The sequence below is a fragment of the Urtica dioica genome, chromosome 9 (assembly GCF_054948205.1).
Source record: "Urtica dioica subsp. dioica isolate 48M chromosome 9, U.dioica_male_clone48M_v1_H2, whole genome shotgun sequence".
Classification (NCBI taxonomy): Eukaryota; Viridiplantae; Streptophyta; class Magnoliopsida; order Rosales; family Urticaceae; genus Urtica; species Urtica dioica.
The window spans coordinates 7,652,815-7,724,903 of record NC_142764.1 but is presented as its reverse complement, the minus strand read 5'-3'; the positions used below and the strand labels follow the sequence as shown (position 1 = coordinate 7,724,903).

General features: G+C 39.5%; 2 protein-coding genes and 1 pseudogene across 2 annotated transcripts; all 3 read right to left on the bottom strand.

The window, feature by feature from the left end:
* Positions 1-182: 182 nt before the first annotated feature.
* Positions 183-2,007, bottom strand: LOC149384772 (tetrahydroberberine oxidase pseudogene; annotated as a pseudogene).
* Positions 2,008-49,618: 47,611 nt separating this feature from the next.
* Positions 49,619-50,143, bottom strand: LOC149384771 (uncharacterized). Its single transcript, XM_089626160.1, has one exon. It carries the CDS (start codon positions 50,141-50,143, stop codon positions 49,619-49,621), a length of 525 nt encoding a protein of 174 aa, XP_089482286.1.
* Positions 50,144-58,789: 8,646 nt separating this feature from the next.
* LOC149384770 (GATA transcription factor 9-like) lies at positions 58,790-60,114 on the bottom strand. The gene is made up of 2 exons (XM_089626041.1): positions 59,746-60,114; positions 58,790-59,651 (listed from the first exon to the last, which is right to left on the bottom strand). Exons 1-2 carry the CDS (start codon positions 60,022-60,024, stop codon positions 59,049-59,051), a joined length of 882 nt encoding a protein of 293 aa, XP_089482167.1. The 5' UTR covers positions 60,025-60,114; the 3' UTR covers positions 58,790-59,048.
* Between the last annotated feature and the right edge of the window lie 11,975 nt (positions 60,115-72,089).

Sequence of the window (72,089 nt, the reverse complement as noted above, 5' to 3'; positions counted from 1 at the left end):
ACAATTTGTGTTAGTGATGATCATGACCTCTATGTAAGATTTACCAAGGGAGGATGTCAGATGTATGAAAAATCTAAAATATGAATTATGATGTGCTGGGAATTATTACCTTCTGGTGTTTACTTGAATCTGTTCTGAAACTAGTTAAAATAATCGTCATGCGAGTTGTAAGTGTGGGAAGAAATATATGCTATTCAAGGGTGAATTTCGTTCAAAATATATATATGATGCTATAAGTTTGTAAATATATCTGTAAGAGATATATGATCCAGCTACATGACGATGACTTATCAGCATTTATTAATAGACAACTAAAAAGCGGGTATGAAGAAATTAGGTATGCTATTGCATAATCTCTCAAGCATTAGTTTCGTTCTTTCTTCCACACGGATGAAGAGACGGAATGCTTTGCTCGTTCTTGAAGAAATCAGTAGGATCAACCTTGGTCTTGACACGAACCAACCTATTAAAGTTGTTCTTGAAATATTTGGTTCCCCAAACGCTTGCCTTCTTATAACTTGTGGTGCCCTTGTCGTTATTCGTGCCAATATCAAGGTCCCTATAGTTCAAATAAGCCAATCTAGGGTTTTTAGAGACATAGGGAGTCATGGAACTGTAAAGTCTTCTTATCCAACCAATACCCATACGTGCTGCTGTAACATTTCCATTTTCCCAATAGATGGCGTAATGAATCTTAAAGATGTTCCCAGCTCTATGCGGAAACGGAATCTCGGATTCCAAAATCTCGTTCATTTTTCCACCATAAGGGCTCATAATCACGTTTCCACTTCCGACCTCTATCTCAAATAGCTTCTCCCATATTGCCTTCAACCCGTTTTCTGAAATGGGTTTCGTCACGTAATCCGACTTTGCTTTGTAGGACGGACCCGGTTTGGTCCTTCTGTTGAGGAGATTCTCAAAAGGATATCCTCCATATCCGTCCAAATATAAAACGGATTCAATCCAGCTCATTTCTATGCAGTCTTCTCTTCTCAGACCAAGCTCCGGGAAGCCTTCTCGCATTAATGGAATCAGACGGGCGATTGCACCAAGGAAGAAAGAGTTGAACAAAACCCGTATCGTCTTTCCGCCAGGAGGGTCGGTCGATTTCACAGCCTCGATGAAGGGCCTGATGAAAATGTCTTCGTGTATTTTGTGTGCCACTTGTTGCCAGCGGTGGAGGAGGTGCGCAACATTGTGGGACATGTTCCTTTCGATGATGAACACAGTCACAGTCGGTGGGACCGAGACTAGCCGAACTTTCCATGAAAGAATGACTCCAAAGCTTGCTCCTCCTCCTCCGCGAATAGCCCAGAACATGTCCTCTCCCATGGATTTTCGGTCTAGAACCCGTCCTTTTGCATCGACGATAATAGCATCTACGACATGGTCCGCAGCAAGACCATATTTTCGTGCCAATGGTCCATACCCTCCGCCACTGAAGTGTCCTCCGACTCCAACGGTATGGCAAACCCCAGCCGGGAAGCCTAGGGTTAAGGATTTCTCTGCGATTCTATAGTAAAGCCCTCCAAGGGTAGCACCAGATTCAATCCATGCAAATTTGTTTTCCACGTCAACGTCGACAGACCGGATGTTAAGGAGGTCCAGAATGACAAACGGGACATTGGACGAATGAGAGAGACCCTCGTAGTCATGGCCCCCACTCCGGATTCTGATCTGCACGTTGTGTCTCTTGGCACAGATGACCGTGGTTTGAACGTGCGAGACTTGTGAGGGTGTTACGATCACGAGGGGCTTTGGGATCCACGGAGAAGCAAATCTAGGGTTTTGTATGGAATAGTTTAGGACGGCGAAATATGAAGTGGTGTTTCTTGGAGTGTAGATGAGTTTGGGGTTAATGGATGTTGTGTTTGAATAATAATATTGATGACGAGATACACATTTAAGAAATTCTTGGTGTGTTTGAGCTAAATTCACCCAGGATGACGAGAGAATATTGAAGAGAAGAACAAAGGGAAATATTGAAGAGATCAATGAAGACTGCATGATTTTTAAATTGATAACTTTGGGATGGTAGTTTGCGATGTTAGCCTAAGGATTAAGCGTGCTATAGTTATAGTAGAATCTTCATCTTTCCCGACATTTAAGATAGTTATGGGCAAAATCTGGCGTTAGAATAATGATCATAAATTATGAACGATTTGCATGCAAGGCTACAACGTAAAAAAAATGTAAACGCCTCATATTTGACTTTCAATATACACTAGGTATAATAGTTTACCAATTTTATAATATATATATATATATATATATATATATATATATATATAGTTTAGCAATTTTATTGTTAAAGTGATGGGGTTATCATTTAGTTATCTTCTTATAGGTTGCCTGCCCTATTAGTTTAGGCGTTTGGTTTGCAAATGTCTTTTTGTACAATGAAATATAAAATTATATAATTGACAGCAGGGACGGAGATAGATTCTAAATGTAAAAGGGGCTAAACTGATTTTTTTTTTTTTTTTTTTTTCTGGAGACGCTGTTTTATAAAATTTTAGACTAAAAATATGAGAACAAAATTAAATTTGAGTAAAAAGTGCATATATATAATGAGGTGAGCGTAAGACTCTGCTAAGCCTATATTAGATCCGTCCGTTATGGACACTATTGTTCTTATATTATATAATGACAGTCGTATAATATCATCTTTGATACTTTTCAATCTGTATTTTTGCCGTTGTTACGTGACACCTATAAATAAAGTGCCAGTATGCAATCTTATAAAATAAATAAATCAATCAAATAAAAAAATGTATTAATATAAACATAATTATTTAAAACTAAAAAATAAAAAATAAAAGCTTTCCCTATAACTAGGTAGATAAACACACACGTACATGTGTATATATACACAAAAACAAACACAAACACAAACAAATATGTATACACATGTTCAAAAAAAATTCTTAACTCCATAATATTTATTAAGTTTTTTTTTTAAGAAAAAGAATCAGAAGAAATAGTTTAACATATTTTTAAATGAGTTCTATAAAAATCTTATGTTTTTTAAATTGATGACATATTTATCCCAATCTTATTTTTTAGAATTTATGAAATATTTACTCCCTAAATTATAAAACTCATGAGAGTGTATTTGTCGTATTATATAATCGACCAATTTGTCATCTAATATCAATTTTTTTGACGTCTTTGGTCCTTCCGTGTATTATTAGGCAAATTTATCTGTTAATTATGAACATTTTTGTTCTGCTATAGACAAAGTTAGAAAATTTTCATAAATGCCCTTTGACTTCGAGTATAAAAAAATTAAATGAAAATAAAATTAATAAATGAAAAAAAAACATAAAATAAAATTAAAACCTCTCTCTTTGTTCGACTGCTATTTCAACGTGAACCACCATCATCCTCCACCTGCCCCTCCTCAACCACGATCCACCCTTGCCAATCCCCGTTGAACAACCGCCGTCGATCAGACAATCACTGTTAGACCCCAAAAATCTAAACTATTAATGATTTAAAATTTTTATATTTAATTTTGAAAATTTAATTTGAGATATGTAAAATGCATTAAATTGTTTTAAAATTTTAACTTGAAATTAATCCAAAAAAATCATACGGAATTTTTATATATATATATATATATATATTATATATATCCATAACATAGTTAATAAGGAGCACCTCTCCTTCAACTTGCATCCTGGAGCCGCCACGTGGCGGCTTTTTTTTTTTTCGCCCCTTGGCCTTTGATATTTTTTTTCCAACCCTTGTCCTTTATTTATTTTATTTTATTTTTTCCAACCCTTGGCTTTTGATTTTTTTTTTTTCAACACTTATCCTTAAAAAAAAAAAATTTCCTCCGTAATCAACATATTTTGTATAATTTTTTTTTCTCCATCTCTCATCAATATATTTTGTATAATTTTTTTATGTATATTATAATCATAATTACTAATACTATATTATACTATATTAATAACATACATTATGTATATGTTTATATATATATATATATATTATTTGAAAAACTACGTCGTATTAATATTATACCTAGATTTTATATTAATATAGATATAAGAAACTTTTTTAATTTCTATTTCTCTATATCTTTTTTTATTTATTTTATCAAAATTTAACTTCACCTGTTATTTAACTAAATTTTTTTTTTCTCATAATACTTTTAAGAAATCTGACAGGTAAAAAAACATGTAGTATTTTGAAAAACTTTGAATCATGAAAGAGTTTTTTTCCCTACCTTTTGTTATTTAAAAAAAAAACATTGACAACAATTTTGCTAAATTTAATTTAATACGATTAAAAATCTTCACCTTACTTTATTTTCCTTATTTTTATTTTCCACATTTTGTTTAAAAACAATCATAATTTTTCTAACTCGCGCAACGCGAGTTGTTAGAACTAGTGCTAATATAAAGATACGTATCATATGAGTAGAATAAAAAAAAAGCCCTTAGAATATAAATTTTATATATGTTATATGTGTATTATAAGTACATAATATTGTTATATTAGGAATATATACGATATATAGGTTATATGTGTTAATATAAATGCCATGCGTTGTAGGTTGTATAGGTTATATAAGTTATGTAATATTTTATATAGTAGTTCTACATATATTTTTTTATGTGAAATTTGTTGTAACTAGTCAAGTTTGTCATTCTTATTGGGGGAATAACTCAAGTTTCATTTTATAAAGTAAATAGGCCATATTTTCGGCTCAGACCATAACGCCCTTGGTAAATTCGCGAATAGGTTAATTTAATTAACCTACTGGAGTGAGTTAGGTTAATTAATTAACTTATTGGTTGAATATTAGTTTAGGTTCTGATTTTTTTGTGAGTAAAGTTAATTTACTAAATGATTGAATTCGGAATTAGGTTAATTAATTGAATGCTTTGAATATCAATTGACTTAAGTTATGATTTTTGTAAATTTTTTGTGAATTTCAAATCATTCACGAATCAGTTAATTAATTAACCTAACTCTCTCCAGTAGGTTAATTAAATTAACCGATTCGCGAATTTACAAAGTGCCTCCCCTCAATCCCATCCATCGCCGCCGATTACCTCTCCGCCGCCGATTCCTCTCCCCTCGCCGATTTTCGAGTCAACCTAAGCCTAAATTTACTCCCAAAAAAATTCAGAACCTAATCTAATTTTTTCAACCAATAAGTTAATTTAATTAACATAACTCACTCCAGTAGGTTAATTCAATTTACTTATCGCGAATTTGGGGGTTCTAGGGTTCGTTCCTGGCAATCTCAACGCAGACCAAGTCAACCATGGCCAGAAAATCCCTAACGACGACGAAAAGCTGAAACGACTCAGCTCAGAAGACGTCGTCGCCTCCGTCGCTGACTCCGACGTCGGCTCCGACGCCGACGCAGGAGTTCGTGAACCTCACGGAGCTCCTCAACGTGGCCGGACCGTTCAAGACGTTCCTCGGCCACCTGATCTCGACGAAGGTCATCGAAACGGTACATAATCAGGCCAACGACACGGAGGAGGGAGTGACGATCTCCATCCCGAAGGACTCGGCGTTCTCGTCGAAGAAGAATATGCTGAAGAGAGAGAGAGATAGAGATAGAGAGAGAGAGAGAGAGAGAGTTGTGTGAGAGGGTAATTTAGGTAGTTTAGATTAGTTGGGCTATTCCCTTAATTAAATGAAACTTTGGTTATTCTCTTAATATTAGTAGGTTGATTTGGCTAGTTAGCAAAATAGCCTTTTTTTTATTGTACGAATGAGTGTGTATGCAATAATATATAAATACATATAATATATTAGTATCCAAAAGTTTTTGAGTGTGGGCTTTTGGTTAGTATTTAATTATTTGAAATAAAATATAAAGCCCACATTACATTACATTGAAATTTCAGTGTGGGCTTAAGCCCACTCTCGGCATAGGGCAGCTCCGCCCCTGGGTGTAATAGTTTATCAAAATAAAAAATAAAAAATAAAATATATATATATATATAATATATATATATATAGTTTAGCAATTTTAATGTTAAAGTGATGGGGTTATCATTTAGTTATCTTCTTATAGGTTGCCTGCCCTATTAGTTTAGGCGTTTGGTTTGCAAATGTCTTTTTGTACAATGAAATATAAAATTATATAATTGACAGCAGGGACGGAGATAGAGTCTAAATGTAAAAGGGGCTAAACTGAATTTTTTTTTTTTTTTTTTTTTCTGGAGACGCTGTTTTATAAAATTTTAGACTAAAAATATGAGAACAAAATTAAATTCGAGTAAAAAGTGCATATATATATATATATATATATATATATATATATAAAATGAGGTGAGCGTAAGACTCTGTTAAGCCTATATTAGATCCGTCCGTTATGGACACTATTGTTCTTGTATTATATAATGACAGTCGTATAATATCATCTTTGATACTTTTCAATCTGTATTTTTGCCGTTGTTACGTGACACCTATAAATAAAGTGCCAGTATGCAATCTTATAAAATAAATAAATAAAGCAAATAAAAAGATGTATTAATATAAACATAATTATTTAAAACTAAAAAATAAAAAATAAAAGCTTTCCCTATAACTAGGTAGATAAACACACACGTACATGTGTATATATACACAAAAACAAACACAAACACAAACACAAACAAATATGTATACACATGTTAAAAAAAAATTCTTTACTCCATAATATTTAATAAGTTTTTTTTTTTTAAGAAAAAGAATCAGAAGAAATAGTTTAACATATTTTTAAATGAGTTCTATAAAAATCTTATGTTTTTTAAATTGATGACATATTTATCCCAATCTTATTTTTTAGAATTTATGAAATATTTACTCCCTAAATTATAAAACTCATGAGAGTGTATTTGTCGTATTATATAATCGACCAATTTGCCATCTAATATCAATTTTGTTGACGTCTTTGGTCCTTCCGTGTATTATTAGGCAAATTTATCTGTTAATTATGAACATTTTTGTTCTGCTATAGACAAAGTTAGAAAATTTTCATAAATGCCCTTTGAGTCAAAGTATAAAAAAATTAAATGAAAATAAAATTAATAAATGAAAAAAAAAACATAAAATAAAATTAAAATCTCTCTCTTTGTTCGCCTGCTATTTCAACGTGAACCACCATCATCCTCCACCTGCCCCTCCTCAACCACGATCCACCCTTGCCAATCCCCGTTGAACAACCGCCGTCGATCAGACAATCACTGTTAGACCCCAAAAATCTAAACTATTAATGATTTAAAATTTTCATATTTAGTATTGAAAATTTAATTTGAGATATGTAAAATGCATTAAATTTTTTTAAAATTTTAACTTGAAATTAATCCAAAAAAATTATACGGAGTTTATATATATATATATATATATATATATATATATATATATATATATATATATGCTAATATAAAGATACGTATCATATGAGTAGAATAAAAAAAAGCCCTTAGAATATAAATTTTATATATGTTATATGTGTATTATACGTACATAATATTGTTATATTAGGAATATATACGATATATAGGTTATATGTGTTTTTTTATATAAATGGCATGCGTTGTAGGTCGTATAGGTTATATAAGTTATGTAATATTTTATATAGTAGTTCTACATATGTTTTTTTATGTGAAATTTGTTGTAACTATCCAAGTTTGTCATTCTTATTGGGGGAATAGCCCAAGTTTTATTTTATTAAGCAAATAACCCATATTTTCGGCTCAGACCATAACGCCATTGGTAAATTCGCGAATATGTTAATTTAGTTAACCTACTAGAGTGAGTTAGGTTAATTAATTAACTTATTGGTTGAATATTAGTTTAGGTTATGATTTTTTTGTGAGTAAAGTTAATTTACTAAATGATTGAATTCAGAATTAGGTTAATTAATTGAATGCTTTGAATATCAATTTACTTAAGTTATGATTTTTGTAAATTTTTTGTGAATTTTAAATCATTCACGAATCAGTTAATTAATTAACCTAACTCACTCCAGTAGGTTAATTAAATTAACCGATTCGCGAATTTACAAAGTGCCTCTCCTCAATCCCATCCATCGCCGCCGATTTCCTCTCCGCCGCCGATTCCTCTCCCCCCGTCGATTTTCGAGTCAATCTGAGCCTAAATTTACTCACAAAAAAATTCAAAACCTAATCTAATTTTTTCAACCAATAAGTTAATTTAATTAACATAACTCACTCCAGTAAGTTAATTCAATTAACTTATCACGAATTTGGGGGTTCTAGGGTTCGTTCCTGGCAATCTGAACGCAGACCAAGTCAAACATGGCCAGATAATCCCTAACGACGACGAAAAGCTGAAACGGCTCAGCTCAGAAGACGTCGTCGCCTCCGTCGCTGACTCCGACGTCGCCTCCGACGCCGACGCAGGAGTTCGTGAACCTCATGGAGCTCCTCAGCGTGGCAGGACCGTTCAAGACGTTTCTCGGCCACCTGATCTCGACGAAGGTCATCGAAACGGTACATAATCAGGCCAACGACACGGAGGAGGTAGTGACGATCTCCATCCCGAAGGACTCGGCGTTCTCGTCGCAGAAGAATATGCTGAAGAGAGAGAGAGAGAGAGAGAGAGAGAGAGAGAGAGAGAGAGAGAGAGAGAGTTGTGTGAAAGGGTAATTTAGGTAGTTTAGATTAGTTGGGCTATTCCCTTAATTAAATGAAACTTTGGCTATTCTCTTAATATTAGTAAGTTGATTTGGCTAGTTAGCAAAATAGCCCCTTTTTTATTGTACGTACGAGTGTGTACGCGATAATATATAAATACATATAATATATATATATATATATATATATATTATATTATATATTATATATGATTATATGTGTACATTAGTTGTAATCTGTTCCATAAATGTACGAAATTTTCCATTTTTTTTTGGCAAAAGAAAAGAAAAAAAATAAGCGTATGTTTTAGGAGAAAGTTGTTTCAATTAGGGTTATAATTTTGGATATAAATATCTTCAACTTTGGTAGACGCTTTTTTTTTTCTCTGAGCCTTATCTCTCTCTTTCTTCATCTCTTTCCTTCTTGCTCTTTCCTCTTCACAAAAAGAAAACCTTAAACACCATAAATCTTCATTCTTTTCTTTTCTTTATCTCTATCAATGTAATTCGTGTTTCCTCACTAGACTACCATAGAACACTATTATATTTTTTGTATGAATAAAAAGTGTGTTTTAAAAAGGGTTCTGGTTCAGATTCAATAGAAATCGTTTCCTGAAACGCTTACTGTGGATTCAAAAATTATTATTTTGCATTTTTTAAAAATTTAGTTTTACATGTCTTCTATTTAAAAGTATAATCGAAAAATATTATTATAATATACATTATATTTTCTGATTATATTACGATCGGTGTGCAGTTTCGGCACAAGTTCTTAAAGTCGGATTTTGTACTTGTTTTATTTTAATAAATAGTTAAAGAATGTTTTTGGTGTTTTGCCCTTATAAAAAGTGCTCAAAACAATATTTTATAATTGCTGGAATCTTTACAGAAGTTTTTACAGAGTTTTCGTTTTCCCCCGAAATCTTAATAGCCAATGGTATTTTGTAATTTCACATTGAATGTCGTTTTTGCAAGTTTCCAGAACCTAAAGCATGTCTTGAATCCTTTTCTTAACTGATACCCGATCGTCTTTTACCCCGATTAGGCTTCAAGTCAAGTAGAGCTTCCAATTCCGTCTTCGATACGACACAGATTAGTTCAAAATTAAATATGATGATTGTGTAATTGATAACATGGTTTGTTTATAGCTTTATATGTTTGAGTATGTGTTTCATTATTAGATTGTGGGATTGATTCTAGTAGTTTGTGATTTATGATTTGTAAGCTATGTGATGTTAAGTTAATGTAGACTTGAGAATACATCTTTTATTCTTTAGTCATATGCTCATATAGTCTAATAATAACGTATCATCTTCAATTTTTATTTAATTTCAATTCAATTCAATTCATGTCGAACAATCACAATAACAATAACAATAGTCTCATAGTAACGCATCATATTCAATTTTATTTTATTTCAATTCATATCGAAGATCACCATTCACAATTCACAATCATAATATCAATTGTCTAATCATAACGTATCATATTCACTTTTATTTTATTTCAATTCATATCAAACAATCACAATTGTCAATCGCAATAACAATAGTCTCATAATAACATATCATATTCAATTTTATTTGATTTCGATTCAATTCATATCGAACAATCACAATTCACATACACAATAACAATAGTTTCATAATAACGTTTCGTATTCAATTTTATTTGATTTCAAATCAATTTCATTCAATAATATCGAACAGTCACAATTTAGAATTCAAATTATCCTAAAAAATTTATTAATTCACTTTACCTTACCAATGTTATTTATTTTATGTAATTAACAAACTAATATTATTTTATATAATTATAAACTTCTATTATTATTTCATGTAACTATGAATTTTTAGATTAATATTAAGATACTCTATATAGTATATCCCTCCATAACATTCTCTCATTTCTTTCAATGAAATTTCAATCTAATATTTTTATTTTGTTTTACCTCTCTTACTTTCCCTCTCTTTTTCAATTGATATTTGGCTAATTTTTTGTTTGAAAAAAATAAACAAATAAGTCTGACCATCTAAAAAGTACAACACGTCAATTCATTATCATTTAAAGTCATTGAGCAACTTGCAACAGTCAGCAGAGTTTAAAAAGGGAAAGAAAGAAAATAGGGATATCAATATCACCGACCGATTTAGGAGAGAAAGATACAGAGACTTCAAAAAAATAGAGATAAGTTGTAACAGAGAGAAATCGAGAGAGAGAGAAGGTTGAGACGGGAGGTTCGCCGGAGTTGCGCGCGATTGGAGGTTCGCCTGAGCTGCGCGCGAGTGGAGGTTCGCCGGAGCTGCTACACATTATCGCCGGAGTTGTTAGTCGCTGAAGACAGGTTTCTTCTTCGTTCTTCTACGTCCTTCTTCGTCAGAGACAGGTTCTTCTTCGTCCTTCTGCATTTCTTTGTGGTTGTTTGAGTCCGAGTTTAGAATTTTGATTTTAAGCCTTGTTTTTGTTGATTTTGAATCCGATTTTAGAACGCTCGTTGTGGTTGTTTGAAACCAATTTTAGAAATCTCTTTGTGATTTTTTTAATATGATTTTAGAACAGTCCTTGTGTTTGAATCCGATATTAGAATTCCGAATTTAAATCTTGTTATTGTTGATTTTGAATTCGATTTTAGAACTCGGTTTGTGGTTGTATGAATCGATTGTGTGTGGTTGTTGATGTGATTGTAATTTAATCGGTGAATATGTATCATTTTGTTTTTTGTCGTCACTTATGGAAATGGTTGAATCTGTCATTTTGTTCTTTGTTGAACTTCTATTTTTGGTGTTTTTTTTACGGGCTATAAAAGTATAAATGGATTGTGATTCTTATCGACCTTATATTTTCCATATGTATGGCACTCGTGATTGGCTTTATGTAATTGTGTTTTTTATTTTATTTTAATTTATCATTTTAGTTTTATTAGTCTTGAATTTATTTTTGTGTTGATATATTTAACTAATTATAAAGTTTATGTAGGATCAAATGGAGAAGCCGATGGTTTCATAAAAGACGTTTTGAAATTTAAGTTACATGATGAGGATGTAGAATCCGAAGGTTTAAGTATTCGAAATGACTAAAACTAATCGTATATCTTTTTTATTTGTTTTTGTGAAAGATGATTGTATTTTGGAGTTTTATTTTCCTATGACTATTATGTTTGTGATAATTTAATTTTGTTTAGAGTATTTCTTTTTTCGTATGACTATTATGTTTTTTATAATTTAATCGTAATTAATTGAGTCCGAATGTCTAAACACAATTAAAACACGATTAAATAATCCATTTAACAAGACTATTAAATGGTTTAATTTAAACGCTTATGGATCTGTAAAAAAAAATAAACGGTCGGATTTGGATCTAAACTGTTGGAATCGATCTAGGGTTTGAGAAAATAATTAACGCTTCGGTAAGCGGCGGAATTTTAAAAATTTTCTTTTACAAGTAAAACAGTTTTTACTAACCTAGACAAGTGCAAGTACATGTAATTAAAAACCAATATGACCTAGAAGTTTACTAACCTTTCTTGAAGCTTGAACTTTGAAGAAGCTTGTGGAAAGTTTGCAACGCTCGTCTCCCCTCGCAGCACGTCTCTCTTTCTTTCCTCGGCACCTCGAGCAACCACGAAAGTTTCTATCACTAAATCACTCGAAAAGAAGGAATCAGTGAGTGGGCACTTTTAAACGCTACGACTTAAGAACGAGTCTCGAAGTCGCAGAGCTAAACACTAGGTCGAGTGAGGACCTAGGTGCCAAGACAAGAAAAAATCGAAAATAAACTAGAGAGAGAGAGAGGATTTTCGGCCAAGTTCTAGAGAGAGAGTCTCTCAATCTCTTAAACTTAGGATGAATGAAATGTGAGGAAATGAGGCTCCTATTTATAGGAGAGGTCTCACCTTCAATAAGGTAGTTTCCTCTTCTATAGAATATCACATATTCATGAGCAATTTCCTCTTTTTTCCCTTTGAGACACTCGGCCAACTCAAGGCTTCTAGAAGCCTTGATTTGTTTCCTATTTTGTTCAAGGCCTTGCCTTGTCTCTCACTTGGCCGATTCCCACTTTCCTCTTGGAGGAAATTTGTTTCCTCTTTTTCTTTTGGCAAGTATCTAAATACATTTATGCACAAAATAAACTCTCCTATTTCTCTATTAGGGTAGGCGCCCAAGTCTCTCTAGAAGGAGCTTCTAGAAGCTTCTTCATTTGTTCATGACAACATGAGAAAGGCCCATTAAGAATTTTCAATAAAATTCTTATGAAATGAAATTAATTCACAAGGCCCAATTAATCATATTATGGCCGAGTGACATTAAGTCATCAAATGAACTTGTCAAAATTTATTGACATCCATTTCATCCTTATATCTCAAAAGACAAAAATACTCTTTCGACAATTTTCGTTCTTGTTTTGACTTAGCTTCCAGTTTAACAATTCCTATCGATGTGATTCATGACAGTGACCTCATGGACCCAAATGAACAAAGCTTGAGCTAAACACTTGGACTCAAAAGTTCACAAACCTTTTACAAGTTTAGCTTAATGCAAACTGACTCCACTAAAGAGCTGACACTGAAAATCTCTCGGTTCAAATGAATTTATTTTCTACTCAAGAATTCGACCTAATTATGATGAGCGGATCCACTGAATATTATCAATGTTTACCCTTCATGAATGTCACCAGCTAGTCGGGATTTACTAAATTACCATTTTACCCTTCTAGCTGTTATTTCCTCAACTCCTTTGTCGCTTGTGAATAAGTTAGAAACAATGTATTGACGAGGAGCTAACAAGTCACATTGTTTCATCCAAAAGAGTCAGGACTCAATTTGGACACTGGCCAGTTCATTTATTCACACTCCAAGGAACAAAGCATGAGGTGACATACATTGCATTTCAGCAATCTTGTACATGAATTCCATATCTATGAGAACTTCACAAAGTTACTCATGACAGACTCACAACTTAGTACTTCACCAATAGGCCTTGTTCGGAATCACATAGTGAGTCCGAACTTTGACTTTCTCAAATGAGAATACTAAGGTGTGAAATGGCATGTCTCATTTCAGGATTAAGGTAAGCATGATGCAATTCATACATAGTGACTTTGAGACATAAGAGGTTAAATGGTTTGTTCTTATATTGTCTCTAGAAGTGCACTGGTCAATTCAGTATCTTCGGAAGATACCTAGAAGAACTATAGAGTCCCAAACTCTCAAAGCCTCATAACCAGACATCATAGATTCTTCTAACAATCATACTGAGGTCAATAGTCCTTTGACCCTAAGATTGCGAATATATCGTTTTAAGAAAACTACGAAGAGTTTGTTCATGCAAATCTACATTTGTCTCTTCGCAAGTTGTTAAGTTTGTTTATGGACTAAAAGACTAAGGTTTTATCATAAAGCTTCAAACAAAGAAAGAATGAATGAACGTTTCAACTTTATTAATGAATAGATAGGCAATTACAAGCAAGAGTCTTCATGAGACTTTATTACATCAAATGTACAAAATAAAGACTACAACTCTTCTTGTGGGCACCATTGACAACATAAACTTCAAACACAATTAATAAATGGTCGGATTTGGTTCTAGCAATTTTTTATGCAAACACGATTAACACGATACGATTAAGGCACGAACACGAAATTTCCATCCCTAATGAAAATCATCGGGTCAAACAAAACAAAGCTAAGCCACCTTAGAATTTCATCCAATCAGAAGACTTTACGTGCAAGTAAAGATCCATTGCTATTACTCCCAAGTCTCAAGACTCCATGGTCATGAATGTTCACAAACCACAAGGGACCAAACACTCAAAATTAAGATAAAAATAAATAAACTATGGAATTAAACTAAAAATTAACAAAATTAAAATAAGAAAATATTAAACAGTTATCCAACAAATCTAAAATTAAACTAAGGCAATACTCAATAAAACTACAAAGAAGCTACAAATTTTAACGAAAGCTACAATTATTAAAATTAAGCAATAAATTCTAAAAATTAGCACAAATTAAAGCTAAAAGAGAGATCAAAAGAGATGAGAGATACTGACTTGCCCCTGCAGGTCGTGTATCGCCCTTATTGTAGTGCCGCATTGGATTTATCACATTGCCCGAAAAAAAAAAAAAAAAACTTAAAATCTACATTGCCCTCAACGTAGACTCGGGAAAAACGGAAAACTTAGTCTCGCCCCTTGAAAAATGGAAAAGTTGGTTGACGAACTTACACCTCTCAGCTTAAGTCCTATTAAAATAAATAACTGCATTACACCAAGATTCAAACGACTACACCGATCCCCTAGTCTTTCTATAGATCTAGGTGGATTTGTGGTGGGAATGGCAGAGCTCGCATGTTTATTACCTCTCGATTTCAAACATTGCCTAGAGACTCACTAATTAGATAGTTACTCTAATTAGAGATAACACACACTCACATTTCCATAGATTTCTTCTTCTATCCCTCATGAAAAACAACTCTATTCCAAAGGCTATTAGCCAACCATCATCAAATCTTCAACTACATAATGTCCCTTTACAACTATAGCTACTCATAATTGAAATAAAACAAAGCAATATAACAATAAGCAAAAGTAAGTGTTGTTACTTTGGTGTTGGCTGTATTTGTTATGAAAAAACGGTTTTCTCTCTGATGTTGGAAACATCCTCCTAGAACATAAGTTGTCAGCTTTACTCGTCAATGTTGTGATGTGGATTCCTACTATCATAAATTTTGTCTGTTTTTCTTCCGCATTATTTCCGATCGTTCAATGAGCGTTTTCCAAGTGCATTGGAAAATCCTAGCCAAGGACACTATGCTGGTTTGTGTCTTTTATAAGGGCCGTTTTCTCTCTTGGGTAGGGTTCCACATCTAGGTATTTTTGTTGCAGTCGTCATCGCCAAAATACCTTGTTCTAAGTTGTCCTTTATACTCTCTTTTGTTGAGAGTCATTGTAAGAGCTTGGTCATAGAACGGGTTATTGTAAAATATGTATTGTTATAAAAGTTATTGAAATACTAGAAGAGTGTGAGTCGAAAGTGAAGGGAGCTCAAACAAAGGGGGAGCCTGTGTGATGTGAACTTCGCTGCCTTTGCGATGAACGAAGCTCAAATCGTTGCGGAATTGCGTGGGTTGCCTCAATAAGCCTTTGCTTCAATTCGGATGAAGGTTTGCTATTTTGTTGTTGTAGGGAATTTTTGGTGGTTTTTGGATAGGTTGAAAGGAAGGGTCGGTTTGGTGTTTTGGGTGGAGTGATAATCGCCACAATAGTTTGTAATTTGAACTATTGATAAGATTGAGGGGGGAATGAAAGACACCACAATAGTATATGGAATGAAACTATTGATAAGTCTAGAACTCGAAGAACGCCACAAAGTTATTTGCCTTGATAAGTTCAACGATTTAGAACCTAAGGAATTAGAGAGTATTTTTCTGACAAAAGTGTTTTCAGAAATGTTCATTCATCATCTTCATTCAGATTGAGTTGCCTATAAATACAACTTCAAATGATGGTTACAAGTATACCAAAAGACAAGAAAACCAAAGGACAAACAAACCCAAAAGTCACACAATTAAATTGCTAAAACATTAAATGGACCGAGATATTTCGAAGCAGAATAAACTGGGTCTGAGATTCGATTTTTAACAAACTATTCACGTCATATTAAAGATCTCGTCTTTCTCTTCGATTTGATATGCTGTACGCGTAAATCAGATAACTGAGTTAAAAGATACGGCCCTCTGAAGTTGGACCGACAGATTTGGACGCAGAATTCGGCCCGCATCATTCTCTCCGGGTTGGAAAGAATTCGTCCTCGAATTCGATGCATCTTCAGATGTTGTGGAAGGAGAATTATTTTCATGATGAACTCCAAAGATCGAAGCTCCACCTCAAATAAACTGGACATATTAACAAAGTCTTCGTGAACTCCATAAGCTTGATTGATCGATGAGATGAATGCTATCTTCACTTCTTCTTCTTTCTCTATTTCATTAATAATTTGGCTGCTCAAATGCTAACCAATGATTTCTTCTTCATCATCGCTTTCATCGTAGATCGGATCACCGATTACCTCGAAGAAATATTCTTCATCTTTTTCGTCGTCAATCTTGAACACGCGTGACATAAAGTCATCTTCAATAAATCCAGCAAAAAGTTGCATGATTCACGATTGTCTTCGGCTCTGATACCAAATGATGTGAACTTCGCTGCCTTTGCGATGAACGAAGCTCAAATCGTTGCGGAATTACGTGGGTTGCCTCAATAAGTCTTTGCTTCAATTCGGATGAAGGTTTGCTGTTTTGTTGTTGTAGGGAATTTTTGGTGGTTTTTGGATAGGTTGAAAGGAAGGGTCGGTTTGGTGTTTTGGGTGGAGTGATAATCGCCACAATAGTTTGTAATTTGAACTATTGATAAGATTGAGGGGGGAATGAAAGACACCACAATAGTCTATGGAATGAAACTATTGATAAGTCTAGAACTCGAAGAACGCCACAAAGTTATTTGCCTTGATAAGTTCAACGATTTAGAACCTAAGGAATTAGAGAGTATTTTTCTGACAAAAGTGTTTTCAGAAATGTTCATTCATCATCTTCATTCAGATTGAGTTGCCTATAAATACAACTTCAAATGATGGTTACAAGTATACCAAAAGACAAGAAAACCAAAGGACAAACAAACCCAAAAGTCACACAATTAAATTGCTAAAACATTAAATGGACCGAGATATTTCGAAGCAGAATAAACTGGGTCTGAGATTCGATTTTTAACAAACTATTCACGTCATATTAAAGATCTCGTCTTTCTCTTCGATTTGATATGATGTACGCATAAATCAGATAACTGAGTCAAAAGATACGGCCCTCTGAAGTTGGACCGACAAATTTGGACGCAGAATTCGGCCCGCATCACTGTGTTAAAAATTGTTAGGGTAGTTTGAAGTTATAAAAAATGTAGAAGTTAATCATCTATGGTTGTCATTGTACTTAGTATACCATCTAGTGAAGTTCTCTTTTCACCGAGAGTATCATTTTGCACGATTGGATAATCTAGGTTACCATCTCTAGTGTATCTTTACTTTCATTTTACGTGACTATGTTATTTTGCTAAACTGATAAATAGTTTCTTAACCTGTTACAACATCCTTAGAAATATCACATTTAACATTAGATCTACTTTTCAATTAGTATCAGAGCGGGTCACCTTGTGCATCTATGGTGGAATTACTGGTATTTCTTATTGTGTTTGTGAGAATGGATGCTTTCAGGGAACGAGGTTCTGTCAGCCGACCTCCTCTACTAGATGGTCTAAACTATGTCTACTCGAAAGCTTGAATGAACTCCTTCATCAAGTTTATTGATCATAAGACATTAAAGGCTGTGGTGAATGGATGGAGCTAGAGCCCTCTTACCAAGCTTCTTGAAGATCGTATCACTTTAGTTGCTAAGATTGAAAAGGAGTGGGTACTGCAGAGGACGAATCCGCCCTCGCAAACTCCAAGGCTCTAAATTCCATCTATAATGGTGTTGATAATAATGTTTTCAGAGTGATCAGCACTTGTACGAGTGCCAAAGAAGCTTAGGAGATTCTAAAAAGCTCCTACGAAGGTACAAACAAGGTGAAGAACTTACGTCTCCAACATGATACCACAAAGTTTGAAAAGCTGAAGATATTGGAGGAAGAAACCATTAGTGAATTCTATATCCGCGTAATAAACCTCTCGAATGAATCACACTCTCTGGGTGATGAACCTGTGCCTGATACTAAGCTCGTGAAGAAGATCATTCGCTCTCTTCCAGAGAGGTTCAAGATTAAGGTCACTACCATTGATGAGGTTCATGATACCTCAAAGATGAAGGTAGATGAACTGATTGGGTCACTTTTCACCTATGAGATGTCTCTTGATGATCAACCAGAGAAGAAATCCAAGGGGATAGCCTTTAAAGTTGCCAACTTATAAACTAATTCAGATGCTCCTAGTGACTACTATGAAGAATCATTTTCCATGATGGCTAATAATTTTGGCAGACAACTGAGGAGCTTTTAGAAGCGCACCAACGATAGTAATGTTCTCTTTGTTGCCCCTTTCAATAAGGATAAACCTACTCAGGGTTACAGACCTGGAAACAACTACAAGAAGGGAAGAAAAGATCGTGGACATGCTCAGCAAAACAAAGAAAAAGGCATATAATGCAGATAATGCGAGGGGTTTGGTCACATTCAAGTTGAATGCCCTAATTATCAAAAGAGGCAGCATATGAATTTCAACTTCATGCTTAGTGATGAGGATGATGACTTTGACAGTGGTGTAAACAACTTTGTTGGCTTAAGATCTTTGAATCTTTTGATTCCCATCTCCGAGAAGAAGAATGCCAGTCAACTATCTCTCATTCCAGCTACTCTTGTGTCTAACACTTTGCTCCTCCTAATGATGATGAACCGGGTGATGAAGTTCTTCTTGAAGCTTACAACACTCTCTTCGTAAAATTGGCAGATTAATTTTTTTTTTCTGAAGTAGAGAAAGAGAATTGAAGATTTTGAGGCTAGTAAGGCCAGTCTTCTAGAGACCATTGGTGAATTGAAGAAAGAATCTCATAATTCTATGAAAGAAAGGATTGAGTCTCTTCTCACTGAAAAGACAAACCTCTTAGAAGTGAACACTAATTTGAAAAAGTAAATAGTGAAAATCTCATATGATCTTTCTGCTATGACTAAGTCTGTCTAGATGTTGAATTCATCAGCATCCAATTTGAATGATGTCCTGAAATTGGCCCTCCTCTAGTCACAGAGGTCACAGATATCAATCTTCTTCCAGCTCTTCCCATAAAACTGTGTTTCCTTCAAAAATTAGTGATCAAATGTCTCAATCAATGTCTCCACCATGCCAAAGAAAATCAGGAAACAAAACTCTCTCTCCTACACCAAATAGGACTAGAGATGCCATTATTATGGGAGATGGCGTCATATCCATCTGCTTTGCTATTCTCTCTATGGCGAGTATTTGGAAAGGAAGCCTCAAGGTGCAAGACATAGGCAACCTAATCCTTTTGCCCGAAGCCGGTTTCCTCGAGTAATGATCAATCTGAAAGAGAAGACCATCAATAACCTTCCATGGTGGTTAATAGGGAATGGAGAGTAAAGACCATTCACAGAGCTATGGTGGCTTACACTTCTCTAAAAGCTACAGCTAGAGAGTCAAGACCGTATGCAAGTGCACGTAGTCCCTCAAGTAATAAAGTTTGTTAGTACGAGTCGATCTCACGAGGACTTTGCTTAATCGAAAAGGAACGAGCTAGCAATGAATTCAACTCAAGTAAACAGTGGTGATTATTAACTAAATTTCAAAAGATAAATAAAATAAGAAATAAGCATGGGTGAACGGATCTATAGAAGGCAAGGGAAACGGCTTCGCTTAACTCTCGTATGGTTAAGATTCCTAGGGCTATGCATGATTTTTCGGTTATCTCTCTTTACTAATCACACTCGCGTAATATTATCGTTAAATCTCTCTCGATCATCTAACAACCTATGTCAATACCGAATTTTTATTTCTCGATCTCAAACCCTTAAAATATGACAAGCATTACAAACAAGAGTGTACTCACGACTCCATAGCAACCTAACTATCTCTAGCTTAGGAATTTACTACGGTGAACTAATCTTTGTGCTCGACAAGATTATTAATTCTCTCTCGAGCAAATAAATAATTTTAGAAATCATATATAAGGTAGCTAATCTCATACAAGGCTAAAGTATAGAATTAATTCAAGCGATAGAGAAGATGAACAGAAAAATACTTAAATTAAAAATAAACATGAATCCACAACCATAATTGAGAAAAGCTAAGCCATCACCCTTAAGTGGATTAGTTCATGGTGACGATAGTAACAAAAGAATAAAATGAATAAAAACAAACCATAAAAACTAAATTAAAACAACTCATAATAAACATGAGGGTTTCAGAGATAAAGATAAGAAAAAAAAATGTTGAATCGATGGTGGCGGCGACGCTGATGAACGGCTCTTCACAATCTTCTTAAACATCTCAACATTTTTGTCCTCTCTCCCAAAGCGACTTGCGATCTTGCTCTAATCTTGATCAGATTTTTCTTTAAAGTGAAAATGGTATCAACTCACTATGGAACCTCTACGTTTGATGCGAAGAAAAGCCCTAAGAATAAGACCGGGGTTGAAGGCGTCTAAAATGAGTTTTTGGTGAATAAGTACGGGATAAAGATCTTCAGAGAAAAGACATTATTGTTCCAGGCCGGAGATTCCTAAGAGCGTCGATTAGGGGGTCATACTCTGAACCTTCACGTTGATCTTTCCCCTCCGTGTGGGAAAAATAGGTTGGTATTGTTGTCGCACGAAAATGAACAACTATTGAAAACCTCGGGCGGTTCGATCCAAGGCCGGACCAAGTGATCGCACCTGGGCCAAGAGTGTGAACTCGAAAGTCTCGAGCTAGATTCTCTCCGATCAACCCGCCTCTCGGGAGAGGTATGGGGTGAGGAGGAGGAGTGACCGTGCCTTGGGTGTCGGCTGCCTACGTACCCGTGTGTGGGATCAGGTCAGAACGTAGTCCAAGCGTGTGAGACGCAGTATGAGGCGCGGAGCCTTGGTGGAGAGGCGTGCTCAACGAAGGAGACGAGGCGCGGAGGAGTCCTCGGTGACGTCTCGGAACTTCGGAGACCGCGTATGCGAGAGAGAATGTGTGTTTTCTCTCTTTTGGAGACGTGGAAGACTCTAAGTCAAGAGTTCCTTGTTGTGGCGGAGATTCCGGACGCGTAGGCGATTCCTAGTTGGAAATGCCGGACGCATAGGCGATTTCTCGTCAGAAATGGTGGATGCGTCTAGGGTGCTAGACGCGTAGGCGATTTTCAGTCGAAAACCGTTAGAGCGCTCGTGGGCTCAAGGTTAATCGTTCGATCAAGAGAGGCGGCACTCGGGAGTCCCCGGAAAGCGCTTCAGAATCTCTGAGAACGAGAAATCGAGGAGAATCCGCTTCAGGCCAAGGATGGCATCCAGAGAAGCAGAGAGAAGTCTGAAGTTCCTTGAGAAATAATGGGATGGCTTTCCCCTCAATGATTGGGTATTTATAGGTGTTTGGGGGCCTTAGAAGGTCCCTTTTTCGTCCATGTGGGACTAGGGGCGCGCGCGCCGTCAATTGGAGGCGCACGGCGCGTGCGGCGCGCGGCGCAGGGGGCGCGGCGCGCAGGTCACCGGGCGTGGCGCGGGATGCGCGGCGCAGGACGCGCGGCGCAGGATGCGCGGCGCAGGACGCGCGGCGCAGGATGCGCGACGCATGGAGCGCACGGCGCGCGGTCTGCCTGGCGCGGCGCGCGGTGAGTTCTGCGCGGCGCGCGGTCGGCGCGCTGCTTGCTGTGCCTGGCCGGCCGGCGCGACGTGCTGCGCGCGCAGTTTCCCCGAGGGGTGCACGGTGCATGGGCCGTCTTGTCGGACTCTTGTGTGTTCCTTAGGGGTCTTAGATACCATGCTTGCCACGCGAAATATAAAGGTCTCTACTCGACGAGAGTGGCTCGACTCGAGGAGCGAAACTCGACTCAAGGAGACTGACTCAAGGCTCAACTCGAGGAGCGAAGCTCGACTCGAGGAGACTGAATGAAGTCTCAACTCGAGGAGCGAGGCTCAACTCAGGGAGCCGACTCGAGTCTCAACTAGAGGGGCTAGGCTCGACTCAAGGAGTCAAGAGTTTGGGCGAGGGCTTGAAGACTTGCCGCTCTTCAGGACCTCCGGCCTGACCATTGGCCCTTTGAGTGACGTGCCTTCTTAGCGTCTCGGGTTTTCCGAAAACGGTCGACAACATTAGCCCCCCAAGTTCATTGCTCGGGAGGTCCCGGGCGGTGAACTTTTATTTGTTTCCGCCGGGTGTTTGAGGAAAATAGACTTCCCAGAGCTTCACTGTCACGAAGCTTTTGTGGTTATAAAGAATATTCTCACAATTGCTAGTGCTCTCTCTCGCTTTTCCGTCTCTCTCGACACGAGTGTGTGATCGACACATGGAGGAGGATCCAAGCGGATAGGAGACGTAGCTCGACGTGGGCGAGGCAGACGCGTTTGCGTCCGTCGCTCTAGCCCCGGAGCAAAGGGGACATGCGTGGGCAAGCGGGGCACGCATTTGTGTAGAGACGGCCCGGCGTGTCGCGGCTTGTTGATCTTTTGGTGAAGTCACGCCCAAGTCTTTCTTCGATGGAGCTTTGTTTTGACGATATCATCATCCCGGAGTCCATGGGACTTGACGGTGACTAGCAGGGCGAAGATTGTGTAATCGTGACCTATTGGGGGAAGATCATGGCATCCATCTCGGCCAGCTTGGAAGGCGACTGCACTTTTGCGCTTCGCAATGGCGTGCTCATTCCAAGGTCTCGGGGATGGAGGTTGATGCTGCGGGCTGATGCTTCGAGAAGACGGAGTGGCACGTGGTGGGAGGCTCTGCCGCACCGGAGGGCTTCGACTGCTCGGGGATCAACGCTAAAAGTTTGACCACGCATCAAGCATAAGTCGGTCTCACGGGGCATCCGCCATTCCCACCCTGGTGACGCTTCCCCGTCTGCATTCGGAAGATCGACCCTTATTCCCCCGGCGCGAGCGCGGGTCTCTACTTTGGCTAACCTGTTCTTCAGGTCGCTCCAGGTGTTTGCTCAAGGAGCGAAGCTCTACTCGAGGAGAATGACTCGACTCAAGGAGCGAAGCTCGACTCGAGGAGAATGACTCGACTCGAGGAGCAAAGCTCGACTTGATGAGAATGACTCGACTCAAGGAGCGAAGCTCGACTCGAGGAGAATGACTCGATTCGAGGAGCGAGGCTCGACTTGAGGAGAATGACTCGACTAGAGGAGCGGGGCTCGACTCGAGGAGAATGCTTTGACTCGAGGAGCGAAGCTCGACTTGAGGAGAATGACTCGACTCGAGGAACGAAGCTCGACTTCGAGGAGAATGACTCGACTCAAGGAGCGAAGCTCGACTCGTGGAGAATGACACGACTCGAGGAGCAAAGCTCGACTCGAGGAGAATGACTCGACTCGAAGAGCAAAGCTCGACTTGAGGAGAATGACTTGACTAGAGGAGCGGGGCTCGACTCGAGGAGAATGCTTTGACTCGAGGAGCGAAGCTCGACTTGAGGAGAATGACTCGACTCGAGGAGCGAAGCTCGACTTCGAGGAGAATGACTCGACTCAAGGAGCGAAGCTCGACTCGTGGAGAATGACACGACTCGAGGAGCAAAGCTCGTCTTGAGGAGAATGACTCGACTCAAGGAGCGAAGCTCGACTTGAGGAGAATGACTCGACTCGAGGAGCGGGGCTCGACTCGAGGAGAATGATTCGACTCGAGGAGCGAGGCTCGACTTCGAGGAGAATGACTCGACTCAAGGAGCGAAGCTCAACTCGAGGAGAATGACTCGACTCGAGGAGCAAAGCTCGACTTGAGGAGAATGACTCGACTCAAGGAGCGAAGCTCGACTCGAGGAGAATGACTCGATTCGAGGAGCGAGGCTTGACTTGAGGAGAATGACTCGACTCGAGAAGCGGGGCTCGACTCGAGGAGAATGGTTTGACTCGAGGAGCGAAGTTCGACTTCGAGGAGAATGACTCGACTCTAGGAGTAAAGCTCGACTCGAGGAGAATGACTCAACTCGAGGAGCAAAGCTCGACTTGAGGAGATTCTACACGACCTCATTCGTTGTGTGGGACTCTTCCAAGTGGTGCTTGCTCGAGCAAAGTCTCAGCTAGCTCGGGCTGAGCGAGGTTCTTGCTCAGAGGCGGAGTTCGCGAGTCTTTACGAGCAGCTTCCATTAGTTCGCATGGAATAGGGAGTCTCCCAAGGCGAGCGTGATCGTGCCCGGTTGGCGGTGGCGAAGATGGCAAGACCTATACCTTGTACGGCGGTTTAGGTGCGCCTTGTGGCGGCTTCAAGTGCATTGCGATTAATCATCACATGCAACACCTTGTGGCGACTCGGAGCGCGTTGTTTAGCCGTCTAGGCAAGTCGCGAGGGATGGCCTAGATATGCCATGTAGGCTTCTTAGGTGCTTCGTATACGCTTTTTAGATGTGCCATGTAGGCATCTTAAGCGCGCAATGTAGGCGTCTTAGGTGCGTCGCGAGGGACGACTTGGTTGCGCCATGTAGGCGTCTTACGTGCGCCATGTAGGCGTCTTAGGTGTGCCATGTAGGCGTCTTAAGTGCGCCATGTAGGCGTTTTGGGTGCGCCATGTAGGCGTCTTAGGTGCGTCACGAGGGACGTCGTGGTAGCGCCATGTAGGCGTCTTACGTGCGCCATGTAGGCGTCTTAGGTGCGCCATGTAGGCGTCTTTGGTGCGTCGCGAGGGACGGCTTTAGCCTGCATCTCTGGGATGTCTTATGGCTCGCCGCGAAGGCGTCTTAGCCTGCATCTCGGGGATGTCTTACGGCGCGCCGCGGAGGCGTCTTAGCCTGCATCTCTGGGATGTCTTATGGCGCGCCGCGGAGGCGTCTTTGCCTGCATCTCTTGGACGTCTTATGGCGCGCCGCGGAGGCGTCTTAGCCTGCATCTCGGGGATGTCTTACGGCGCGCCGCGGAGGCATCTTGAGCCTGCATCTCTGGGATGTCTTATGGCGCGCCGCGGAGGCGTCTTCAGCCTGCATCTCATGGATGTCTTATGGCGCGCCGCGGAGGCGTCTTAGCCTGCATCTCTGGGATGTCTTATGGCGCGCGGCGGAGGCGTCTTAGCCTGCATCTCGGGGATGTCTTACGGCGCGCCGCGGAGGCATCTTAAGCCTGCATCTCAGGGATGTCTTATGGCGCGCCGCGGAGGCGTCTTGGTTGAACGCTCGTTCCCGTTTGTGTTCGGGTGTTTTGTTTTGGTGGAGCGTACTTTCTTTGGGTTGAGCGTGCTTTCTTGAGGACCTTGAGTTTATTTACCGTTGCCTATGTCACTAGCCCCCCGAGTTTTTGGGTTTATAAACGTTATCGAAAAACTTTGATAAAGCGGATTTTGAAAGAAAAACCTCGAACTTTATTAATATTGAAGAAATTTGAAATCATAAAACATTGGCTCGTAGGCCTTATTGAATGTTGGAAAGCAAAGAAATAAAATGGGGGGAGCGCTGGCTAGTGATAGTACTCTCTCAAGTGTTCCGCATTCCACAGGCGACGGATCGGTGTCTCGTCCATGTAGTATGTCATGTCATGTATGACTTGGCAGACTTTGTGGGGTCCCTCCCTGTTTGGGATGAGGACGCCGGCACCTTGCACTTGGGTGTCATGCAGAGGTCTTCGTGGATTCGCGGAGGAACTTGGTCGACTCGACGCTATCTCTGAATTGGGAGATCATGTTAACCGTCTTTCTAGCGGTCTTTCCATCGATTCCTTGGATGTAGTATACTCTGGCTTTGGATTGGTCTCCAGCCATGATGCCGATTCCATCCTCGGTGGGGAACTTCACCAGTAGGTGGTATGTATAAGTAATGGCCCTTAGTCGGTTCAGCGTGGGTCGCCCAATGATTACATTGTAGGGCGACTCTTGATCGACCACTAGGAATGGGACCATGTGAACGGCTTCAATGCCCCCAGGAGTTCCGAAGGTGACCGGAAGATCGATGATGCCTTCGGTCATGACTCTCTCCCCAGTGAACCCGAATAGAGGCGTTTGGGTCGGTGATGGGCGTAGCCCCCCGAGCTTCATGCGCTCTAAGGTGGACTTGAAAACTATGTCGGCAGCACTGCCGTTGTCGATGAGAACTCTTTTCACCAAGTTATTAGCTACTTGGGCTTTGAGCACTATTGCATCATTGTGCGGATGCACAACTCGCTTGGACTCTTCGTTGGTGAAGTACATCGTTCGTGAGGCACGGACGGAGGCTCTTCATATGTGAAGTTGACGTGCATAGCAGTGTCTTCTTGAGCCACGGCCCTTAGGAATCTTTTCTGTTGTCGGGCTGAATCTCCATCTTGTGGGCCACCTAGTATGGTGGTTACAACGTGGAGTTGCGGATTAGCGTCAGCAGTAGCTGTGGTTCGGTCGGCAGAAGCGGCTGTTCCTCCTCCCTTGCCTGACTGTGGTCTGTTCGAGGTAGGGCCCGCAGTGCTAATCATGCGTAACACGAACTCTTTTAGCTCACCCCGTTGGATCAATACCTCGATCTGCCTTTTGAGACTGTGGCACTCGGGGGTCAGGTGACCGTATTCCTGATGGAACTCACAATATTTAGATCTATCGCGAGTCGCGGGATCTTTGCTTATTGGAGCCGGGGGAGTGAACTTGTCACGTGCCAAAGCCAGGATCCGCTCTGGCGGCGTTTTCAGCGGTGTGAACGACGAGTAGCCCTTAAAGTCTTCCGCAAGTCACGGCTTTTGGGGCATCGGAGGTCGTCTATTAAAAGTCTGACCCCCTCTGTTTCGTCTTTTGCGGGAGTGCCTTGCTCATTGCTAGGCTCGTCTCGGCGGTGAGGGCTTTGATTATTGCCCTTGCGACCATCGAGGTAATCTTCGACTCCCATGAAGGTCTTGGCTCGAGTCATCAACTCGGCCATGGTAGAAGGGACACGGCCGACGATGGACTAAAGGAAGTCACTTGTGCGCAAGCCTTCAATGATGGCAGTGATTGCGTCTTTGTCGTCAAAGCGGTCGACCTTATTCGATTCTTCAGTGAATCGGGCGAGGTATCGTCTAAGAGACTCGTCATTCTCTTGCCTGATTGACCACAGGTACATCTTGGTCTTCTTTTGGACCATAGATGTAGCGAAGCGTGCTAGGAACATGTCCTTCAGGTGTTTGAACGAGTGGATGCTTCCTGGCCTTAAGTTCTTGAACCACTCGAAGCCGGGTCCGGCGAGGGTAAGACTAAAAGCTTGGCACAAAGCACCAAGAGAGACACCCTGCATCGTCATCCAGGTTTCATAGTGCTGGATATGGTAAGCGGGATCCGTTTTTCCATCATATGGAGCAAGGTTCGGGAGTTTGAAATTTCCCGTACATACCTCGGCCAATATCTGAGCCGTGAAAGGCGAGGACTTCTCCTCAACGACCCCATAGGCACTTCCGCCTATTCCGTGTTCTCGGAGATCTCGTACTTCATTTCAAAGATTGTGGATCGTAGTGATCACATCGAGATCGGTAGTCGGAGTAACTCCCTGTTCTTGAGGAGTTACCTGCCGCCTTTCATTTGACCCTTGACCCGTGCGGCGGTTCCCGTTAGTTGGGGCTGCTACGGGGATGTTTGGCCGAGAGCTTAGTCGCTCTCTTAGGTCATCGCCACGCTCGATGCGTTGGGCGGTGAGGTGATCCCTAAGATCAGGGCTGGTCGTACGGAGGCGCAGGCTTCGTCTGCGACGGCGCGTTCTCCGCGTGCCTTGACTCTCCGTAACATTCTCCCTTTGACCTAGTCGGTCGAGGGCCGAACGTCGGGAATTTCCCTCTTGAGAAGCAGCCGACACGTCGCCTGTCCGGGGTAGGGGATTCGAAGGACCGGCTTCAAACACGACGGGGTGTTCCCCGTCCTTCGTGAGAGAAGTCTCGATATCCTCCGAATTGCCAGTACCCTAGTAATCAGGGTCGCGGTCACGGCTTTCCTCGTTGAGGTTCTCAGGATCCCCATTGGGGATCATTGTGTCATGCGCGGGTTGCTTCGCAGCCAGTCGGCTGTGGTACCTCGCGTTCTTCGCTTTTAGTTGGCGGATATTCTCCTCCAACTCCATGATGCGATCATCCCTGCTATCTGGAGATGGAGATGGTGAGCGGGTCGAGCTCTCTTCGTGGAGCGACTCTTCGTCACCATGCGCGTGGGAGCGCAAGAAATACTTTTTGGTCCCCGTGACGTTATCGTGGTTGTTGACGCCCTCAGAACGTACGGGTGGCTGACTACTCATCTTTTCTCAAGTTCGAGAAAGTTGAGGTTGTAGAAGAAAAGAATAAGATGAACAGAAGGGATTTCGGGCTGAACAGGTCGGGAAGTCCCCTCCTTCTAGCGCCAAAATGTTGTCGCGCGAAAATGAACAACTATTGAAAACCTCGGGCGGTTCGATCCAAGGCCAGACCAAGTGATCGCACCCGGGCCAAGAGTGTGAACTCGAAAGTCTCGAGCTAGATTCTCTCCGATCAACCCGCCTCTCGGGAGAGGTAGGGGGTGAGGAGGAGGAGTGACCGTGCCTTGGGTGTCGGCTGCCTACGTACCCGTGTGTGGGATCAGGTCAGAACGTAGTCCAAGCGTGTGAGACGCAGTATGAGGCGCGGAGCCTTGGTGGAGAGGCGTGCTCAACGAAGGAGACGAGGCGCGGAGGAGTCCTCGGCGACGTCTCAGAACTTCGGAGACCGCGTATGCGAGAGAGAATGTGTGTTTTCTCTCTTTTGGAGACGTGGAAGACTCTAAGTCAAGAGTTCCTTGTTGTGGCGGAGATTCCGGACGCGTAGGCGATTCCTAGTTGGAAATGCCGGACGCATAGGCGATTTCTCGTCAGAAATGGTGGATGCGTCTAGGGTGCTAGACGCGTAGGCGATTTTCAGTCGAAAACCGTTAGAGCGCTCGTGGGCTCAAGGTTAATCGTTCGATCAAGAGAGGCGGCACTCGGGAGTCCCCGGAAAGCGCTTCAGAATCTCTGAGAACGAGAAATCGAGGAGAATCCGCTTCAGGCCAAGGATGGCATCCAGAGAAGCAGAGAGAAGTCTGAAGTTCCTTGAGAAATAATGGGATGGCTTTCCCCTCAATGATTGGGTATTTATAGGTGTTTGGGGGCCTTAGAAGGTCCCTTTTTCGTCCATGTGGGACTAGGGGCGCGCGCGCCGTCAATTGGAGGCACACGGCGCGCGCGGCGCGCGGCGTGCAGGTCACCAGGCGCGGCGCGGGATGCGCGGCGCAGGATGCGCGGCGCGGGATGCGCGGCGCAGGACGCGCGGCGCAGGATGCGCGGCGCATGGAGCGCGCGGCGCGCGGTCTGCCTGGCGCGACGCGCGGTGAGGTCTGTGCGGCGCGCGGTCGGCGCGCTGCTTGCTGTGCCTGGCCGGCCGGCGCGACGTGCTGCGCGCGCAGTTTCCCCGAGGGGTGCGCGGTGCATGGGCCGTCTTGTCGGACTCTTGTGTGGTCCTTAGGGGTCTTAGATACCATGCTTGCCACGTGAAATATAAAGGTCTCTACTCGACGAGAGTGGCTCGACTCGAGGAGCGCAACTCGACTCAAGGAGACTGACTCAAGGCTCAACTCGAGGAGCGAAGCTCGACTCGAGGAGACTGAATGAAGTCTCAACTCGAGGAGCGAGGCTCAACTCGGGGAGCCGACTCAAGTCTCAACTAGATGGGCTAGGCTCGACTCAAGGAGTCAAGAGTTTGGGCGAGGGCTTGAAGACTTGCCGCTCTTCAGGACCTCCGGCCTGACCATCGGCCCTTTGAGCGACGTGCCTTCTTAGCGTCTCGGGTTTTCCGAAAACGACCGACAACAGGTATCAGACATGAATAATCGCTTTAACATGACTTGTTGATGATTATTCACCTCATCATAACCATGCCGAATAAATTAATTACCCTACTTAGCTAATTAATTGAGGTTATTTAATAAGATCTAGATTTATTTAATTCATATCAAAACATGAGAGCAATTATCAAGGAACCGAATTAAATAGACGAGTTATCTGAAAACTTACGGGTTTCTCCTTAAGCTTATGAAACGGGTTCACCTTCTTCTTCTCGTCTTCCTCTCCAATCTTTGAGCTCCAATCCGATCTCCATGATATCTCTAAATCGCTTGGATCTCCTTGGATGACACCGTAGTCTTTCACAACGTAATCTCCGGACGAACAAGAATACAGTGTGGCACACTCTATTAATTTCACAAGATCTGATTATGGAGTTTAAAATCTACTTTTATTTTTCTAAGAATGGAATCACAAAATTCCGAGGGAGAGTGGGAGAGAAGAATATTCGTCCACCTCTATGATGTTGGGAAATTTTTCGCTTCTTCTGTTGTGTGTGTATTGTGTTCTCCATGACCCCTATTTATAGTGGTAGAAAAAAAATATTCTAGGAAGCTCCTAGATATATTTTATTCCCTTTTATTCTTTCCTATTTTGTAGTTAAGCATGAATCGTTGGATCTTGACAACAAATCCTACTTTTTCTCTCATTCATCATATCATAAACTAGGATATTATATTTCCTTTTGTTTCTCATATATTTAAGGAATGTAGATATTTGAGAATTATGAGGACAATATCTTGTTTCCTTATTTAATAGAGATAATATATCTATCATCGTAGATATTAGGAAATTAATTATTAGAGATAATAAAGAAAAAATCTTATTTTCTTATTTAATGGAGAGATAATATCTCAACTATTATTATTCTCTCTCTTTTAATTAGTTAGCTAATTTTTTTTCCACAAATCTAGCAACTAATTAAAGAGAGAATATTGGGTAATTCATACCCATAGTAGGCCCCCAACTTCATGGTCATCGAACAAGGAATTTTGAATTTTACAGTGTCCATAAGGCCCAACTTAAAATTCAATTAATTATTTACTTGATCTAATAATAAATAATTAATTCCACAATAAATATTTAACTAAGCAAATAGACAAATTTCTGTATGAATGCTGCTAAACAATTTACAGCTGTGAAATTGTAATAATAATAAATAATCTTTATCTTTATTATTACTAGAGAGTTCTTGTCCGCTTTAGAAAGTTCCGAATCGGAGATTATGGACCTAGTAACGGAAGCTCCTGCAAATCCGATTAAAAGACGAAATATATTTCTTTTTTCAATCGATTCGTTCAATCTTGTTCAGTACTCCACAAAGTAATCCAAGACTACACTCTTCTTGTTACTATAATTATATTTTCTCATCTTGACGAGTGTCCACTCATCTAGTCAATTCATGATCAAGATCCTCCAGGTTCAACCCGTATCGAGTAAGGTCAATTATTTCGTTATACCTTTCTCGATACATATATACCTTAAGCACAGTTGCTTCCCCAGCGAAATATTCTTTCGTACATTACTTACTACGAAACTACTAGCAATCTATCGGTTCTGGAATCAACCCTTAAGTGAGTTAACATTGACCATCTTTCAGGAAGGCTGGATTCCATATCTGTCAACCACTTTCTTCTCAAATCACATTCCGGATTCCCAAGACATAAGTATCCCAGCATCTCAGTAGCCCTTAAAGAATAAGTCAAAGAACATGGAGATATGACCTAGAAGTCCATGATCACTTCGGGTTTAGATCAAGTCACATTGTAACAATCATAGCGACCCTGGTTAGTGTATCGTAACGGTACTTAAACAACACATCAACAACCAAAGTGTGTCTAGGCCGTACACTTACCACAAGTGCAGAATGCTCCCACAAAGTGATTCACCTTCACTTGTGTTCACGCTTCTTCTCTTTTCCTTTTCCATTCCTCTTGAAGTTTCTCCTTTCCTTCTTGGTGGGACATTGCCCCTTCGAAGTACTAGGGTGTGCCTTAGATGACTCAGCACCAGAAGTCCACTTCTTGGTTTTCGGCGAAGAACAATTGTCAGCATATTTAGCTGACCCTTTCTTCTTCCAATGTCGAGTGATAGACTCGAAATTCTGTTACTCATTCAACATCTAAGACAGTCCATAACTCAAATTATACATTATGTAGTTGGATATGAACTGTATGAAGTCACTCGAAAAGGAATTCAGAATTATTCCCACCTGAGTAACCTTATCTATCTGTGCCCCATGGAGTTCAGCTTCGTAAAGTAGTTTTTTCATTTTCATGACATGTTCCCTCATCGAAGTTCCCGCAATCATCCTAGTGCTAGTGCACTTACGGGATAACGTGGATGCTTTCACTCACCAGCACAATGTTCAGGTTCGATTTCCACTTAGGGAAGTTTTCACCAGTGAGAACGTCTTTTGACAATAATACCATAATAGAGTTCGACATGATTATTGAATATATAAAAAGCAATTTTGTTAGCAGTATGAAAAGAAACAAATATCAATTTAATTTAAGAAATAAAAACCATAATGCAATCATGCACGGGATAAAATACTAAGCAAAAAAAAACCTAGTCTTTATATTCCACGGTAATTCAACCAATAGCCACAGTCTGTCTCACTCAGCTGACATAACGGAGTTCACCTAGTGAAAATGAGAACCACCTCGGATCAGTGAGCAATCACAGTACATGTTCATTCATAACTATGCTCACTAACTACCAGTTTTATAGGAATCTTTGGCCACATGAACAATCACCAATTGTTTCATGCATGAGTCGACCCAACATTTCAGCATAAGAAAGCTTAGCCCATACGCCCTAGAGAAGTTCTAGGCCATGCAGAGATCCACTCCTCCCACCTATAGCTAGAGACACAACCTTGGTATTGGAATCAGAAAAACCCTTTCGTTCGAAATAGACCACCATGGCGTTCAATTAGGAAGACCCGCCGGTCACGAGCGGATCTTTCATTCTCATGGTGATGTCATCAATGTTGGAGGCCTATGACTCGATATACTTTGAGTATTTTAATCTTCCTAGCATAAAAACTTAATCTAGGTGACACACTCAGGTTTACTAAATCATATTAAAAACCCAAGTGATTCTAAGCTACCCTTAACAACATGAGTTTCGATATAGCTTGGTTATTAGAAATTTCGTGACATCTAGTCTTGATTATCCGAATAGTATTCCATCACGAAAAAGCTCCCAGTAGGGTAGGAAAGGCACTCGGCCTTTTCACAACCTCCCAGCTTAGCCTCTTATCGGCTTAGGTAACAAAGCTCTCCGATCCGTTCAAAGCTCTCCTAATCCAATTAGATAATTGAAAAAATCGAAAGCCCATGATAACCATTAACCCATGAAAAAATTTCTAAGTTAAAGCATACAAGCATGGCTAAGTAATTAAATAAACAAGCATAAACAAACAACCATGGTTTGGTTCAGTTTGATCGTTTCCTATATGATCCTATATATAAAAACAATATGAGTCTAATACAATTGGGCCATGGATTCGATTTTGGCCCATTCATATGTTTAAGGAATCTAGATATTTGAGAATTATGAGGACAATATCTTATTTTTTTTATTTAAATGGAGAGAATATCTCTATCATTATTATTCTCCTAAATATTATAAAATTAATTATTAGAGAGAATAACAGACAAATATATCTTATTTTCTTATTTAATAGAGAGAGAATATCTCAACTATTTATATTCTCTCTCTTTTAATTAATTAGTTAGCTGATTTCTTTTCCACAAATCTAGCAACTAATTAAAGAGAGAATATTTGGTAATTAATACCAATATTAGGTGCCCAACTTCATGGTCATTGGGCAAGGAATTTTGAATTTTACAGTGTCCGTAAGGCCCAACTTAAAATTCAATTAATCATTTACTTAATCTAATAATAAATAATTAATTTCACAATAAACATTTAATTCGGTAAATAAACAAATTTTCGAATGAATGCTGCTAAATAATTTAAAGTTGTGAGATTGTAATAATAATAAATAATCGTTATCTTTATTATTACGATAGAGTTCTTGTCTGCCTTAGTCATAGCCGAATCGGGGACTATGGACCTAGTAACGGTAGCTCCTGCAAATCCGATAAAAAGACGAAAAAGTCTTTTCTCTTTTCAATCGATTCGTTCAATCTTGTTCAGTACTCCACAAAGTAATCCATGACTGCACTCTCCCTATTACTAGAATTATATTTTGTCATCGTGACGAGTGTCCACTGATCTAGTCAGTTCTTGATCAAGATCCTCCAGGTTCAATCCGTATCGAGTAAGGTCAATAATTTTGTTATACATTTCTCGATACATATATACCCTAAGCACCGTTGCTGCCCCAGCGAATGATTCTTCCGTACGTTACTAACTACGAAAGTTCTAGCGATCTATCGGTTCTGGAATCAACCCTTAGGTAAGTGAACATTGACCTTCTTTCAGGAAGGCTGGATTCCATATCTGTCAACCATTTTCTTCTCATATCACATTCCGGATTCCCAAGACATAAATATCCCAACGTTTCAGTAGCTTTAAATAATGAGTCAAAGAACGCGGCAATATGACCTAGAAGTCCATGATCACCTCAGGATTTAGATCAAATCACGCTATGACCATCATAGCGATCCTGGTTAGTGCATCGTAACGGTACTTAAACGACACATCAATAACCAAAGTCTGTTAAGGCCGTACACTTATCACAAGTGCAGAATGCTCCCACAAAGTGATCAACCTTCACTTGTGTACCACATATACCCATGCATGTATCAAACATCGACTATGTTTTAACTTACCGCCCGAACTCAGATGCGTAGCATGTGATTCAGTTTAATGCGGAGGCTATGGATGATAGTTATTATTGATTCTTATTATAAAAACAACCCAGTAATCATATGATGCTAATAAAGTAAACTTCTTATCCAATTCAGTAATCATTCCTTATTATTTATTATCTTCAATGGGCAATATTCCTAACAACTCAACCGTTCGAAGAGTTGTCCTGAATGAAGGTGAAACTCCTCCGCCCAAAGATTCGCATGGCGCTATCAAACTAGTGCATTACTCTGACAGCTCCTTGACGGAGTCCCCCATGCATGCTCCTCCGTCGTGAGAGCCTTCCCCTGATGTCACAGGTGTCCAAAAACAAGGTAACTATTATCTAGAAAGTAATCCTTGAAATGTTGAGAAACTTGTTGTTCTAGAAGGTCTTAAGGACACTATTGTTGAAGCACCGGTTGAGAATGCAAAACAATTCGCTATTTCTACCATGATGGATTTACATGGTAGGTCTGACGGTCCTAAGGATGCCAGTCTGTCCGATACTCAGGAATTGGTTATTTCTAGCTCCTTAATAAAACCTGTCTAATGTCCATGTCATTTGCGAGACCACACCTAACTATTTCTCATAAGACATCCAGTCTCCAGAAAAGCTCCCTTAGAAGTCGAGTGTTGATGAAGACCCCACCCTAGCTCAAGTGGCTTAAGATCTCAAAGATTGTGGATACAATAGTCTGAAGAGGCTGTTGATGATTTTCACGAGAAAGTTAGTGATGACAAGGTTGTAAGATTTGTGACTGAAGAAGAACTCATATCATCCATGAGCAATGGGACTCCTGCCTCAGTGAAAGGATCTGAATCTCTCTCAGGATTATAGAAGAATTTTGACAAGAAGAAGAAGATTAGTCAGAAGAAGAAGACCAATCAAAAGAAAAAGTCTGTTTAGCAACCCACTTCTCAGAAGAAGAAGAAGGTTGAAAAGAAGAAATGGAAGAGACATGTTGAGGAACATGGTGTCTGTGACAATGTTGCAGACTTTGTTACTAACATCTTGGAGAAAAAGGAAGAGGAAGAAAAAATTTCTGATAAAAAGAAGAAGCAGTCTAGGAATGATGTCCCTAATGTTCTCATAGATGGTGTCATTTTTCACACCATTTTGAATGCCAACAGGTGGAGATTTGTAATTTGAAGAAGCATTTCCCTTGAACATGTGCTGTCAAAAGAGGCCTTGAAATACATAGGGATCACCAAGTATATTAAGAATGTGGATCTCTTGCAGACCGTGACCAACAGTGGTGCTAACAAAGTCCAGCTTATAAAAGAGTTCATTGTCAATCTCTCGAGAAACTAAATGATCCCAGCTCTTCTGACTACCTAAAAGTTCACATGCTTGATAGGTGAATTGTGTTCTCATCCTCAAGTCATCAATGACTTTCTTGGAAGGAGTCATCTCTCATATGAGGAACCTATCCCATCTAAAGATGGATCTTGGGCTCCCTTCATGGATCCAAGAAACAGCTCTCAGAGATCTTTTTTCCTTTTGGAAGATACAGGAGCGAAACAATTAACCTATTGATATTGGAAGACCCAAAAGATTCTTCCAATGTATCATTTCTGGGTCCAATGAAATTCATAGGTATAGGAAGAAGTCCTGTCAAATAGAGATTTTTTCTTTCGAACATCTTTCGATTGTTAATACGATATATAAGGACCGCTACTACAAATAGTAGTACACCCTTGATCGTGAAATATCGATTCCTTGTTGAACTCTGTAAATGTGAATTGCGTGAAAGTAGGATACTCCAAATTCGGGAGTCCAAGAGGCATAAGATTGTAGTTAAGAACTGGGCCCCTTATGCTCATTCCACTGGATCATCTCTTACTCTGGCACAGTTCATCTACTTAGTCGATACTGGTGGAGCCATTGATTTTGGAAATTTTACGTTTGATCAAGTTGTTAGGCATGCAGGCTCTGAAGGCTATTAACCTTTCTATTGCTTATCCATCTTTGTTGTGTTGGATTATGCTAAAGCAACATCCAGGTCAGCTAACATAAGAAGAACAGAAGTCTTCGTGCAAGGGTTCAGAGCATATTTCGTTAAGCTACAAGCTTTTCCAGACTCATCATGCTGCCGATGTTTCTAGATCTCCCCCGTTTTGAATTCCTCACCCTTTACCTTTTCATAGGCCCTTACAGTACCTACCATGTCATCTGCGTTGAGATCTCATATGGCATAGACTCTGATGTGCGAGCTGAAGCACCTTGACAAAGTGATCTCTAAGGTGCCAGATGTTGTCAATGGTGCCCACAAGAAGAATTGTAATCTTTATATTCTACATTTGATGTAATAAAGTCTCATGAAGACTCTTGCTTGTAATTGCTTATTCATTAATAAAAAGTTGAAACGTTCATTCAATCTTCCTTGTTTGAAGCTTTATGATAAAACATTAGTCTTTAGTCCATAAACAAACTAAACAACTTACGAAGAGACAAATGTAGATTTGCATGAACAAACTCTTCGTAGTTTGCTTAAAACGATATATTCGCAATCTAAGGGTCAAAGGACTATTGACCTCAGTACGATTGTTAGGAGAATCTATGATGTCTGGTTATGAGGCATTGAGAGTTGGAGACTCTATAGTTCTTCTAGGTATCTTCCGAAGGTACTGAATTGACCAGTGCACTTCTAGAGACAAGATAAGAACAAACCATTTAACCTCTTATGTCTCGAAGTCACTACATATGAATTGCATCGTGCTTACCTTAATCCTGAAATGAGACATGTCATTTCACACCTTAGTATTCTCATTTGAGAAAGTCAGAGTTCGGACTCACCATGTGATTCCGAACAAGGCCTATTGGTGAAGTACTAAGTTGTGAGAATGTCATGAGTAACTTTGTGAAGTTCTCATAGATATGGAATTCATGTACAAGATTGCTGAAATGCAATGTATATCACCTCATGCTTTGTTCCTTGGAGTGTGAATAAATGAACTGGCCAGTGTCCAAATTGAGTCTTGACTCTTTTGGATGAAACAATGTGACTTGTTAGCTCCTCGTCAATACATTGTTTCTAACTTATTCACAAGCGACAAAGGAGTTGAGGAAATAACAGCTAGAAGGGTAAAATGGTAATTTTGTAAATCCCGACTAGCTGATGATATTCATGAAGGGTAAACACTGATAATATTCTGTGGATCCGCTCATTACAATTAGGTTGAATTCTTGAGTAGAAAATAAATTCATTTGAACCGAGAGATTTTCAGTGTCAACTCTTTAGTGGAGTCAGTTGACATTAAGCTAAACTTGGAAAAGGTTTGTGAAATTTTGAGTCCAAGTATTTTAGCTCAAGCTTTGTTCATTTGGATCCATGAGGTCACTGTCACGAATCACATCGATTAGGAATAGTTAAACTGGAAGCTAAGTCAAAACGAGAACGAAAATTGTCGAAAGGGTATTTTTGTCTTCTGAGACATAGCATGAAATGAATGTCAATAAATTTTTTGACAAAGTCATTTGATGACTTAATAATACTCGGCCATGACTTGATCATTGGGCCTTGTGGATTAATTTCATTTCATAAGAATTTTATTGAAAATTCATAATGGGCCTTTCTCATGTTGTCATGAACAAATGAAGAAGCTTCTAGAAGCTCCTTCTAGAGACCATTTGGGCGCCTACCCTATAGAGAAATAGGAGAGAATATTTTGTGCATAAATGTATCAAGATACTTGCCAAAAGAAAAAGAGGAAACAAATTTGCATAAGGATGCTTAAGGGAATCGGCCAAGTTGAGAAAAAGGCAAGGCAAGGAACAAAAAAGGAAACAAATCCAAGCCTCTAGAAGGCTGCCTTGGCCGACCACATGGAATGGGAAACAAGGGATTTTTGCTCATGAATATGTGATATTCTATAGAAGTGGAAACTACCTTATTGAAGGTGAGACCTCTCCTATAAATGGGAGCCTCTTTTCTTCACATTTCATTCATTCCAACGTTTTAGAGATTGAGAGCTTCTCTCTCTAGACTTGGCCGATCCTCTCTCTCTCTCTCTCTCTCTCTCTCTCTCTCTCTCTCTCTCTTCAATTTCGTTTTATTGTTTTGGCACCTAGGTCCTCATTTGACCTAGTGTTTAGCTCTGCGACTTCAAGACTCGTTCTTAAGTCGTAGTGTTTAAAAGTGCCCACTCACTAATTCCTTTTCTCTCGAGTGATTTAGTGATAGAAACTTTCGTGGTTGCTCGAGGTGCCGAGGAAAGAAAGAGAGACGTGCTGCGAGGGGAGACGAGCGTTGCAAACTTTCCAAAAGCTTCTCAAAGTTCAAGCTTCAAGAAAGGTTAGTAAACTTCTATGCTCATTATAGTTTTTCTTTATATGTACTTGCACTTTGTCTAGGTTAGTAAAAAACTGTTTTTACTTGAAAAGAAAATTTTTAAAATTCCGCCGCTTTGCGAAGCGTTAAACTTTTTCTTAAACCCTAGATCGATTCCAACACCAGATAGGAAGAGATAAATTGAGGATGTGTTGAACATGATGACTCCTTCTAACCAGTTGAAGCCTTGTCTCTTCTCCTTTTAGTACCAACTGAACTATGTTTGGTCTGTAATATTTTTCTTCAGCTTCCTTTTTTAAGCTTTAGTTTGAGACTTGATATTAGTATGACACTTGGTTTTTCTCTCCCTATTCTGGCTTTGTCTATCTTGAGGCAAATAGGGGGAGTAATTGTTGGTGTGATGATATTCTCTCTCTTATATATTTTGATGATAAAGACTCTTGACTGTTTTTCTGGCTATAGACCTCTCTTTGTTTGGTCTGTGACTGAGCTTCTATCTGTTATTTTGTTGGGCGGTTGTTGTGTCTCTCAGGCCAGTCATTGTGACCTGTAGAGTATGGTTATGTATCTTCAAGTCTTTTTGCCTACAAAAAGACAAAATGGGAGTTTGTTGTTACTTTGAGTGATGCCTATTTCTGTTATGGAAAAATTGTTGTTCTCTCTGATGTTGGAAACATCCTCCTAGAACATAGGTTGTATGCTTTACACATCACTCTTGTGCATGGATTCCTGCTGACAGAACTTTTATCTGTTTTGCTTCTGTGTTATTTTCGACTATCCAACGAGCGTTACCTAAGAGCATTGGGAAACCCTATCCACTATGTTGGTCTGTGTCTTTTATAAGGGTCTCTTTCTTTCTTGAGTAGTGTTACACATCTAGGTATTTTTTGTTGCAGTCGTCATTGCCAAAATACCATGTCATAGGTGTGCTTTATACTATGTTTTGTTGCTAGGCATTGTAAGAGCTTGATCACAAAGTTAGTTGTGTGTTTATTCAAGTTATTGTAAAACATGTATTGTTTTAAAAGTTGTTGAAACACTGGGAGAGTGTGAGTGGAAACTGAGAGAACTCAAACAAAGGGAAAGCATGGGTTAGGAATTTCTAGGGTAGTTTGAAGTTATAGAAAACCTGAAAGGTGATCATATATGGTTGTCTGATGTTGTACTTACTCTACAGGCTAGTGAAGTTCACTTTCCACAAGTAATATCATCCCTCGGGGTTACCATCTCTTGTGTCTCTTTACTTTCAGTTTACATGCTTGTGTTATTTTGCTAAACTGATAAGTTATTTCTTAACCTGTTACAACATCCTTAGAAACATCATAATTAACAATAGATCTACTTTTTAGTAAGAAATCTAGAAAATTAGGAGGCATATATGGCATTCAAAGCAAAACTCAAAACAAACGATACTCAATCTCCACAATTCTAGAACTAGATATTCCAACAATACTCAAATGAAGATAAAAACTAGATCAAAGTATGAAATAATAAATATCTAAACTCAATTCCAAGATCTAAATCTCAAAAATATCATAAACAAGCAAGAAACTTAGAAAGCAAGTAAAAGAAGTTCTACAAAGATGAAAACAAAAAAAGGTAGAGGAAAAGGGATAACAAAGAGTGAGGTTGATGATGATGAAGGGGGCTGTCACTTCCTATTTCTTCTTCTTCTTCTTCACTCCAAGAGCTCTCCAATGGATTTTTTCTCTCAAAAATGGGTCTCTATGCCTAAATCTATTTAGTAGTGTGTAATGTATGTGATAATGATGAGCTTAGACCCAATTAAGACTTTATGGCATTGGATACCATATTTTCGGAGCATTCTGGGCCCTTGGATGATATCCAATGGCTGAGATTAGCTCTTGGACGAGCACTTTAAAACATATTTCTATCACAGTGCCCATCGCGCACGTGCTTGAGCGCGTCACGCTCGCGGTCTTGTGCGACGCTTAGAGCTCAGCGCTGCAATCATTCCAGGATCATAGACACTTGGTGACATTTTTTCTCCGTGCTTCTCTGAATTCCTCCAGAGCATCGTGCTCAGAGTCATGCATGACACACCATGACTTAGTTGACTTTTCTCTTTCTTTGACTTTGGTTTCCGGGGGTCATTTCTTGTGCCTTTAAGATTCAATTCTATTTGTTTCCGCATCATAGCCCTCTTTTGCTTTCGTGTACCTGAAAATCACTAAAAACTATCAAAAACTATCAAATAACCTTAGCACAAGCTCTGATTCTCTTATAAAAGGGTCGAGATAAGTGTGAATCAATCACACTTATCAGATGCGGGCCGAGGATTCTTCATCTGCAAGAGTCCCTCATCAAAGGGATCATCCTAGTTCCAGTCACGGTCCAAGCTGCAATCACAAAGGATGAGATCCCGATTCGAGGGGTGGATGGTCGTTATTTTGATCTATTTTCAATTTTTTAATTATGTTGTAGTGTTTTCTACTCTAGGGTATATCTATATTTTTGTTCAGCTGAACCGGATCTATATAATCTGTAAATAATAATAATAATATGCAATTAGAAAAACAAAACAAAAAATCTTATAAGCGACATGTTGCTTCTAGAACTTTTCCCACGAAATGGTGGGAAAGCTTTTAGAAGCAACATGTCACTTCTAAAACTTTCTCAGAACATGGCGGGAAATTTTTATCCACGATACTATCAAGGTTAAGAAGGGAGGATGGAAGCGACATGTCACTTCTAATTTACTTTTAGAAGCGACTTTTTTCCTTTTAGAAGAGACAGTTCTCGATTCTAAAATGATGTTTTCTCCTAGTACCATGAGTCTAAGAAGCACCTTTTAGCTTATGTGAGGCCACATGGTCTAGGCTTGGGTCTAAGTTCTTTGTGTTGATCTAATTTATGGCATTAACAAGTACCCCAAACCATCTATGAACCATGGCCAATTTGCAATATTAAATTAAAAATACATGCACGCCTTAACCCAAAACAAACCGATAACCTGGGTTACACTCCTTGAATTAGGGGTGAAATCGGTTCGGTTCGGTTCGGTTTTGGACCAATTTGAAAACCGAAACCGAATTTTCGGTTTTGAAAATTTTGGATCTATGACCGAACCAAATTGGTCAAAAACCGAAAATCGGTTAACCGAAAATTCGGTTAACCGGTTTTGTAAAACCGATAACCGGTTTTATAACCGTTTTAAAACTGGTTAACCAGTTTTGAAACTGGTTAACCGACAAAATCGGTTAACCGATTTCAAAACTGGTTAACCAGTTTTAAAGATGTTACAGTTATCCAAATCGGTTATCCGGTTCAAATCAGTTAACCGATTAAAATCGGTTATCCGATTTTAAAACTGGTTATCCGGTTTAAAAACTGGATAAAAAAATCGGTTAAATAACCGATAACCAAATTTCTGAATTTTCAAAACCGATAACCGAACCGATTCTTAAATTCGGTTTCGGTTAACCGAACCGAATTTTCGGTTTAATGACGTGGCACCGAATTTCGGTTCCGGATCGGTTCGGTTATCGGTTTAACCAATTTTTGTACACCCCTACCTTGAATGGGCTTAATTTCACAATACTAGGGCCAACAATGCTCTTAAAATGACTCATTTTTAAACTCTATATGGTCATTGCCCACAAAAACTTTTGGTATTTACACGGGGCTCCACTTCAATCAGAGCTCTATAAGAGAAGTTAATCCACCACGATGGCCTCTCACGGGCTCTCAATGGCAATTTATTGGCCACATAACACCAAATGAAAGAAAAATCAAATGTGCGCCAGCGTTACCTCAACATCGACTTTGCGGACTCTTTTTTGTTTGTCTTTAGTCGTATCTCAAACTTTTTGTTTCTCAAGCCCGACACCATAAAATGTCGAAACAATTTTACGTCCCTTTCCAATTGCTTCCCTTATCGGTCTAGTTGCTTACGATATAGGCCTTCCCGAAAGGAGTCACATCCATCTAGTATTTTGCGTCTTTGTGCTCAAGAATTTCCGCGACTTTGGAACTAACCTCGGCCGCGACTTTTGGCAAACATCTAACGATAATAATCTCGTACATTTTTACCTGCCATAATTAGTGCCACTCATATTGTTTTGGTCTGGGAATTCCCTTCTCGCCAAGTGGTTGTTCAGTGTCTCGGTTCTTCATTGAGGACACATCTTACTCGAATTTTTATCTCGAGTACAAGGTGATGTTTGAAGACGATGATAATGGTACGACTTTGATATCTCAGCCTACTCAGGAATGAGCCTAAGCAAGAACTAGTTATGAGGCTCAAGCCATTGAGGCCCAAGTTGTGACATAAGAGAAACACCAAACAAGAGAATCACGTTTACAAACACAAGTAGTCAATACAAGTAAGGTGTGTATCTGAACTAGTACTTAATCTTGCATTTTACTTGGAAATCGGAGTATGCCCCTCACTTGAAGTGGAGTAGTCAATACAAGTATGGCGTATCTCTTTAATGCTATCACTCTCTTTCTTGTATCATATTGTTTACAAACACAAATATTATAATAATTGTCCTACGAAAAACACTAAGTTCCAAGCACAATTGGTGTCAATAACTATCCTTTGATGGTTGCTCCTCTTGACTTTTAAGGAGTTGAAATTTAGGATCAGTGATCGGACCCATGATCTTGACAATTATTTGATAAATGTCTCGATACACTATGTAATGGGTATTATGCTTCTAACAGCGCACAACAAGCGAGTCATTTTCAATTAGGTAATTATCGAACTTGTGTGTTCGAACCGTTATAATTTTTTTTATAATGTATGATCACGCTTTTTTAGTTTGATTAGTCTGCGTTAAATTTTTTTTCTTTTTAAAGTTCTTCTGGGGAACCTGGCCTCTTTTTCTAATGAGTGATTTATTCGATCCTCGAGCCTACTTTTTCGGATAAGTTCATATAAAATTGGCTGGGCTTTGGTATGTCCCCAGAAAGTTCTCACGGTATGTGTTGCTTTGGGGGAGTAACACGGTAAATATCGTCTCAATCCAAATATGTTTATTACAAATTTAAGCCATTATAATATACCAAAACCATGTGCACTATTTATCTACAAGCTTTATTAATGTGTATTAAAGAATATTATATTGTGGTTTCAACTAGTGTATATGCCAAACAAAGAAGTTAACTGAAACACTAACGACGGTAATAAACCAATATGCGGCCATATAAATAGGTATATCGTAAAAGATATGTATGCATATATATACAATGAGACCAAGGGGACAAGACCCATATCATGTATTGAATAAATAACATGGAAAGATCCCTAGACAAAGGGCAGGAGAACCATTCTGCAAATTTGATATATTATCATATAATATATATATATATATATATATATATATTTATATATATATATATAACTATTATAAACAAATAATAGTAACAAATAAAGGGCAGGCATGCAAGTCACGTACACCATGTGCTGCCTTTCATCATCCACATGCACTTATTTATAGACTTCCTAATATTACATGTCGATACCATTTTGCTTTCTCTATATATCAAAATATATATAGAAACAGCTGTATAATAATGTACATTTTTGTGTACTTTTTTCGTACCTTTATATGTTTGTGTGCGGTATATCGAAGCGAGTAGCGACCTATATACTTATCCATGCAAGAACCAAACTTTGGGCGTTATAAATGTCTCAAGACACCTAACTTGATTATGCCTTTATGTCTGTTTGTTGCATATACACATGCTATGATTTCTGTAAATAAACCGCTTTAATTTGATACCCCATGTATAGACTAAAGCGCACCATTCATAATTTAAAACTTACAACGGTAACGTTAGAATGAGATTAAAGTTAAGCGCGTCTGGAAATAACTCCTAAAGTAATATTCCATTTAATCTGTTTCTTTTTCCCTTAACTACTCATATAATTTTATATAAATAAAATCACCTAATGTTAAAGACGTAAAGTTTGAAAATGGGGCAGAGAAAAAGCCTGATCAAAGGCATATGTTCTAACCCAACAACGAAGCAAACTCTTAACCATATAAAGTTGACCGTGATTATTACTAAGCAAATTACACCCTTGATCACAGCCTAAATATTAATATGTTTCCAGACAAAATTAGTACAATAATTATCTCAGGAAGAGCACTTCATTCTGAGCACACAGTTCCAAAAATTTTAATTGTCTAGGCAAGATTATCTCTAAGTATAAACGAATTTAATACAAAAGAGAAAGTAATAGAAGGTGCTGAATGATATGTGAATCTTTAGCCGAGTGTTGATGTATATCAAAAATTGTCCCTCTTTTCAGTCATCTCGTCTTATATTTATAGGCCTTTGGGTCGAGTACGGGGTGATCAATCCCACGTCTCAGGCGATTATCATGTAACCGCTTCCAAAACAAGCGTAGTGAGTGGTTATTTCCTTGTCGGCTCGGCATAACCGTCAAGGTAAGCATTTTACTTTAGTTTGAATTTGTTTACACGTGTTTTGTATTTGGTTTGACTATTCTTTGACCTACCATCTTCTCTTCTCTCCAAAGTTCTGCTTGATAGGGTTCGTTCTTAGCTTATGAAACGGGTCGTTCATTATCATTAGTGAACCCTCGGACCTATATGACTTGGGCTCGGAGCTGAATATCTTATGTTCTCGATGCCTCCAAGCTTATGCTCGGACTGTTCAGATTATATGAGTAATAGCAGCCTTACAGTTTCTTGGTATTTTAGTAAAAATGGTAATATATGTTATGATCCTCAATTCAATTATACCTCGAAAGTATTACTATTTTTATTCTAGTTACATTCCGAGAACAATATGCTTTGACCCTTGTTGGGTTGAGTTATCAATGCAACGTCATTTTGGTTGTATTCTGCTATTGCATTGAGGTGACTTTTCGCCAGCGTCATTCGATATAGAAACTTCTTGGAAATGCTTCATCTTGTCTGTTGATTTTGGGTATGAATAACGTTATCTGAATTTTTGAATTCATTTTCGCTTTCTCTCCGGGTTTTAGTGTGCCTTTTGTCTTTTCGACTTCTCAGGTGCATTGTGTGGCGATTCCTTTATTCTCGAGGCTTCTTCGGCCACAATCAGGTTCCGATAAATTTTCCGACTATCCTAATTGCAAGCACATTCAATGCATGTTTGTTTTTATTTTGTTGTCGAGATATTTTTATTTTTGGTATTTAGACGGCTGCTTGGACCTTTGACTTTCTCCCAGTTCTTAGAGTTTTTAGTTTTGATCTGGATTTACTAGGAAATGGGAGGTTTTTAGCGTCCGGACTTGAAATTTGATCCTTGAGTTGTTCAGAGGACGGATCAGATACCGATGACGTTATATTTCCCTCTGGGAATGACGTTCCTTTCTTCTACTACTCAATCTGTGGAGACGAATCAAGCGCAGGCGTTGACCTCTATTTCATAATATACTGAGACTAGTGATCGGACTTTAGGGGGAAACATCCTTCTAGAAAGTTCAGATGATGAGTATTTTGAACGAAAAAAAGGCCAATGTTGTCCACGCATTGGGCATCTCGGGTTTTTGCTCGGTATCTTGAGAATGTATATTGAGTGTTTAAGATTCCGGGGGACATCCTGTAATCTGTCCATGAGAAGCATGAGATAGTTTGCTATCCTCCCCCCGGGAAAATGGCTTTCAATAAGGCCATTTTAAAAATAATCGAGGGGTGCATCTTTTCATTGCACAACTTCTTAATCGACTCGGATGTCCACCGACTCAGTTGGCTCCCAACGTTTATCATATTTTTGTTAGGATGACCGACATTGTGGGCCAAATTTTATGAGGAGTCTCCCAAGCTCGAGGATTTTGCTCTGTTTTATGGCTTTAAGACTAGTCCCGATCAATGGGGCTGGTATTACGCCGTCGCTGAAACAGATGTCGTGAAGCTCGTGGAGCACCTCCCGAGCAGTTAAAGAAATGGAAGGATTACTTCTTCTGGGTGGAAGGAGCCTATGACTTCTACAAGTTTCTTGTTCCCACATCATTTCCTGAAATTGGTGTGGCTCGGAGTCTTCTTAAGTTTTCTAACAATTTGGTTAGGGTTTTAATCGTACTTGTCCTTTGCAAGTTCTTTGCCTCAGTTCTCGGAAAAAGACCTCTCGAACCTTTCTTAAATTTTGGAGTTATCGGATCGTGAATGATCTACTCACTCGTTATCAAACCCCAATTTTTTGGACGAATATTATTATTACTCGTACTCGAGTGAGTATCGCTTAGTTGCCCAGTATTTATTTATTTATTTGTTACATTATTTATTTCAATGGATTTTACCTAGTTTCTCGCAAATATGACGAAGAAGAGAAGCTCCCCTGCTGCCGTTCCTTCTGACCCCAAACGTCGCCAACCTGCTAAGTCTTCTGCCCCAACTCCTTCGAAGACGATGGAGCTATCCAAGTCCCCACCTGGGAAAATGGTTTCCTTGGAACTTCGGGGTCGAAAGAATTTGCTGTCGACGTTGGAATTTTTGAACGATCACTTGACCATTGACAATGTTGAGCTCATCAAATCTTGACCTCGCATCGATCATCTGATCTGCGCCGCAGAGACGTCAACCTCGGTATCTTCAAGCTTGGTTCAAATTGATTTTCTCATTCTTTCTTCAAGTTTTTCCCTACAATTATTTTTTCTTACAGGTTATGGCCAGCCTGGTGAGTTTGATCAGTACCATTGTCACCAATTTCACTTCCCTGAAGAGCATGAAAGAGCGCTACCTTCCAGAGCGAGATGAAGCTCGGGCTGAGACGATAAAATCTACTCGGACTTGGAGGTTAAATTATGGTTGATCTCCAGGCTGCTCGCGTTTTCGCCGTCGAGGAATACAAGTCCTCCGAAGAGTACAACAATATGCGAGATGATCTCTACTCAACGTGTATAGAAGACGCGATGAAGCTCATTGGTCTGAAAAATCCTAAACTAGATGTCTCTGACCTTAACGATGGGCTTGCGACTATCGAGGAGGCGCCTGAGAAAGAGTCTGAGGTGGCGGAGCAGTGATCGAAATGGGGATAAGCTGCATCACAATTGTTATTTTATTTTTATTTTTATTTTTTTAATTAGCTGGAAATGGTTCAGGACAGTAGATAGGTGGTCGGATCTTTTTTGTAATATTTTAATATGTGTATATATATATTTATTTTTCATTGTTAGTTGTTTTGGTTAACCCACTTGGGTTTTGAATAGTTGACCCGTGGTCGGGCTTTTAAATTAATGATGCTGGTTCGAGCCTTGCCCGATACCGCTGTGCCAAAATGATTCTTTTCTTATATTAAAAAAAAGTGTTTTCTATGTAGTAAATTAATGATGCTTATTTTACAAAATACTTGGAATTTTTGTTTATGGATTGGTTAGGGTTCCGATGTATCTCCTTCTCGTTGTTTTATTATTTGTCAAAATTAAATAATGAAACAACGAAATTGATACCGAGGAGGATATAATATATCCATTTAGTGATAAAAATGAGAAGGAAATTGATCAACCAAAATTTAGTTTATATAATACAAAGGTGACAACATGGTTCCGACTAATAAATAAGCAATGTTGCGGCCATCCCGTTTGGAAAATTTAAAAATCATACTGCGACCGAGCCATTTTTTGAATTATAAACAAAATTTTAGTTATAATGATTGAAGCCAATACGCCCCGTTTCCCTGCTTAATGATTGAAGCCAATACGCCATGTTTTCGAAGTCGTCTTTGATGACATAGGGTCCTTCCGAATTAGCTCCGAGCGCTCCATCATATGGAACTTTTGTGGGAAGAAATTTTTTTATGATGACTTTGTCGCCAACTGTAAATCTTCCGGGTCATACTTTCCTATAAAAATTTCGAGCAACCCTTTGTTGGTTAGCTAGATTTGTTAATCGTGCTTTTTCTCACTTTTCTTCGAGCAAGTCAAGATTACATTTTAGGTTTAGAGTATTTACCTCTGTTAAATAATTTTTCCATCGCCTGGTCGATATCATGACACATGTTAGTATGACATTATCAAAACCATGAACGAGAGAGAAAGGCATTTCGCCAGTTGCAGAGTAGCTACTGATTCGGTATGACCATAGCACCTCTGGCATCATATCCACCCATTCTCCTTTGTGGTCTTCCATTTTTATCTTTAAACTATGTTTGATGGTTTTGTTAACTGCATCCACTAATAATTTGTTGGATTTTGGTCAGAATACTATAGAAACAGCTTTGTTAATACCATATTTATCCCAAAACGTTCGAATGAATCATAATCAAATTGAGTTCCGTGATTGGATACTATTTTGTTCGGGATCCCGGACCTTGTAATGATATTTTTCAAAATTAAATTTTCAACTTTGTAAGCAGTGATTTTATTCAAAGGTTTGACTTCGACCCGTTTTGAAAAATAATTTATTGCTACAATGGTGTACCTACACCTCATTTTCCCGCTGGCTGAGCACCGATGAGATCTATCCCCTATTCTGCGAATGCTACGGGCATGTCAGGGTGATGAGGTTTGACGGTGGAAGCCTCGCACTGGCATTTGATGCACCTATGGAACATGTCTTGTGCATCTTTCTTCAGAGTCGGCCAATAAAGGCCTTGACGGAGTGCCTTTCGAGCGAATGCCTTGCTTCCGTTGTGACTACCACAAATTTTTTCATAGATTTTCCAGAGCACATGTTCAGACTCATCTTGATTTAAGCATTTGAGAAGTGGGCTTGTGAATCCTTTCTTGTAAAGGGAGTTGCCTTCCATCACAAACCGAGTTGCTCGCAATTTGAGATTCTGAGCTTCACTTTTATTTTCAAGGAGGATTTTATTCTTCAGATATTGGATTATCAGAGTCTGCCACGATTCTTTTTCACTTATCTGGTAAACTTTGCAGCCTTCTTGAATACTTGGGTGATGCACTATGATGATTGGTGTTGACTTCGAGGTGGGCCTTTGAGTGGCGAGCTTTGCCAATTCATCGGCTTCTTCATTCATAGCTCTCGGCATCTGAGATGTTTCATAGTATTCAAATTCCTGGGTTAGGCTCCGAGCTTTCTCGACGTATAGCAGTATCTTTTCGCCTTTTTACTGGAAGTCGTTTTTAATTTGATTAACGATTAGCTGTGAGTCTGAGAAGACTTTTAACTTTTTGATTTCTAAATTTGTAGCAATTTTGAGACCATGAATCATGACTTCATATTTCACTTCATTATTTCACGCTTGAAAACATATTTTAAAGAAAATGTTACCTTGTGATTGTCTCGAGAAAGCGGTTTCAACTCTTATTCCCCGCTTGTTGTTGATCTGCCTTCATGCATTTCCCAGGTAGGATACTCTACGCGCTGATATGTGAATTCAGTGATAAAGTCCGCGACTGCTTGGCCTTTTATGCAGGCCAGGGTTTGAACTAGATATCATATTGGGTCAATTTGATTAACCACTTCATTAGCCTTCCTGAAACGTCCGGCTTTTGTAGTACTTGTCGAAGTGGGAAATTTGTGTGCACCTTGTATTTTAATTTTTGGGTGGCTGTTATGAGCGCAAAAGCTAACCTCTCTAGCTATGTGTATCTTCCTTCCGCTTCATTGAGGCGCATGGACGTGTAGTACACAGGTAGCTAGTGTTTGCCCTCATTTTTATTTAGTGCCGATCTTACTGCATGCTCCGAGACTACAAATAGATTTCTAATGTTTCTCCATCTCATATCTTTCTTAAGGTTGGAGGCCAACTGAGATGTTCCTTCAAAGCTTAGAAATCTTTGTTGCACTATTTGGGCCATTCAAATTCTTTCGATCCTCTTAAAGCGTCAAAGAAATGAATGTTCTGATCAATCGAGCGTGTATGAAACGACTCAGCGCCGCTATACAACCTGTGGGTTTCTGGACTTCCTTTATGCTCCGAGGTTGCTTCATGTCAAGGAGTGTCGCTATCTTCTCGAGATTTACTTCGGTCCTTTTTTCGAGGACGACAAAACCTAGGAACTTTCCTGCAGAGACACCGAAGTTACATTTTAAAGGATTAACTTTCATGCAAAATTGATGAAGTATTTCAAAAGATCTTTTTAAGTCTTTAGTATGATCGATTATTTTTTGAATTTTTACTAGTAGGTCATCGATGTATGCTTCCATCGTGACTCCGAGAAAGTCTGCGCGCATCCTAGTAACTAATCGTTGGTATGTTGCTCCAGCATTTTTTATTCCGAAAGGCATTATTGTATAATAGTATAGTCATCAGTCTGAAATGAGTGTTGTGTGGTCTTGGTCTGGACCATACATATGGATTTGATTATCACGTCCATGAAGCTTAAAAGCTCGTGTCACGTAATGGCATCGACTAGCTGATAAACATTGGCATGGGGAAACTACCTTTTGGACAAGCTTTGTTTAAGTCCGTGAAATCCACACAAGTGCGTCATTTCCCGTTTGATTTTTGACCAGGATATGGTTGGATACCCAGCTCGAATATTTTGTTTCACATATTGACCTATTCGGGATTAGCTTATCTACTTTCTCTATTAAGGCAGTGTATCTTTCATTGGTTAATGCTCTTTGTTCTTGCCTAATAGGTTTTTTTGGGGTCTATGTTTAGCCTATGACACTGTAGCTCAAGATCTATCTCTACCATGTCAGCTTGAGACCATGCATAGACATATAAGTTATTACATAGAAGAGTAATAAGTTCATTTTTAATACCTAATTTGATATATTTTTTCGACCATAAGTTTATTCTCTGGCTGCTCGGGTCTTGGGGTGATTTCATCCACTTCATCCCCGTGTCCGATCACTCCTCGACTAGATAGACGTGCATCGAGGTCGGTGTCTACCGTCATCACTTTATGGCCATGTTTTTCCTGACTATTGTTACGATAATCAACGTAACAAATTCTTGCGAGGGCCTAAGTGCCTTGAACTTCTCCGACTCCCTGGCTGGTTGGGAATTTCATTTTCAAGTATTAGACTGAGATGATCGCTCTGAGCTCTTGCAGGGTCGGCCTCCCAATGATAGCATTGAAAGATGATTTATCAAGAACTACCATCCACTTGGTGCTGATGGCTTTGGTTCTCAGATGCTCCCCGAATATGATCGGGATCGAGATTGTTCGTTCAGGCTCAGTTGAATCTCCTGTGAAGCCATAGAGGCTCTCTGGAGACAGAGATAGGTACTCTTTCTTAAGGCCCATCATGCTTAATGTTTCTCCGTAGAGAATCTCAACTGCGCTCTCATTGTCTACCAGGATTCGATGAACCGTTCTGTTTCCAACGAGCACTGAGATCACTAAAGGATCGTTGTGCGGGAAAATTACCCATCGTGCATCTTCTCTAATGAAGGTAATTAGCTTCGAGCTTGAATTGGCTACCTTTCTCGGTCCATGTTCTACCGCGAACAAATCCTGGCAGTGTCCCGCATGTGCTTCCCTCACGTAATTCTTTTGAGCACTTAGCGTGCTCTCCAAGATCAGCTCTTCAGTGATCCTCTTCAAATCAGTTCTTCTATAGCTTCCTTTAGGTTAAAGCACTCCGAGGTCTTGTGGTCGACATCATGATGGAATGCACATTATTTAGTTTTATCTCTCTTGGAGATATTTTTCTTGATCTTATTCGGCTTTGGAAAATCTTCTTTTTCTTGAGTGAGACTGAATATTTCCTCTATAGGAGCATTTAGAAGGTGATATTTGTCGAACTTACTAGAGAAAGGTTTGGCAGGACCCGCTCTGGAACGACTTTTTTTGTGACTAGGTGTCCTCGGATTGTCGCCCTCCTTGCTCTTCACGCCGTATTTTAGGTGACTCTGTCTTTCACGCAGCTAACCTAGCTTCCTCGGAATTGATGTACTTTGAGCTCTCTTCATAAAATCAGTCCAGATTGCTAGTTTTTTAGAGGGACCACTAGAATTCTTATTCTATTTGGATCCCTGAGATGATGTCGAAGAGCTTGAAGTCTTCGTTGAGGTCGCCTACTTGGAGTGCTTGCTCCGAGTATCGATTTATGTAGTCTTTTGAGTTAATTATCATGAATCTGCTTGAATGCCAGTAGCCACTAAGAGTTTTCCCAGAACTAGATCCGACGTACTCTTCCATGAACTTTCTCGCTAACTTCTTCCATGAGCCTACCGAGTTTGGCTTGAGCTTACGGTACCACCTTTTGGCAGAGCCTGAAAGGGTGATAGAAAAAACTCAACATATTCCCTCTAGTCCGACTCCTTGTAATAGAATCCATGAGGTGAACGTATCAAGGTGGTCACCGGGATCCGTCTTCCCATCGTAGGTTGATATGCTCGGCATCTTGAATTAATCGGGCAAAGAATGTTCTAACACCCGATCCGTGAACGGAGACACATTATCTCCAATTTTTTGGATCATATCTTTTTGGCCTAGTGCTACTTCCTCAATGCGACGAACCAATCTTTTGAAGTTGGTTCAATTGGTACTGGAACTGTCCTCAGCTTGGTTATGAGTTTTCCTCGAGATCTCTCATGGTCTGAGATTTACTCATTTCGATCGAAGGCTCGTACCGATCAGGAATTTTTCCTGACTGGCATGGTAGCCTTCGGAGCCTGAGTCATTCTCCTCCCTCTCATACTGGTCTTTGGCATGTTTCCTGGATTTCTTAATCCTCGACTCATGCTCTACAGGCTCTTTACTTGGTCGGTGTGAGGGTTCTTTATCAGGGATCAGTACTGCACTCCGTAGTGTTATCCTTTTCGCTCGAAGCTTTTCCTCCAAATCTTTATTGCTGGCTTCCATGGCCAAAAGACGTTCTTGCATCTCTTTGAACTGTTCGGCGAAATTGGGACGAGGAAGGTACTCAGCGAGCTCCTCCGGGGTGAGTGGCAAAGTGCGGTTGTGGTGCTCGATCTGAGGATCGACTCCAATGGTGTTGTTGTCTCCGCTTGAGGTTGATGAATTAGCCATCAATCTTCAATGATATCCACTACTACAAATGTTAGATTCCACAACGAAACGCTGTCCCGTTGTGGAATCAAGACGTTTTCACAACGGGACAAGAGTCCCGTTGTGGAATCTTGATGTTTCCACAACGGGACAAGAGTCCCGTTGTGGAATCTTGATGTTTCCACAACGGGACAACTGTCCCGTTGTGGAATCTTGATGATTCCAGTTGTCCCGTTGTGGAATTCAAAAAAAAAATTAAGGTTTAAACAAAGGGATGGTGACCCGTTGTTGAATCTCGCCACGGCCAAGGCATAAACTCGCCGCGGCCAAACTCTTCCACAACGGTACAGTGTACCGTTGTGGGAGAACTGTAAAGCCAAACATTTCGCCGCGGCGAGCTTAAGCCTTGGCCGCGGCGAAATCTTTCCACAACGGTACAATAACCCGTTGTGGAAACATTTGGCCGCGGCCACGTATATATTTGGCCGCGGCAAAATGTCGCAGACTGTAACTTAAAAACTTCCCTCTCGATTTTTTTTCAAAAATTTCAGAAATTTCATTCTCTTCTTCTTCTTCTCTCTCTCTCCCTCTCTCTCTCTCTCTCTCTCTCTCTCCAACCCACGCCCACTCGCCGCCCCTCCTTCTTCCTCCGCGGCCGTCGCCGCCCTCTCTTTTTCTTCTCTCTTCTTCCTCCGCCCTTCTCTTCTTCTCACCTTTTTTTTTCCCCGCCCTTCTTCTTCCCCGCAACCCTCTCCTTCTTCTCCGCCCTTCTTCTTCTTCCCCGGCCTCCTTTTTCTTCTCCGCCCATTTCTTCTCCCCCGTCCTCCTTCTTCTTCTCCGCCCCCTTCTTCTTCTCCGCCCTCCTTCTTCTTCTCCGCCTCTCCTTCTTCCAAACCCACCAAACCCACTCTTCACAAACCCACCAAACATTCCGACCCACCCCCACACAAACCCACAAACCTTGCCTCCGACCACAACCCACATCTCCGACAACTTCATTGACTCACCACGCCCCATGCTCGTCGTCTTCACTCCAAGTAAGTATTTTTTTTATTTAATTTGTATTTTTATGTTGAAATTAGGTTAGAATTGTTTATTTGTGTCTAAATTATATAGATATTGAATATTGAATTTGATATTTATGTAGAAAAATGAGTTTGGAATTGAATTTTGATTTGAGTTCATGTTGGATTTGAGTTAGAATATTTGATTACCTTGAGTTTGAGTTGGAATTGAGTTAGAATATTAGATTGAATTTCGGTTTTAGTTTGTGTTAGAATTGTTTTGAATTGAAATTGAATTTCGGTTTAAGTTTATGTCGGAATTAGTTTGAATTGAAATTGAATTTCGGTTTGAGTTTGTATTGGAATTGGTTTGAATTGAGATTATGTTTAATTTTGTTTTTTCGTAGATTATGTCTACTACAACCAAGAAAGATGATAAAAAGGTAAATTAATTACATGTTATTTGAAGTATTTCATTTACACGAATATTTGTTTTCTAATGTTTTTTTGTTGTTGTAGTAGACAATAACAAAAACCTTCCCGCCGACCACAACCCACATCTCCGACAACTTCATTGACTCACCACGCCCCATGCTCATCGTCTTCACTCCGGGTAAGTCTTTTTTTTTATTTAATTTGTATTTTTATGTTGAAATTAGGTTAGAATTGTTTATTTGTGTCTAAATTATATTGAAATTGAATATTGAATTTGATATTTTATGTAGAAAATGAGTGTGGAATTGAATTTTGGTTTGAGTTTATGTTGGATTCGAATTAGAATATTAGATTGAATTTCGGTTTGAGTTTGTGTTGGAATTGTTTTGAATTGAAATTGAATTTCGGTTTAAGTTTATGTCGGAATTAGTTTGAATTGAAATTGAATTTCGGTTTGAGTTTGTGTTGGAATTGTTTTGAATTGAAATTGAATTTCGGTTTAAGTTTATGTCGGAATTAGTTTGAATTGAAATTGAATTTCGGTTTGAGTTTGTATTGGAATTGGTTTGAATTGAGATTATATTTAATTTTGTTTTTTCATAGATTATGTCTACTACAACCAAGGAAGTTGATAAAAAGGTAAATTAATTACATGTTATTTGAAGTATTTCATTTACGCGAATATTTGTTTTCTAATGTTTTTTGTTGTTGTGCGTTAAGGATTTTTTTTTCGGATTTCAAGCTTAACAACCAATGAGCCCGAAGTAACGTCAACCAAACTTTACGTACAATTGAAGAAGTCATATACACCGGATAACTTAGAAAACGTTCAAGAGGAGTGGGTATTTTACGTACAAACTTTTATAGAATGAGAATATTAGTTTGATTTTGGATGATATATATATATTTGTTTTGGTTGTTTTTGGATATATATTTGGTTTTGGATGTAATGGATATGTTTTGGATGTTATGGATATTTGGTTTTGGATATATAATTTCATTTCAGGTTTTTTTAATTAAAAAACTGTAAAAATAACTCTCAGGAACAATTTCGCCACGGCAACGTGTATATTTCGCCGCGGCAAAACTTTACACAACGGTACGATTGTACCGTTGTGGAAAGATTCGCCGCGGCGAACTATACACGTTGCCGCGGCGAAGTGTTATAATCTGTTAAATTTTTTCACAACGGGACTGTCCCGTTGTGAAATCATGGACATTTCCACAACGGGACTCGTCCCGTTGTGGAATCATTACTTTTCCACAACGGGACGAGTACCGTTGTGGAAACATTCCACAGCGGAGGATTCCACAACGGTACAGAACCGTTGTGGAAGCTTTCCACAACGGTTCTGTACTGTTGTGGAATCCCCAGTTTGTAGTAGTGATCCCATCATTTTAGCGTCAAACTGTTGACAGACAGAATTAATACAACAATTGTCTCACGAAGAGCACTTGGTTCCGAGCACACAGTCCAGAGAATTTCTACAACGTGCGTAGTGGGTGGTTATTTTCTTGTCAGCTTGACATAACCGTCAAAGTGAGCGTTTTACTTGAGTTTGGATTTGTTTACACATGTTTTGTATTTGGTTTTACTAGTCTTTGACCTATCATCTTCTCTTATTTCCGAAGTTTTACTTGATAGGATTCGTTCTTAGCTTATGAACGGGTTTTTCCTTATCTATAGTGAACCCTTTGACATATTTGATTCGGGTTCAGTGCTAAATTCCTTATGTTCTCGGTGCCTTCGAGCTCATGTTCGGATTGTGCAGATTATATGAGTAATATAATATATATATATATATATATATATATATATATATATAAAGTACACTCAAATTGAGCATTTCCTCGTGTAGGACAGTGGACCCCACACAAGGGCAAATGTCCAGCATCATGTGGACACTTATGATATATCGCTCCGCAAATTATACCTAATTTTTTATTTTCTCCCACATGATCTTGTACTTGCACAAATATAATGCAGGCAATATGCATTTATATTCCATCTTAATTTCAAAGTTCCTTCTTTATACAATAATATAATACTAAGCTTTTCTCTTTCAATAGAATACTACGATGTGCAATTTTTTTCATTTGATTCTACGTATCTCCACATGGTTTATTAATACTGGCTTATAATTGTATACTTATTTTCTATTATCGAATAATATATGCGCTGAAATCCATGCACACTGCTCGTTCTTGCAACCAAAGTCTTTGTTTTTCTGTAACCCCCGGCAAATTTGTTCATAAAATATTCGCCATCGATTATTCACAAATCAACTAGAATCATAAATCATGCATTTTCATTTTCTTTCGATGTTGACATTGTAGCTTTATACTAATAAGGCAATCACGAATCATTAAGGAAAAATAGCATTAATTTCATAAATCATGCATTTTCATTTTCTTTCGATGTTGACATTGTGATCTCAGCAATTTATTTTTATTTTTTTTTATTTTTTTGTACTACCACCCTAAAGGCCTAAACAGTCTATGAGAATAATCTAAACTTGTTAATTATACGTATAACATATTGGGAACATGGATAAGCTCATGTATGCCAAGTATGGAGTCGTATCTTGTTATAAATATACCTAACGACCTTTTGAGTTTTTGGCAAACAGTTTTTGTTGGGCTGTAGGCCATTTAATTAATGCGTTAGTTTGATGCTCCCAATGACTTAGCATCCCAGTGTTAGAAGATATTTCTCTAAATAATGGGGCATCTTTGAGAGAGTGCAAAATTTAATATCGTAAAAGGTGTTTAATGTTGAAATTTATAAATCAATCTTTCCAATTTGTACTTGAATGTTCAATTTGTAATTTGTACTTAAAATGTTCAATGTATATTAATTGAGTTAGTTTGATAACTTGATGTTTGTTTACAACTTATACTATCAACGGTTTAAACTATTTAAATTAGTCATAAGTCGAAATCTAAATTTTTCGATAATTAAAATGTGAATTAATCAAAGGGGACTTCGAAGTTCAAACAAAGGTGTAAATTTCTTGGGGTCAAAGAAAAATGAGCACTTCAAAGAGGTTACGATAAAAGAGACGATATTTGATTTAAGCGAGATATTGAACGAGCCTTTTTCATGTGCAAGTGTGAATTAACCACTTGTGGACGCAAAGGCAATTCGCACATGTTTTCATGGCCCATTTGGTTTTGCAAAATCCGAGCTAAGCTACATATCACTCCACTCCTTATTGTACCTTCTTCATATTTTTGTCTTTCTTTTTTTGTCTTACATTCGTTTCATTTTCTTAATTTGACAAGAAAAAATGAAAACTTGATAAAGACTCCGTTTATGTGGGCAAAGTTAATACTATTCTCACGAAGATACAAAATCAATTCCCAATTTGCCAAATTTAGCAACAGAAAAAAGGAAGGACATAGAATCAAGAGCACATCGGCCTTTTTTTTTTAATTCTACAAGTTCATTTAGTATCTGATTAAAACCAAAATTAGCAAAACAGCTTGAGTGTCCATGTTAAAATATTGTTTTAAAAGAAAAAATTAAATATCTGGAAAGAGTTGACACAGTAACACCAGTAGAAGATGGCTAGTCTAGAATCTAGATCAAATGGCTAAAATCGGGCCCACCGTGACGATGGATCAAGAAATTATCAGCACCGTCGGATACGCCGAAAATGGAGGTTTGACCAAGAAAGCGGTGATGCGGACCCTCCTTTTGCCTGCGCAGCTCCAAAACCTTCCTATGCGAATTGGAGTGTTTGGCTGACACGAAAGTGGGGCTCGCGGCGGGTCGGTACTCGGCCACGAGCCGACCCGACTTGAACCGGACACCGCAGGCGTTGCACAGCGTTTTGGGCCCCATCGGCCCAGTCCTCCACTGCGGAGTTTTCTCAGCCGCGCAATGGAGGCACTTCCGCGCCGTGCACTCCGAGCTCTCCTTCTTCGGATTCACCAGGTGGAGCAGGCGCGTGGTCCAGTCGCCGGGAGCCGCGCGTGACCGCTTGCTGCGTGCTTTTCCAGGGAGCGGCGTTTCGTTCGCTAAAAACGCCGCCGAAGTGGACGACGTTTCTGGAGTGACTGGCTTCGGCGACGTCGTTTCGGCTGAGAGCAGTTGGAGAGACTGTATTTGTAACTCTCTGTCTGCTGAGAACGAGTCCTCCACGAAATTCGATAGCCATTCCAGCTCCGCCAAATCCTCACACTGGATATTGTAAACAACATAATCACTCTTCAATTCAATCAATCAATCAACGAGGCTTCGAATTTATTCTTTCTTTTCGAATGTCGGTTATTACCGGAACGCAGAGATCGCCGGAGAATTGTTGCTCGGCGGCGGAGAATGAGGAGTTGCAGCTGTCTCCCACGGTGACAGTCGGGGAATCGAGAGAGCCTCCGGCGACATTTTCGAAGAAGCTCTCCGAGGCGGTAATTGCGGCTCCGTCATCTTCGTTGTTGGAGAAGTCGAGGAGGTCTTCGATGATAAATTGGTCGCCGGGCTTTTGATCGGCTACGGCGCTTTGGTAGTCGGAGGAGACTCCGAAGTAACCTCCGATGAAGTACTCAGGCACTTCCATTGTCGACGACGTCTGATTTTTGCGAAATTCGAGAGAGAAGAGATTGGGTTTGGGAGAGAGAGGGAAATGAGTACTGAGCGTGAATGGAGGTGGGGTTTTTTAGGAGTGTTGAGAGGGGTAGAATTGGTAATTTACTCAGAAAGAGTGTCTTGTATAGTGATTTTAATAATTGGGAAGTGACTTGTAAGTTTCTGTAAACTTGTTTTATTTTATTCGATCTATTTGTTTTCCTTTTTCTTTACTGTTCTTCTTTTCTGTGGTATGTGGTCGTAGATTATGTACGATATTATTACATGCATATGCATTGAAGCGTAAAGTGTTGCATTTATTTCCATTTTATTTATCATTTTTTCTTCGAGCTGGCACTGGCAGTAGTCCCTAGGCACACACAAACATGATCTCTAATCTTTAAAGAAAGAAAAAAAAAACCATGATCTCTAATAAAATGTTTTATTCGGTACTGAAATTGGTTTGATCTTGAAAATTGACCTAAGCGTACAAAGAATATCTTCAACAGTAGCCCAATAATTCACACATTTTTCAAAAATAGTAAAAATTTATATTATTAAAAACAGTCAATTAAGTTTAAGTAAATTAAATTAACTACAGTTAATTTAATTCATTTAAACTTAGAGAGCTGTTTTATAATAAAATGAAGTTTTGAATAAAATCTTAAAAGAAGCTAGATAACTAACTAGTTGCAACAATTTTTTCTTTTAAATTTTCTAACATCTTTTATTTCTTGACTCAATTTGTAAAAATTATAGATCATTATATTGGTCACAAGTCTTGCCAAACACTACTACACAATTCGAAATAGAAATCGTTTAAGTTACATCGTCTGCTTATGTTATAAGCGAAAAATCGCGCTAAAATCTAGTATTTTACGATAATAAAATGACACTATTAAAACCTCCGATCGATAAGGCACTTGTGCATGACCAAAGTGCTAGTGCCACTTGAATTTTAGCGTTGCTCATGGATTGATCAACGTATATAAATCATTTTAAGATAAAATATAAGTGAACGTTAAAATAATATTATTTACTAATGATCTTGTCATGTTAGTCATGAATTCAGGTCCATATTCAGCATAAATGTGGACCTTCACCTTTAGAACAACTAAGTCATTCACATCAAGTGAAAACCCATACTTCAAACACAAGATCTAAACGCTTCCGAGCTGGATGACATTTTCTCCTTGTCGTTTAACATTGCACTTGTACTAATATTGTGTGTCGGAGAGTGGGACGAGTTAAAACCCTTCACGGCCCCCAAAGTTCAACGTTTATTTCATTTATCGTACTTAAACCGAGGAATTCCCGCCTATAAGGGCGGCGATCCTAGAAGTTTGATGACACCTGGCTCACATTGTGACTCTCTTAGTGATATCGATGGTGTTCTTGAGCGGAGTGTAGTAGAAAATGGATTTTTGTGGTGGTGAAGACAAGAAAAAGTAATAAGTGGAGAAAAATAGATATATGTGATAAAGGGTGGTGATAAGTAGGGAGAAGATGGAGATTTGTGATGGATAAGATTGTGAAAATGGTATGGAATGTCTTTAATGTGATGGAAGTGATGGGGAAAAAATGATGTTACTGGTGTGATGGGAGATAAAGGAATAATGGATTTGTTGATGTAATGAGAGAGAAGAGAGAATAGGTTGACGGAGAAAAGAGCCTATCAACTACAGGAAAATGATTGGTAATATATGTTTTACCTCTAAGATTAAACTAAGAATGTTAATGAATCCATTGATGATGAGTTCTAGACAAATACCATGCAAGAGGAACTAGTTCAATTCGAAATAAATGAAGTTTGGAAACTAGTTCCAAGGCCAAATAATGTAAGTATTATTGGAACAAAATAGATTGTCCGACTTTGAGTCGAACCGTGGATACTTCTCTAGTTCTAGCCTGAAACCGAGCATTAATATTTTTGGGCATGAAGGACTGGATACAGAAACACTTACGTGCTCTCACCAACACATACCGATTCTCACTTGAGATTCCCAAAGACAAAGTATGGCCAAGTCCGTGTTGCTTTCAAAGAAGGCGCCTCTGGATACAGCGGAGTCGTGACCTATAGTACTTGAGCCCGCTCGAAGAAAAACAATAAAATCATTGTGGCTAACAAGGAACCTAGCAACGACGATGCTACGCACAACCACACTGAGGTCATTCCTGAGATGAGCACATCAGCGACACAAGCCCCTGGTCGCCGAGAGGGAAGGATCGATCGAATCGTGAACTAAATTGATCGAACCATGGGTATGTTCCATTGAATCAATCGGGAGAACCATCTTCTCCATGATCTCCTCGACGGTCAAGACAATGCTCCCGAGATCCAAATAATGCGAAACTATGAGAATCCTCTTTAGAAATTAGTTTGAGCTTATCCAAACACTACCTTAAGTCATCTTTATTTCTTCCATTCAAGGAGAGCAAAAAAACCAAAGAAAAAAAATAGAGAATAGACGATAGAGGGAAAACCTGTAGAGAGAGAGAAAGACCAAGAGTGAGGTTTTGAGGAAGAAGATAGTGGCCGAATTCTAGCTCACAAAGAACGCAAGTGGTACATGATAATCATACTTGGAGTTGAGGTTTACTGTTTTATTTCGAACTTGGTAAGTACAAACTCAGTTCACTTATATCCCTAGAACAATACGTGTTATCTACCTTACATGATATATTTATGTGTACGAGTACATGATTCTTATGTGCACAAGGCATTCATGCGTATGGAATCTGGTATGATTCCTATGAGGCATCGAATCTGGGATACATGTACCAGTCTATGGATGACATACCCAATTCTCGAAATCTGTGATACAGGAACTAGTCTATGAACGACATATTTGGCTCTCAAAATATGGGATACAAGAGCTCGTGCCTAGTTTGTAGAATTTGGGATGCAATAACCAGTCTAAGGATAGCACATTTGTTTGTGCAATATGTGATACGAGAATTAACTGGGATGGTTCCTGGAATATGAGATACGAGAAATTTTCGAATCACTACCATGTGTGTAGACGAACTGATATTTTTTCATAAACGAGAATATGGATACAATTTTATTTAAATAAACTTTGTCAAATTGATATCAATCATATTTTTTTTTCTATTTATCAGGCCGTAACTCACTCGTGTGTTTCACGATACATAAGAGGGTCATGCAGACTATCAATAGGCATCTGCAAGACTGGTGGCTAAAATATGTCTCGTCACCGACGAGATCTTGTGTATGTACACTTATTTTGACATGTTGGGCCAATCTTATGAGTAAACTTTCGCAACGCTGAATATACTCTTTTGATAGAACTTTTGAAACTACAATACATAAGTAGGTCTGACTTTTGTGACAAGAAACATTTTACAAAAATGATATGTTTAATTAAGTTCTTAAAATATTTAAATAGTTATATTTTCTTAATTATATATGACGAGTAAGAGACTAAGTCACGATGTCGAACTGTTTATATGTATTATTGAGATCCGTGTAGTCTATACAGATTCACCACTTTCCACTGAGTTTTTGTTTACCATAACCACGTTAGCCAACCACTTTATTTCACCTTGCAGACAAAGTCGGCAGTGAGCAATTTTTGACCTCTTCGTTGATCACCAAATAAATTCCTGGATTCAACGACCTCTTGATTTATAATTTCTATTAGATACATGGGGATTATCATGGATTCGATGGATATGATTTCCGGATCGATTCCAGGCACATCGGGTGGGTCTAGGAAAACACATCTTTGTATTGTCTTAGGAATGTTGCCAACTTAGTTTGCACCATGAATGGGTAAGTTCGCTCCAATTTTAATCGGGTTTTGCCTCATCAACCACGACCGACAATAGATTTTTTGGGGAGCAAGACATTTCGCGGATCGTCTGGTCTAGTTTCCCCAAACGCTCGTGCGTCCTTGACATTTGGTCTATGTCTGGTCCTTGTTCATCTGGAGAACGGCTCAAAAGTATTGTTGTCGATCCACAACAAAGAACACGAGGATCCCGAAGACTTTGAAAACTCTTAATCGGCATGGAAATTTGAATTGCGGGATTAACTGTGAGTAAATTATAATCCTTCAATTTAGTTTATTATTATGGTCTAGTAGCTATCTAGCCATATGAAACGCTAGAAATTATTAAATAATCAAAGTTTCGTGAAGTTTTGGTAAATAGTGTTGTCAATGGTGCCTCCAAGAAGAGTAGTAATCTTTATTTATGTACATTTGATGTAATAAAGTCTCCACGAAAAATCTTACTTGTAACTGCTGAATCATTAATAAAAGTTGAAACGTTTATTCATTCTTCGTTGTCTGTTTGAAGCTTTATAATAAACTATAGTCTTTAGTCCTTAATTGTACCTAACAACAAATGAAGAGTCAAATGTAGATTTGCATGAACAAACTCTTCATGGTTTGCTCAAAATAGTATATCCACAATCTAAGGATGATAGGGCTATTGATCTCAGTATGATTGTTAGGAGAGTTGGAGACTCTATAGTTCTTCATAGGTATCTTCTAAAGATACTTAATTGACCAGTGCACTTCTAGAGACAATGTAAGAACAAACCATTTAACCTCTTCTGTCTCAAAATCACTATGTATGAATTACTTCATGCTTACCTCAATCCTGAAATGAGACATGTCACTTCATAGCTTACATACTCTCATTTGAGAAATTCAGAGTTCTAGATTCACTATGTGATATAAACGAGACTTATTGATGAAGTACTAAGTTATGAAGATGTCATGAACAACTTTGTGAAAATCTCATAGATATGGAATTCATGTACAAGATTGTTGAAATACAATGTATATCACCTCATGCTTTTTTCCTTGGAATGTGAATAAATGAACTACCCAGTGTCTAAATTGAGTCATGAATTTTTTGGATGAATCAATGTGACTTGTTAGCTCCTCGTCAATACATTGTTTCTAACTTATTCACAAGCGACAAAGGAGTTGATGAAATAACAGCTAGAAGGGAAAATGGTAATTTTGTAAATCACATCTAGTTGATTATATTGATGAAGGGTAAACATAGATAATATTCAATGGATCCACTCATTACAATTAAATAGAATTCTTGAGTAGAAAATATATTCATTTGAACCGAGAGATTTCAGTGTCAATTCTTTAGTGGAGTCAGTTGACATTAAGCTAGAACTTGGAAAATGTTTGTGAACTTTTGAGTCCAAGTATGTTCGCTCAAGCCTTGTTCATTTGGATCCATGAGGTCACTACCACAAGTCATTGGAGTAGGGTTAGTTAAACAAGAAGCTAAGCCAAAACAAGAACTAAACAAGTTTTACGAAAATTGTCTAAATGGTAATTTTGTCCTTTTGGACATAGGATGACATGAATGTCAATAAATAAGTATTTTGACATTGTCATATGATGACAATGAATTCAAGTCACTCGGCCATAATGAAATAATGGGCCTTGATGATTGAATTTCATTTCATGGAATTTTACTTGAGAATTTTTAATGGGTTTTTCTTATGTTGTCATAAACAAATGAAGAAACATCTAGAAGCTCCTTATAGAAGCCCAAACCATCCAAACAAAGAGGAGAAAGAAAATTATTTTGTGTATTGATGTATGAATTTACTTGCCAAAAGAAAAAGATGAAACAAATTTCCTCTAGAAGGAAATCAACATGGACGACCAAGACAAGGAGAGAGGCAATCAATTTGGTACTAGAAGCAAGGTGATGGATGTGCAAGGTGTTGTCGGTCGTTTTCGGAAAACCCGAGACGCCAAGAAGGCACGTCGCTCAAAGGGCCGATGGTCAGGCCGGAGGTCCTGAAGAGCGGCGAGCCTTCAAGCCCTCACCCAAACTCTTGACTCTTTGAGTCGAGCCTAGCCCCTCGAGTTGAGACTTGAGTCAGCTCCTTGAGTCGACCCTCGCTCCTCGAGTTGAGCCTTGAGTTAGTCTCCTCGAGTCGAGCCTCGCTCCTCGAGTTAAGCCTTGAGTCAGTCTCCTCGAGTCGAGCCTCGCTCCTCGAGTCGAGACTTGATTCGGTCTCCTCGAGTCGAGCCCCGTCCCTCCGAGTCGGGACCGGAGTCGGTCCCCTCGAGGCGAACCCCGACTCGGATCATATCCATCGAATAGATACATTCGTGTCATAAACCCGGAATGCGAAGCCCACAATAGCTCAACGGGCCCGGAAGGATGACGATCGCGAAAAGCCCACGAAGACCAGCCCAGCGCGCGCCGCGCCCGGGCAAGGTCACGTCGCGCGTTGAGCGGCGCAGCCCGCATGCCGCGGGTTGCGGGCTGAGCGGCGCAGCCCGCGCGCCGTGGGTTGCGCGCCGCGGGCCGCACGTGGTGCACCGCTGCCCCTTTGTGCGCCTCCAGTTGAAGAAGTGCGCGCTGTTGGAATCGATCTAGGGTTTAAGAAAAAAATTAACGTTTCGGGAAGCGGCGGAATTTTAAAAATTCTCTTTTACAAGTAAAAACGGTTTTTACTAACCTAGACAAGTGCAAGTACATGTAATTAAAAACTAATATGAGCTAAGAAGTTTACTAACCTTTCTTGAAGCTTGATCTTGGAGAAGCTCTTAGAAAGTTGCAACGCTCGTCTCCCCTCGCAGCACGTCCCTCTTTCTTTCCTCGGCACCTCGAGCAACCACGAAAGTTTCTATCACTAAATCACTCGAAATAAAGGAATTAGTGAGTGGGCACTTTTAAACACTACGACTTAAGAACGAGTCTTGAAGTCGCAGAGCTAAACACTAGGTCGAGTGAGGACCTAGGTGCCAAAACAAGAAAAATCGAAAATAAACTAGAAAGAGAGAGAGAGGAGTTCGGCCAAGTTCTAGAGAGAGAGTCTCTCAAATCTCTTAAACTTGGATGAATGAAATGTGTGGAAATGAGGCTCCTATTTATAGGAGAGACTTTACCTTTAATAAGGTAGTTTCCTCTTCTATATAATATCACATATTCATGAGCAAATATTGCCTCTTTCCCACTTAAGTCACACGGCCAAGGCAGCCTTCTAGAAGGCTTGGATTTGTTTCCTTTTTTGTTCCTTGTCTTGCCTTGACTCTACTTGGCCGAATTCCCTTAAGCATCCTTATGCAAATTTGTTTCCTCTTTTTCTTTTGGCAAGTATCTTGATACATTTATGCACAAAATATTCTCTCTTCCTATGGGTATGTTGGGCGCCCATTATGTCTAGAAAAGGCTTCTAGAATTTTCTTCACTTGTTCATGATAACATAAGAAAATGCCCATTTAGAATTTTCAATAAAATTCTTATGAAATGAAATTAATCCACAAGGCCCAATTAATCATATTATGGCCGAGTGTTACTTGTCATCAAATGACCATGTCAAAAAATTTATTGACATTCATTTCATCCTATGTCTCAAAAGACAAAAATACCCTTTTGACAATTTTCGTTCTTGTTTTGACTTAGCTTCCAGTTTAACTATTCATATCGATGTGATTCGTGACAGTGACCTCATGGACCCAAATGAACAAAGCTTGAGCTAAACACTTGGACTCAAAAGTTCAGAAACCTTTTCCAAGTTTAGCTTAATGCCAACTGACTCCACTAAAGAGTTGACACTGAAAATCTCTCGGTTCAAATGAATTTATTTTCTACTCAAGAATTCGACCTAATTATGATGAGCGGATCCACTGAATATTATCTATGTTTACCCTTCATGAATGTCATCAGCTAGTCGGGATTTACTAAATTACCATTTTACCCTTCTAGCTGTTATTTCCTCAACTCCTTTGTCGCTTGTGAATAAGTTAGAAACAATGTATTGACGAGGAGCTAACAAATCACATTGTTTCATCCAAAAGTGTCAGGACTCAATTTGGACACTGGCCAGTTCATTTATTCACACTCCAAGGAACAAAGCATGAGGTGACATACATTGCATTTCAGCAATCTTGTACATGAATTCCATATCTATGAGAACTTCACAAAGTTACTCATGACATTCTCACAACTTAGTACTTCACCAATAGGCCCTGTTCGGAATCACGTAGTGAGTCCGAACTCTGACTTTCTCAAATGAGAATACTAAGGTGTGAAATGACATGTCTCATTTCAGGATTAAGGTAAGCATGATGCAATTCATACATAGTGACTTCGAGACATAACAGGTTAAATGGTTTGTTCTTATCTTGTCTCTAGAAGTGCACTGGTCAATTCAGTACCTTCGGAAGATACCTAGAAGAACTATAGAGTCTCCAACTCTCAATGCCCCATAATCAGACATCATAGATTCTCCTGACAATCATACTGAGGTCAATAGTCCTTTGACCCTTAGATTGCGAATATATCGTTTTAAGCAAACTACGAAGAGTTTGTTCATGCAAATCTACATTTGTCTCTTCGTAAGTTGTTAAGTTTGTTTATGGACTAAAAGACTAAGGTTTTATCATAAAGCTTCAAACAAAGAATGAATGAATGAACGTTTCAACTTTATTATTAAATGAATAGGCAATTACAAGCAAGAGTCTTCATGAGACTTTATTACATCAAATGTACAAAATAAAGATTACAACTCTTCTTGTGGGCACCATTGACAACACGCGCTCCTAGTCCCACATGGATGATGAAGGACCTTCTTAAGGTCCTCGAACACCTATATAAACCCCATCTCACTGAGGGGGAAGCCATCCCTTCATCTCTTATCGATACGCTCGAATTCTCGCTCTCCTCTGCTTCTCTTGATGCCATCTTTGGCCTGAAGCATTCTCGCAAGTCTCTCTTGTTCTCAGAGGTTCCGAAGCACTCACGGGGACTTCTCGGACGTCGCTCCCTCTGACCAAACGCCCCCCGGTTCTCAAGCACGCCCCCAAGGTTCTCAACTAGAGTCCCTTAACGTGTCTAACACACTAGACGCGCACGCGATCTCCGAAGTTCTGAGACGCTGCCGAGGACTCCTCCGCATCCCGTCTCCTTCGTCGAGTACGCTTCTCCGCCAAGGCGCCTCATACTGCGTCTTACACGCCTGAACTACGTTCTGACCTGATCCCACACACGGGTACGTAGGCAGCCGATACACAAGGCACGGTCACTCCTCCTCCTTACCCCTTCCCTCTTCCGAGAGGTGGGTTGATCAGAGAAAACCTAGCTCGAGTCTTTCGAGTTCACACTTTAGGCCCGGGTGCGATCACTTGGTCCGGCCTTGGATCGAACCGCCCGAGGTATTCAATCGTTGTTCATTTTTGTGCGACAACACAAGGTAAGGAAGAGGAAATGAGATTTGCTCATGAATATGTGATATTCTATGGAAAATAGGAAACTACCTTTTGAAGGTAAACCTCCTCCTATAAATACCTCACCTCATTCACAACTCACAACATACAATTTAGAGATTGAGAGCTTCTCTCTCTAGATTGTTTGGCCGCCCCTCTCTCTCTCTCTCTCTCTCTCTCTAACCCTTCTTGTTCTTTTGTTTTGGCACCTAGGTGCTCATTAGACCTAGCATTTGTTTAGCTCTTTGGCTCCAAGACTTGTTCTTGAGTCATCGTATTTAAAAGTGCCCACACACTAAATCCAACCATTCTCTTAAGACTCTAGTGGTAGAAACTTTCGTGGTTGCTCAACAGGTCAAGAAGACTAGTGGGAGAGGTGAGCTGCGTGGGGAGACGAACGTTTCAACCTTCCAAATGCTTCTCAACGTTCAAGCTCCATTCGAGGTTCGTACCGAGTAAAAACTAAATGTAGTTTTAAAATTTTAAATTATATGTTCATGCACTTTGTCTAGGTTGTTAAAAAGTTTTACGTGTTTTAAAGAAATTTTTTATATTCCGTCGCATGCTAGAAGCGATAAAACTTTTCTTAAGCCTAGATCTATTCCAACAAATAGCCACTAAAATCTATTTACGCAGAGTAAATTTCTAGTAAATATGTGTAAATAACGTTGGCTACGTCATATTTTTGGCTATTTACGATACATTTATGGTTATTTACAAAAAAAAAATTACGAATCTTTGGCTAAAATGAAAATGGTTATGTTTTTATGGCTTATATCGCTAGATATTTGTTATTATTATTTTTTTTACAGTAGTGCATCGATTATTATAATTAGGATAAAATCTAGATACAAAAAATTGGCTACTTAAGCCACCTAAACTATAGGAATTATAAATTAGCCAACCTTTAGTAAATACTTTGTAAATAGCCAACTTGCATACGTGGCAGCATATTAATACCTTTTTTATATGTTTGACTGGATTAAATAAGTATTTTATTAATCTGTTAATAAGTTAACTTGGTTATTTACAAGAAATTAACGAAAGGTGGGCTATATCTCAATTCACTATAACCGGTGTGGCTATATAACTTAATAACCCATCTAGATATGTTGTTCGTGTTTCCGTATAATCTAGTCGTTTAGGTACATCATGGAAAATGAGTACCTGTTGATGGCCATCCAGGTCTTGTACTGCTGGATATGATCAATGGGACCGCATGTCGCGTTGTATCCTGTGGAGGCAAATGAAATCCGGTGCCGGACTCCTCAACAATGATGTTTGTCCAAAGGGTGATGTTGCTTCTACTATCATCCATTGGGCTGCACGAGTCATTAGACGACTCTCTTGCAGCTTTCAGACCTCTTCTCTGAGGCTCTGAATCATCTTGGCATAATCTAATGCCTCATGAGGTGGAGTTGGTACCCCCTTCTCATTGGACGCATGATCGATATGTTCCGTGAACAGGTCGGCTAGTGTTGGAGGAGTTATCACCCTATTTCGCTTAGGATTCTTCGGGGCCAGAATTTGCGGAATCTCCCATCGCAAGTTCAGGTGTTGGCTCAGGTCGGTACCCTGGGGTTCCGGCCTAGGGTAACTGCTCCTTTTTTACTCGGAAAATTGTCGAGCCACTGCTACAAAAAAGGCTTTTAGAAGTGAATGCTGAAATTGGAAGCTACAAGTCGTCTCTAATTAGAAGCGACTATTTCAATTAGAAGTGATTTGTCGCTTCCAACCTAATCAACGAAAATCCATAGATTTTGTCTTGAAAGAAATCAAATTTTTAGGATTAGAAGCAACAAAAGTCACTTCTAAAAATTTAGAAGCGACTTGTCGCTTCAAAATTATTGAAATATTTGGCGCTTTGTTTCCTCCACCAATTTTTTTCAATTTTTAACAAAACGACGCCGTTTGTGTATGACCTAAAATTTAGAAACGACTTGTCATTTCTTAATTAGGTCAGACTATATAAAAGTTGTGTCTTCTTCTTCCTCGATTCACAAATCAAAATACTCATATTTCACTATCTTTCTCCGAGTTTTGTCTCCTTGTAAGCTTCGGCAACACCACCACAACACCGACTCAACATCACTGGTGAGTATCTATCACTGCTTCTCTCTCTCTCTCTCTCTCTCTCTCTCCCTCTTTATTTTCCCTAATTTTTTTTCTCTCACTATCTCTATCTATCTCTCACATGGAAGCTCCGGCCACCATCACCACACTCATACCACACTCCGACCATGGAAATCACCATCACACTCTGACCCGACTTATCTCTCCCCCCCCCCCCCCCCCCCCCCCCCTCTATTTTTCATTTTTTAATTTATTTTTAAAATTATGCCACACCACCATCACCACCACCCATTTACGACCCACTAACACCTCTCTTGGACTCACTATACCTTTCTCCAAACCACCTATATTTTTCCTCTTCTCTAATTTTCAATTTTTATTTTAAATTCAGCCACCACCACCACCCATCCTCGACCCACCACCTCTCTCCGACCCACCACCATCTCACTCTGACCCACCACAACCTCCACCACCTCCTCTATTTTTTAATTTTAATTTTATTTTTTAAACTCTTCTAATGCTCTTTCTCTATTTCAACTATGTGCCTCCACCGTCACCATCTCGGCAGGTCCGCGCCTCGCCCGGCAACCCCATCGTTATCGTCGTTGTTGTCGTGCCTCTTGCGCCTCTGCCCTGTCGTCATCATCGTCGACAGCCCTGTCGCAGCTCAGTCGAAGCCGCGCCTCAGCCCCGTGCCTCATGCGCCTCACCCCGGTAAGTTATCTCTTCGCTCGTTCTCTCGGCCACTCTACCTCTCTCT

What these genes read in the sequence shown, in the direction of transcription:
- LOC149384771 (XM_089626160.1), bottom strand. Translation starts at nt 50,143, where the DNA reads ATGCCGAGAGCTATGAATGAAGAAGCCGATGAATTGGCAAAGCTCGCC.
- LOC149384770 (XM_089626041.1), bottom strand. Translation starts at nt 60,024, where the DNA reads ATGGAAGTGCCTGAGTACTTCATCGGAGGTTACTTCGGAGTCTCCTCC. An exon ending in CCGGCGATCTCTGCGTTCCG is followed by an intron (nt 59,652 to 59,745) that starts GTAATAACCGAC and finishes TACAATATCCAG; the next exon opens with TGTGAGGATTTGGCGGAGCT.